This window comes from Coenobita brevimanus, chromosome 104 (assembly GCF_032717465.1).
Source record: "Coenobita brevimanus isolate Jiangsu-jjx chromosome 104, ASM3271746v2, whole genome shotgun sequence".
NCBI classification, from domain to species: domain Eukaryota; kingdom Metazoa; phylum Arthropoda; class Malacostraca; order Decapoda; family Coenobitidae; genus Coenobita; species Coenobita brevimanus.
The window spans coordinates 22,654,501-22,726,589 of NC_137057.1; positions in this window are offsets into that span (position 1 = coordinate 22,654,501).

Below are 72,089 nucleotides of genomic sequence, written 5' to 3' on the forward strand. Positions count from 1 at the left end.
ATTTTCTCCCCTGATGTTTGCATTCTCTCATTCATTTTTTTTTTTTTTTTTAGATTTGCTCTTCTTCCTTCCATTCTCGTTCTTACTTCTTTTTTCTCTCGTCATTCTTTCTTCTTCATAAGGTATAGACTGTTTCCTTTTTCTTTCCAACTTCGCTGTCTGGCTTTCTTTATTAAATCCCACTTGTTATTTATGCCTGTGCCCATTTGATTAAGTTTCATTTAGTTTTCGGTTGACATTACTTTCTTTCCTTAATTCTCTCGTTTGCGACTCATTTCCTGTGTTATCTCCTCGCCTTCATCTTCTCGGACTGGGTATCGGATACAGACACAAATCTGTTATCCATTTTATTCATTACTTGCTCTTTTATTTATTTATTTCCAATCTTCTCTCGTCCATTCAATACACCGATTCATATTTCCATTTCCACCTTTTTTTTTTAATGCTTTTCACCAGTCTCAGCTTTTCTCTCACCATTCTCCTCTCTCTCTCTCTCTCTCTCTCTCTCTCTCTCTCTCTCTCCCTCTCTCTCAAATATTACTTGCACTACTGCCAATTATTCTTCCTGTTTTCCTCTGTAATATAATTTCATTATCTGTCTGTCTGTCTCTCTCTCTGTCTCTGTCTGTCTCTCTATCTCTGTCTGTCTGTCTCTCTGTCTCTGTCTGTCTGTCTGTCTCTCTCTCTCTCTCTCTCTCTCTCTCTCTCAAATATTACTTGCAATACTGCCAATTATTCTTCCTGTTTTCCTCTGTAATATAATTTCATTTACCTGAGTTTTTAGTTTATCTGTCATCTTGGTCGATTTCTAAAACATCTATAACACTATCTTATACTCTGCATTCTTCTAGTCATTCTTATTGGCTATCATGTCCAGCACGGAACTGAAAGAACTCAAGTGGGATTCTCGTGTTAGTTAGACTAGTGGACTCTGTAACAACGACTCTTGCTGGTCGTGTTCTAGAGACTGAGACTTTGCAAAAATGCGATAAAATGCTTTAGTAACTCTTCTGCATTCGGCAGGTATTACTCAACAACATCCCATACCACTCAGTGCTTATCGTTTCTGTCTCTCCGCTGACACCTCCTCACTCCTCTGGCATCCCTTCTACCTCGCCCTCCCCAGCTTTCCCTCCATCTCTGCTACCCATTCTCTAGTACCCCCTCCACCCCTCCGTCCTCCAGCACCCCTCCACCTCCACCTCCTCCAGCCTCCCCTCCTCTCCCTACTCCAGCTCCTCCACACAAAATTATCTCCCAGCCAGTTGTCGCCTGCCCCAACCCTGGTTTCCTTTCCACCTTATCTCGGTCAGAATTTACATACGATTTGCATACATATTGCATTGTGTGTGTGGGGGGGGGATTGGGGGGATTCTGGAGGGATTGGAGTAACACGGTTTCTTTAAGCTTGTTTAAGAATCAGGTGCTTAATCATACTTGTACATTAAAGTGTTTATAAATGTGGAGGTCATGACAGCCCATCAGAACTTGGCTTTACGTGTCTCGCCAATTTTCTTCAAAGACACAATACCGTGGATTGAATAAGTTCTTCTGCACGCGTGTGTTTGCATGTATGTGTGCTAAACCCCTTCATTCCCATAAGCATATATTTATTTTATCCTTGCTATGGTGCCTAGAGCCATAGAGCTGGTGGAGAGCGATGCCTTTGCGCGGTGGCATTGACGTACCTGGTTGGCTCTGATGCCTGGTTGTACAAACGCCTCTGAACCCCCTATTCTCTGAAAGGGGGATTGTGAACGCATGGAGGGGAGGGGAGGCAGTTTCAGCCAGCAGTCTACTGGGTTAACATTCAAGTAAGCCTGTGGTAAGAACAACAACAACAACAACTACTATTACTACTACTACTGCTACTACTACATCTTTGCTATCTTGAGACAATTAAATTCTGTTCAGAAATATGTATATATACGGCAGAGGTATCTGGTGTTGCCAGGGCCAAAAAAGCGAACACTCTAATCCTATTTGTTCTCGTTCAGTCTTTCTTTCTACCCCAGAGAGACCATGTACCTTTTATGTTTTTGAAGAGGGATTACAAGAGGTCCAAGAACTTTCTATTTCAACTTTCGCAGACTAACGCACAGTATTTGTGCCCACTTGTTTATTATTACTGGTGACCTCAAATGACCTCGGAGGTAAACCTCACATACCCTATGTCCGTTCTGGAGGTCACATGAGTCTCCATGCCAAAAATTGAGCTGCAAGGGTACCCGGCGTTGCCCTGGTCACAAAGCCGAACACTCTACTGGTGACATCAAATGACCCAGATCTGCATTTCGACCCCCCTAAAACCAGCTTTGAGTCATCTTGATTCAGAATATATATGGGTCTGGGGGTCTCTAGCCCTTGGTTGGGGCGTGACTGAAGGACAAACAAACAAACAAACATACAAACAACGTAGCTCATATATATATATATATATATATATATATATATATATATATATATATATATATATATATATATATATAATAGGGTGCAGAAAAGGGTATATCCCAACGATTTTGAAGGAGGGAGTAGGCGAGGTAGGCCAAGAAGTTGGAGGGATATGGTGGATGAGTGTGTGAGGAAGAGAGGTTTGGAAGTCGGTGAGGCTAGGGAACTGACAAGGGATCGAGCTGGCTGGATAAATGTTGTGAGAAGAGGTGCAAGATCAGGGATTTGGCACCCCTTTCTAACGTGACAGCTTCCGGATTGACTTAATCTAATACGTTTATGTGAAACTACAGAACGTTGTTTAAGTTTTTGGCGTATCCGATACAGCCAGGAATCCGGGGGCTTGAATGATGATTAAATGGAAGCGTGGCCAATCGCAGAGGGCAAATTTGGGCTGTCTGGACATAGGTACTCCTCACCCTGCTCTAAGGTGGGAAACGCGGTCCGGATGATGATGATATATATATATAGATTATATATATATATATATATATATATATATATATATATATATATATATAATTTCCTGTGGCACCCTCGGGGATGCATAGGGCCTCGATGAACTCACACCACCACATCCTATCTTGTGCTAACTCCTCAAGATCTCCCCAACACTCATCTCCAGCTTCCCGTCTCATTGTCCTCACCCACGTCTCTTTTGGCCTTCCTCTACCTCTCCTACCAAGTGCCACCCACCCTGGTGTACCTCGTACTATTCCCTGTCTCCTATACACATGTCCTAGCCACTTCCATTGTGAGAACCTAACATATTCATCGACCGGCTGCACTCCCGTTATTTCTCTAATTCTACTATTTGGTATCCTTTCCCACCACTTAACTCCTAATATTCTTCTAAGTGCTTTATTTTCAAACACCAAGGATTTATTTTCCATAGTCACTGTGCTGTACCAAGACTCGTGTCCATAAATTAAGATACTCTTAACCATTACCTTATAAAGTTTGATTTTTGTATGCACAGAAAAATTTTTATTATTCCAAATATTTTTAAGCATTCCCATTGCCTGATTAGCCTTCTTTAACCTTTCCTCGAATTCAAAGTTCAAAGAACCATCCTTGGCTAAATAAGTACCTAAATATTTAAACCTATCAACTTGCTTTACAACCATACCTCCAATTACACATTCCTGTGCATTTTCCATATTCATATTAATTATTTCAGTTTTTCCACAATTAATAACCAAACCCACCTTGCGACCTTCACTCACCAAACAGTCCAACACTCTCTGCATCTCTTCTGGCCCATCACAAATCAAAACTATATCATCTGCATAATCTAAATCCAAAAGTTTCCTGTTCTCTCCCCAAAGTATACCTGCACCGGTTTCTGTTCCAACGCGTTTCATAATGTAATCAATGACCAATATATATAGTAAGGCGATAGAACACCACCTTGAATTACTCCGGACTTGACTTCAAACGAATCACTCAGACAACCATCAACCATCACTTTACAAAATGTGTCCTCATGCATGTTCATAATGACCCTCACAAACTCCTCTGGTATTCCATAATGTCTCATGATCTTCCCCATAGTCTCTCTCGAAACACTATCAAAAGCCTTTTCAAAATCAACAAGACAAAGACTTAACGGTACTCTCATTTCATTAACTTGCTGCATCAAATGCTTAACTATAAAGATCTGATCATTGCAACCACGTCCCTTTCTAAAACCAGCCTGTTCATCCCTCAGAATACCCTCAACCACCGGCTCCAACCTATTTAACAACACTCTACTGAAAACTTTCAAAGCTATCGGTGACAAAGAAATTCTCCTCCAATTACCACATTCACTCAGGTCTCCCTTCTTCGGAACTTTAACAATTACACCATTCTTCCAAACTGATGGTAGTAACCCCGTCACCCATATCTTATTGAATAGCTTGGTCAAGATCATTATTAATCTATCCCCCTCCACTTTAAACATTTCCGGAAATAAACCATCCTTCCCTGGTGCCTTATTATTCTTTAACTGTTTTACTGCTTTCTTCACTTCTGCAACCCTCAACTCTCCTGTTTCTTTATTTAAATCTTCCTGAGCAGACGGTATATCCTCTTCTGGTGGTATTGGTCTATTAAGAACTGTCTCAAAATGCTCTTTCCATCTATTTTTAATATCTCCATCTTTGGTCAATAAATTTCCTTCCCTGTCTCTAACTGGTATTTCCTTGCGTTTACCTGCATTACCACTCAGTTCTCTAATCGATTCATATGCTATTCTTTGACTCTGCCCATCATTTTTGTTTATTAAGATTTCACTCTCTGCAACCTTTTCATCCACACATCTTCTTTTATCTCTCCTAGCTAACCTTCTTACTTCTGAATTCAAACTCCAGTACGCAGCTCTTGCTAATTCAATCTCTCGTTCATCAAAGCATTGGATCTCACTCCTCAATTTAGCCTCAGCTCTCTTTTTTATCATATCCCACGTTTCCTCTGATATCCATTTCTTTCTCCTGAATCTATGTCTCCTTCCAATCGTACATTCAGCAGTCTCATGCAAAACTTTGTTCACATCCTCCCACATCTCATCTACACTTCTCTCCCCCTCTTCCAACGTATCCAACACCAAAAACCTATTTCTGCATTCTAATCTGAATTCCTCCTTTTCTTCTCCTTCCCTTCTAAGCTTAACAATATCGTATCTACCAACACCAGATTTTTCCTTCTTCTGATTTTTAAGTTTAAACCTTATTTTTGCAATGCTGAGTTGATGGTCACTACCAATATCCGCTCCCCGTTTAACATGAACATCTAGCAGAGAACTTCTATGCCTCCTACTGATAGCGATGTGATCAATCTGATTTTTATATTTTCCACACGGCGACACCCAAGTTGTCTTGTGTATATTGCAATGCTGAAAGAGTGTGCCCCCGATGACTAAGTCATTTGCTAGACAGAAGCTTCCAAACCTCACTCCGTTTTCACTCATCCTACTACCAACTCCCATCTTACCCATACATGCCTCAAATCCCTCATTTGAACAGCCCATTACTGCATTAAAGTCTCCAACGCAGATCAAAACATCATGTCTAGGTACCCTTCCTACTCCTTCTTGCAACTTTTCATAAAATGTGTCTTTCCTTTCATCGAGTGCATCATTAGTAGGTGCATAACACACAAACAGACTGATGTTGCCATGATTTGATTTAAACCGTGCGTATAACAATCGCTCATCTATAGGCTCCCACTCACATAAAGCCTTATTTGCCTTACAACCCAGCAACAATCCTACTCCCTGATAATGCATTCCGTCCTGTCGGCCAGATATCAATAAACGTATACCATCCTCCAAATCCAACTTATCGACTCCAGTTAATCTAGTTTCTGTCAGAGCACAAATATCAAGTCCGTAATTTTGAAAAACCTTCACTAACTCATCGATTTTACCGTCATGATTTAGCGTTCTCACATTCCAGTTACCAATTTTAATTGTATTTTTTGCATTAACAAAGGAATTAGATTGTAATTGAGGCAACCGTGAGATTCTTAGCACCCCCTGCCCATTTAAGGGCTGCACGGGACTGGGGGCCATTGTTGTTCTTTCAGAGTCCATCAAGGTTTCTTTGGCTAACTTCCTGAACACCTCGCCATTGTGTTGCAGTCGCAGTAGGCAGCTAACTTGCCTGACTGCCCACACCCGAAAGACCCAGCTTGCTGTAGCCAGTCACGTGCCGGCATGCTTCCCAGCCATTTCACTCTCAAGACGTTCCTCTGCCTGAGAAAGCAACCACCCCCCTGCTCCCGAGGGCTTTTGATCTGTGCAGGTAGAGGGCGATCACTCCCTCACTGGCCATATACAGTGTATACCCAGTGTATAGGCTATATATACAGTGTATATATATATATATATATATATATATATATATATATATATATATATATATATATATATATATATATATATATATATATATATATATATATATATATATATATATATATATATATATATATATATATATATATATATATATATATATATATATATATATATATATATATATATATTCACTTCTATGGTGAAGATAAAGTAAGGAGATAAGACCAATGGCAGAGAACATCATTTATTTATTTTTTCTTAGTGTCTCTGTTTACCACTGTATGCTTTCTTATCTGCTGAATTGGAGAAATTAGAGGTTTCACTATTTTTCTGTTATTTTATGCAGCTGTCAGAGAGGCTTAAAGATCAATAAATAATTTTTGTGTATTTTCTATTTCTGGGCAAAATAACACTTTGTAATTTCCATATACTACGCAGGAGAAACCTTGTCCTTGACCACATGTGTGTGGCATGACTGTAGGAGGAGCTACTGAGAGTGTTTTTCCAATGACTGATCAGCTACGCTTTCTTATAAACTCCTAATTGGCTAAGAGTAGGATGTGTTCCATTGTCACTGGTGGCTGAAGCCTCCTTTGTGTGTAATAGGCTCTAGATTATACTTAGGACAGAACATTGGATTATTAAATCTAAGTAGGCGGAGTAAAGCTGTTATTTAAGCTGAGGAGCTAGCGTGTTTGACGCAGTTTAACACGGTCTTTCACTAGACACATTCAGGACGCATTTCCCAATAGACACAGTGTACAGTATCACTAGACACATTTGTGTAGACTCACTTGTTCACTTTGATTAAAAAACACACAGACTGAGCACCATACCTCTTTTCGGTTCACCTCTCCGTATAATACTGGTGTGCATTATAATATGACCAACGAGTTCTCTTAAAACTTCAAGCTTTGGGTAAGTTAGGTTTCACCTATTGTAATTTGGTTAGGTAAGAGAAACAACTTATTCTATATCTGAACTGTAGGTCTATGGATCCACTGTTATAAAAGAATTCTGGTTAGTTTTGTGTATGTTACAGTGTAAAGTAAGTTTTCTTGTGAACTTTACCTTACCCCTTGTAGTGATTGATTAAAGGTTAAAAATGCACCGTAACATATACTCATATATATATATATATATATATATATATATATATATATATATATATATATATATATATATATATATATATATCGTGGTTTGTTAAGTAATATTATCACGTAGGGTGACACGGGAGGTAGCTGGTAATCTAAATGTTACAGGACAGTGGCTGAATAACTCGTTCCCGATAATGGTTTTCCATTGTGGGGGTTTATTCCACGAAGAAAGAATGAGTAGTAAGGATGCAGTTCCAGCGTCACTTGGACTGGAAGTTACGCTGGCCACGCTGAGGCAGTATTCCCAGTGGTTCCTCCAAAGGCGTGCAAGAATTTCTCTTTACCTCTTCGGGTGGCCATCTTGTTTCTTTCTATCGCCGAATCAGGACATCCAGCCGGCTCCGTGAGGTCCAGCATAGAAGACATTGTACGTGATACGGTAACAGGGAGCACTACAGACCTTCATACGCCATCACTTGGGTACAGATACTGGACCTTCTGTGCTGAGATGTTTTTGGGGTGTCTCTGGTGTAATGGAGTTAGATAAGGTTTGTCAGATTAGTCTGTTGAGGTTGTGACAGAGGAATAGGCCAGTTTTAACGACATAGCCTACATTTTACCAAACTCCTACCTTCCGTTGGAACGGAATCTGGGTCCATGTCAGCAGCAGCCCATTTGTGTATAGTGTGTGTGTGTGTGTGTGTGTGTGTGTGTGTGTGTGTGTGTGTGTGTGTGTGTGTGTGTGTGTGTGCAATCAAAAATATACCTATGATCATTTTTAGTTTTTGATAGTGACAGATAGACGGCGTCTTTATTATATATTCACTACTATGCACCTGTACAGTGCGGAACTGAACTTTATTATTTTCCCGTGGCTTTGTCCGCGCAGTTAGTAAATGTCAAAGGAAAGAGAGAAGGTGGAAAAAAAGCCCAGTCTTCGTAAACTGCCGCCTTTTAAGCACTGATTTTGCCACCTTCATACAAGGAAAATTATATCTTAGTATGATGTATTTCTCTTCTCAGTAATTCAGGTCGCCTCTCTCTCTCTCTCTCTCTCTCTCTCTCTCTCTTTTGGATTCTAATTGGCTTTATTGTTTATATCGTGACTCATGCCTCATTGTTATCGCCCGTCATTAGCGAGGCGATGTGATATAGTTTGTGTGTGTGTGTGTGTGTGTGTGTGTGTGTGTGTGTGTGTGTGTGTTTGTGTGTGTGTGTGCTGTCAATATATCTCGAAAAGCTGTGGATGAATTTTCATCAAACCTCCAGGAAATAGCAACTATGTGGATGGGCAGAAGTCTATTACTTTTGGTGAGGATTTTATCGGAGACAATCGAATGCCAGGACCCTTATATTTTTTATTACAGAGTGACATCTATGAAAAACGGATACTGAATTCCGTAGATTTATGGGAATTTTTTTCCACCTTCTAAGTTGTACATCTAACCCTATCAACTCATACGCTGATGACTTTAACCTTCACCTTTCCATTCAGTTCCCGCAACGTCCATCTTAGCATTTACTTCAACAAACAAGGGATGAGGCTATGGCACACCTAATGTCTGACTTGGCTCGTATCTCTGACTGGTGTAAAAATAATCTGGTTATTTTTAATGCATCAAAGAGTTTTTACACCTATCAACCCAACAAAATCTTCCACAGGTATACCCACTAATGTTTAATAATATTCAGCTTAATCCTGCATCATCTCTGAACATGCTTGGAGTTTCATTTACTCGGGACATATCTTGGAAAGATCATATTACATCTCTTGTAAAATCTGCTTCCAAGAGATTAGGTGTGCTAAGCCGACTCCGTTCCTTCTTTACCCCTGCACAATTGTTGACTCTATACAGGGATTTTATCCGCTCCTGTGTGGCGTACAACTCTCATGTGTGGGGAGGCTCCCCACATACAGCTCTTCTCAATAGGATGGAGTCAAAGGCTTTTCGTCTTATTAACTCTCCTCCTCTTACTGACTCCCTTTAACATCTGTCTCTTCGCCGCACTGTTGCATCTTTATCTCTTTTCTATCGCTACTTCAATGGTCACTGCTCCTCTGAACTGTCTGAATACATTCCTCCACCTCTACGACGGGGCGTAGCACCCGTCTAGCAGCAAACTCTCATCCCTTTTCTGTCCAACTGTCTAATGCAAGAGTTAACCGTTACTCCCAGTCCTTCATTCATGCAACAGGTCAACTCTGGAACTGTCTCCCTCTGCCTTTATTTCCTGCTTCCTTTGATCTCCAGTCTTTCAAACGCAGTGTGTCCAGGTATCTCGAAATGAATGGATCTTGAATATGGCTCTCTCTTGTATTTTGTTTTTCTCTTGGAAGGAACACTAATAGTGGGCCCACGGCCTTTGGTTCCTTCTTCCTTGCAAAAAAAAAAAAAAAGGGTAATTTTTGCCTTAGCCAGCAACATATTTTGGTGGTCGATTAGCGTTCGGTCCTCGAATGCTTCTGTTTCATTTATTATGTACCAGTTTTTCTCTACGACTTTGCAGTATGATCTTCACTTAAAGGTATCTCTATTTTCGTACGTTTTCTCTTGCCATTTTTATTCTAAATTATTGTACTTTGTTTCTTTACTCTGGTCTTATAATTTCGTGCTCATTATTTCTCATCTTTTCATCCTTTGCATCTATTACACTGGCCTATGTTTCAAAACTTCTTTTTTCAAAGGTTAGAGGTTTGCAACTGATTGAGAATCAGTTTCACACGCCGAATTCAGAAATGCAACCCATTCTCTTCAATCAGGTTAGGTTTTTTAGATATGCTAGATTTGAAAGAACAGCATGTATGGCTCAAATAGTGTTACTGAACCGGTGTTCATGAATTATATTTTTGTCCTAAATTGTCACGGGTGCTTTTGAAAGACCTTTTCTTCATTTCATATCTGGATTGTCACTTCAATGAATCGAAAGTGCAAGAACCACCCTAACAGATTCTGCCATATCTGTGGAAAGATGACCCCTCCAGACCTTCTGGTAAGAATTACAGATTTTGTCAAGAAATTGTATCACGCTTACTTCAGAGTAAAACTAGGCGACCAAGGTAAGCTGTTCACCCCTCATATCTGTTGCAAAACATGCGTTCAAAACCTACGGGACTGGAGGAACAAAACAAAGAAGAGTATGCCGTTTGGTGTTCCAGTGGTGTGGAGGGAAGGTAAAGATCACATCATAGACTTATTTTTGTATGACGAATCTACAAGGCATCACTAGCAAGAACAAACATTATGTTCAGTATACCGACATTCCATCAGCCATCAAGCCAGTTCCACGTGGGCCAGGTGTTCCTGTTCCTGAACCTGACATCAACATGGGATCGCCGTCCGGCTCCAAGTCTGGAGATGCGACCGATGCAGACGAGTCTGGTATATGCGAGCCAACAGAGGGAGACCGACCGGTGCCACTGAGCTAAGTTGAGCTAAACAATCTGACCCGGAACTTAAACCTGTCCAAGGAGTCTGGTTAGCTGCGGGGTTCTCGCCTTCGTGAGAAACGTCTGCTGGCACCGGTGACAACATTTTTATGGTATCGAAAGCAAGATAAAAAGTTCCAAAAATACTTCTCGTCTGATGAGGCATCTTCTCTCGTCTACTGCAGCATCGCCGACCTGATTGAAGCGATGGGTTTGAAGTATGACGCTACAGAATGGAGGCTTTACATCGACTCGTTGAGTAGGAGTCTCGAGGTGGTACTTCTACCTCGAGAGTAGGAGTCTTAAGGCGGTTCATCTACCTAGGCCATTCATACCTGATTAGCCTAGTATATCGTGCTGTACCCTTCTTGCGATCTGTAACAACAGCCTGTCAAGCCTGTAAGTATATAGCAGTTGAGTAATGCTACTAGAAGAATCACTCATTTACCAATATAACGGGAAATGATCATTTCTAGAAAGTGTTTTACTTCCAAAATTTGACCTGATTTAGAAAAAATAATGTTATTTTCGGAATCAGCGTGAGAAACTGACCTAATAACAGCAAACACATCCTTGACCTTTATAATCACGCAGACCAGTGTAATTATTGCATATTTCCCTCATTTTCTCTGTCATTTTATTTTCTTTATTTCCAAATCTTTTAGGTCCACATCTTTCTTCCCTTTTCATCATCCTTCTGTTCTATATCAGCTTTTCCCGTAAAGAATATTTCTTTGTTTAAATATACGTCCACGTACCTGGCAATGTCTACTATTTAATACTGAGGCTCAATTTATTTTTTCCTTCTCTGCCTGACTAGTTATTACTCTGTTTTTTCTATCTATACTTATCGTCTGACAATATTCTTGCTCATTTATCCGAGAGAGAAAAAAAAGGCCTTCTCCGGCGAATGGGTTGAATAAATCTCCAATATTTTGTTGTTGTTCAGGAAAAGCAATACCAGTGTTGCAACGAACAGCATATTTATTATGTCCAGACGTTTCGACATATTCATCTATGTCATCTTCAGTGGATCTAAAAAAAGATAAAAAAAAGACCTGTAAGGTATGTAAAATCCTAAAAGAACTATTTGAGCATGAACTCATCGACTTAAATAAAAGACAAAACTTAGTGTTAAATTAAAGGGGGACTTAACTGCACAAGATATTCAGAGGGATTAAGTGATGGTTCTCAAGGCATGATCACCTAATTAAACTTCTGTTGATGTGCATGGTGCGATGAGGAGACAGTGGTGTGGCGAGAGTAGTGGTGAGGCAGTGAGTGAAGTAATGAGTGTGGTGAAGCTGTATGTGATGTGATGAGGAGAGAATGGTGTAGTGTGGTAAGGTTGATACTGAGTGGTGAGATGAGGGCTGCTGTGGTGAAGCAGTACGTGTGGTGTGCTGAGCTAAGAAGGGTGAGCTGTGGTGAGAGTTGTGGTAAAACAGGAGGGGGAGGGGGGCTGAGGTGAGAATGTGGTGAAACAGAATGTGTGATGTGCTGACGAAAGAATGGTAAGATGAATTTAAACAGTGGAGTAGCAAGGTGAGAGGAGTGGTGAATCTGTAAGTTGTGGGGTGAGAAGTGTGATGAGGTAGTGACCGGTTGGGTGAGAAGTAATTTTTTTGAGGAAGCAGTGAGTAGTGTAATGACGGCTGTGGTGAAACAGTAACTGGTGAGATGAGGGAAGTGGAAAGAGAGTAAGTGATGCAATGAAGCTGTAAGGACTGTGGCAACGGCTGTGGTGAAACTGTAAGTGGTTTAAAAAAATATATGTGACTGCGACAATGGATGGCGACTTGCGGTGGTTTGCTATGTATTTACCAGGCATAGAAATATATAAAATTGTAGTGCATAACTCGCCATCGATCACCCGGTATTGCTTAGCTAGTATTCAGTATTATGATTATACACTGTTTCCATTAGTCACGATTTAGAACAAACGGATAATAATCTCACAGAGGAAGGCATTGTAGGAAGATAAAAAGAGAGGAGGAGGAGACAAGATTCATGGGTTACAGAGAGAAAAGAATTCTGAAAGAGAAGGGCGGTGTGGGTATTGTGAAAGAATAGGCAACAGTGGTAGAAGGGGAGGCCGTAACGGTGAAGGAACGTGGCAGCTGGATGCAAGGTGAGATGCAGAAGTGAACCCTGCTGACCACTGCAAGGTTACTTACATGCATAACACTAGCTAGTTCTGACACTTTCTATATTACCTTGTGTTTTCCTTCGGATTGAATGCGAACTAAATCCATGCTTTGTATAAGGAAAATTTGTCAGTAAGCATTCGCTGTTGTTTTGTTACTAATAGTATTGTATCTATCTATAGCCAGACGGAACAATCCCTCAAGGGGCAGCCGTTTGTCTTTAATTGTTTTACAAGGAGAGGCACTAACCCTCCTCCAACCCACTTGTTGACAAGTAGGAAACATATATTGGGTTGCTTATATGGTTACCACCCAGCGTTGTAAATGGTTTCCCGGCTTACAGGTAACCATTATGCTTGCCACTCAATGAATAGCCACCTGAATAGGATAGAAGAGTAGTGCTTTGTTTAAAAATTAGCTTTTCATAATCTTTTGATGTGTTATCGACTTTAACATTGACTATGTTTCTTCTGTTCGTTCTCTATGTAATTATAGTTTGACTGCAAGTAATATTATTGCCTGGTACAAGCTATGCAATAACACAGATGTGAAGTTTATTACAGCATCAGGATGTTGGAACCACCCTAAGGCATGGGCACCTCTTGCCCCCTGGTAGTGCTTTTTAAGTTATTTTGGGGTAAAGGAAATGAGAGAGAGAGAGAGAGAGAGAGAGACAGACAGACAGACAGACAGACAGACAGACAGATTTGTGTCAGAAGGAGGGGAAAAAGACATGAATGTAAAATGAGGGTTCATTTCATCAGTGTCTTACTTTTCTCAATAGATTATACGCAAGACTTTCTACAATACCGTAAGTTACTGGCTATTAGTGGTAGTGGAGGATGGGGGTAGGCTGGAAGGAGGTATGGGTACACTGACAGACACTTTTTCATTTCCTTTATTATGCTTTTCACTCATACTGATTTTATGATGATGATGATGATGATGATGATGATGATGATGATATTATTATTATTATTATTATTATTAAAGAAATAGGTTTACTGGAATCTACGTACTGGGAAGCAGACGTTGTCATTGTGTGTGTGTGTGTGTGTGTGTGTGTGTGTGTGTGTGTCTAGTTTCTTGATGGTTGAACCTCCCCTGCTATGATAATATTTTTTATTGCGAGATATGCTTTTCCGTCATGGTAACTGCCGAAGCCCTGCCGGGGATACGAAAAACTCTTCTGGATTCTGATAACAGACAACAGATCAGAATATTTACAGCAGTGTTCGCCCATGTTACGTACATGTTCACGAAGCACATCCTCTTTGAGTTATGAGCCGCTTCTCGTTTCCTTTCTGAGGTCAAAACCTGTACCGGAATATTGTCTAGTTAGTTAGTCATGAGCCTACTTTTAGCGAAGCAGCTCCAAACTGAAGATTTTTTCTTTCATATTACGAGGGTCAATTGCTAACTGATTGGACTGCGCAGTTGATCCTCGTGCGGTGTGGTGCGGTGAGGATCTGTCCCTTCTCCCCTTTGGGGCTATGATGCGAATGAATGTGTTTGAGTGGATGAGTAAATTGGGATATATATAGATACTGTAGATAGGTAGACGTTGCGAAGTTACACATTCCTTGACTTAATGGTAGCCAAATCTAACCAACAGTATATAGGCTAACATAACCTAAGCCAACCAGATGAGAATACTACATCTGCTACTTAGGCGAAAACTTAAAGTAGACGCAGATACATTCATGTAGGGTTGAACTGTACTCCCAGATAATGACGGAAGTAAAATGGATCGTAGTTTTGAAATATGTCACTCCGTGGTGTACTGTATGCCCCGCACCCAACCAATATTCCCAATGACAACACCCAGCAAACATAAACCGATTGATGCATTTAGTTCCCTCACTTGTTGTTGCTGAATTTAGTTGTTTTTAGTGATGCACGAACGAGTTTGGGCGGTGTGTGTGTGTTTTATGGATGTTTGTGTTTGGAGTGAATTGCTATAGTGCCTTGTTGACTTTCGCTTATTAGTGTGATGGGCCCGTATGTCATATATATATATATATAATATATATATATATATATATATATATATATATATATATATATATATATATATATATATATATATATATATATATATATATATATATATATATATATATTCTGAGTGTGATTTTTATTTTTTTATTTTTTTTTTTGGTGGCCTCAGTGATTTTCCGTAACATAGATGAAATGCATTTTTTAATGTAAAATGTATGAAGTGAAGGCAAGTACTTGCAACATTTGTCCATTCCACAGAAATCTTAACACACAGGAATGAGAATTATGATCCATTCATTTCCAGATAGATAGACACACTGTTAAAAAGGCTCTAGGCCACAGTTAATGGGAAAAACGTAATGGGCAAAACAGTTCCTGGCTTAAATAGCTGCATATATGAAGGATTAAGAGTGCCGGCTGACTCTTGCTTTTTGGAGCTGGACAGAAAAGAGTGAGACTGTTTTGCCAGACGGGCGTTACCTGCCCTACACTGTGAGGGAAAAATGCAAAGTATTCATTCCTGTGTTTCTCGGACTCCGACATCTTCAGCTTTCACACAGTTGTTTGAACATAATATTGCACACTGTCATTAGTCTCCAACTTTTATATTTTTCTGCTCACCTTTCCACCACACACACCCTTATCCTTCCCACCACACACCCTTATCCTTCCCACCACACACACCCTTATCCTTCCCACCACACACACCTTTATCCTTCCCACCTCACACACCCTTATCCTTCCCACCACACACACCTTTATCCTTCCCACCACACACACCCTTATCCTTCCCACCACACACACACCCTTATCCTTCCCACCACACACACCTTTATCCTTCCCACCACACACACCTTTATCCTTCCCACCACACACACCTTTATCCTTCCCACCACACACACCTTTATCCTTCCCACCACACACACCCTTATCCTTCCCACTACACACCCTTATCTTTCCCACCACACACACCCTTATCTTTCCCACCACACACACACTTATCCTTCCCACCACACTCATCCTTATCCCTTCCACCGCACACACCTTGATCCTTTTCACCACAAGCATCCTTATCCTTTACATTATATTAAAGGCAATCTTATGCTTCCCACCACACGCCTCTACCATTCGTATCTCTTCCCCACCACACACACACACACACACACACACACACACACACACACACACACACACACACACACACACACACACACACACACACACACACACACACACACACACACACACACATTCTTACACGTTCCATCCACTTCTTACCACACACCTTCACGCTTCTCGCCATCACACGCACACTTAATGTTCCCTCGGCCTCCCTCATCAGGTATCTCCTGCACCCTCTCCGTCATCATATTTCACCATCATCCTTCCTTTCCACTCCTTCCCGTACACCAAGACTTTTAGAGACTGATAACACCCTTACCTCTGACTGCATAGTTTTCCTTCTCAATATTTACTTACTGTCCTCTTCTCGTCTCTTCCATTTCCTTTCCTTTCCATCTCTTCTTCTCATCCCCTTTGCTTTCGTTATACATTGCTCCCTTCATTGCTTTCTATTGTACATGCTTTGTGATAAGCCTAGCCCATATTTTCTCCTTGCTATCGTCTTCTAGTAAAACCTTCAGCCCGAGGATGTACTGTACTTTTTATTTCAGTCGAACTACAGTGCCTCAAACAGTTTCGTTTTGTATATACTGACCTTTAACTCCGAAGACTTTTTTTTTTTTTTAGCCTAGTAAATTCATCCCCCCTGCCATTTCACTGCCCTCCTAGAAGAGTCTTGTTAGAATTATAGGGACCGAAAATATATGCGTCCCATGACTAAAACATCGCGTACAGTGAAATAATATATAAGCAACTGAAATTTACAGTAACCATTAGCACAGTTCAGCCTGCCTTATGGATTGTACGAAAAAGTCATAATGTCCTTTTTTTTAAAAGACATTAAGCGTCTTTTTTATTGTTATTCTACTGCGTCCAGTAAGAAAGGGCAGTGAACATATAAGCAGAAAATCAGTTCAAGGTGAATCCTATGAAATATATCACATACTTACACTGAAAAAATAAAATTTAGCAGAGTGACCCTTCCATGAACAGGATAACATTGATCTCGAACACTTGATGAAACAGTACTGGCCAACAAACAGGCTTGTAGGACACCAGTCACCACCGAAGTAATTGCATATTTATTCTTGAAAGTGTCAGTTGTACTGTAATAGTATGCGGGATTCATAAAATAAATTTTATGAATTATGCTATCCAACGTACTGCACCAGTAATACAGGTTTATACTCTTTAAGTGATCTTTTAGTTTTGACAAAATTCTCTCCCCCTCTTCCTCTCTCTCTCTCTCTCTCTCTCTCTCTCTATCTATATATATATATATATATATATATATATATATATATATATATATATATATATATACACACACACACACACACACACACACAATAGTAGGTCATTCGGCTCTCCCTTTCCTTAGCATTATGGCGGCTGCCCCTTCTGCCAGCCGTCAGGTGCGGTAACCCAGTCGCCATCTCCGTGAATTACTATAAGATAACAACAAACAAACACTGGAACGAACGAACAAACAAACATTGACTTCTAAATTCTATGGTGTCAGTTATTTAAGTTGTAAAGTTGGGTACAATAGTAACAAAACATAAAGGAAAACAAACGTTGTGGCAGTCATAGGGGTATTTGTCTTATTTGTGTAACAGGGAAGATATATGACAGGCAATATATTGACAAATATAGGGAGAAACTAGATGATTTGCGTGAAGTGGAAAAAGGAGATTTTAGGAAGAGGGTGGGATGTGTAGGGTAGGTATATATTTCAGGACGTTTAATGGAACAGTATTTGTATACGTGACAGAACTTTGTCTTCAGCATCTGAGTAGCAGACACAAGAGCGCGGACATGAAAATGAACCCAGAATTTTGTCAATACATCTTTGATCCTGTATTACTCGCAGTAGGAAGTCCTCCCGTAGTATAAGGACTAATTCAATCTTCATTCACTCTCACTCACTCGCGGTAGACGCCGCAGTTACACCCAGGTATTTGTAACTCGACCTACGAGGGAGCCTTTCCGCTCAAGCGTCAGTCAGCCTCTCTTCGCCTGTCAAGTAAGTTGCGGCATAAACAAGTAGGTAATACTGTTACCGGGTCTCATTTTGCACTCTCCCTGTATTCTGATTACCCGTCCCCGCTCCTGGGTATTGTTTCACTCGGTTTGTCTGTCTGCTTGTTTGTCTGTCTACTTGCTTGTCTGTCTGCCTGTCTGTCAACAACTTTACACGAAAACTGCTGGTGCGATTTTGACTAAAATTACAGGGATGATCAGCTATAACCTTCTGATCTCATTAAACTTTAGGCTAAACTGGGCCAAGGCCCAGGTTGTAGGCCCCCTCCCCAAACAAAAAAACGGGTACGGGTACAAATGTTTATTTTTTCCGCCATAACTCCTTTCAAAATCGCCATATCAACATGAAACCAAAACCTAAAGCTGCAACTTTCAAATCTGCATCGTATAACATGCCTCATTCCATCAGGGGGGTCACCCCATAGTTAGCGGTAGGGGGGGGGTCAATGTCAGGTGGGTCGGGCCTAAAATTTCAAATGGGCATAAGATCGTCAATAATATTTTCACCCGAATTACTCCAAATTTGATATGTGACATCTTTGACTAGATTTCTTGTGTTTATACGTCAGCACTAAAATGACTGCCGGGGACGGGTTTGCTATGCCATGGCACCGCTTCTTGTTTTCCCTTCATTCAAACTGAATTGGACTATGCATTTGATTAGAACTGCTCTGCTTCTTCATTACCACATGCATAAATGCGTTTAGAGATGCGTTTCCATCGATTCCTTCCAACCCACCTTTGTTCTGCCTGCCACCAAACAATTTCCTCATCCACTGACATCAATTAATCCACTGAAGTTTAGTCTTCGTTTGCAATAAATGATAAAGAGCATCGTATATAAGTTAGATACTAGCAAGTATTTTTATCCTACAAGTACTTAAAATACATCATTGTTGCTGTATTAGCTGGCGGAGTTGCCAGATGATACAAACGTAATTTAGCTGCTCCCAGGTCTGTCCTAAAGAAAGTTGATGCATCTCAGACTAAAGGCAGCTTTAAACTGCACTCCTCCCGTTTCAGACAAAGGAGTACCAGGGTTGACAAAGTACAGGAGGTTTTAATTTTGTACCGCACCTTAATGTCCTCAGTGGAATTGTGCCCTCTTGCATCTGTGACTTGTATTCTCACTGTCTCCTCCGTCAGTCCTTTAACAGACTCCCTCTTTTATCTTGTGTTTACTACATTCACGTTCCCTTCTTCATTATTTCATGGTGTCCTTTTCAAAAAGATGAGGAAAGAAGAAAGATGTGCAGAATAGAGGTTTACTTTACGCCCACCAAATGTCACTTCCACAGTAATCGCGAAGTTTCATCTCCTGGAGGCAAATGACACTAATTAATAGCTATCTTGCGGAAAGAGTTACACATTTTTAGTAATTTTTAGAATAAAGCAAAGAAGTAGTGAGTGCCGGAAAGTAATACCAAGTTCGATTTTCTGATCGTAGTATTCAGAGCTGAAGTTAAATCACAGTGGTGCTGCATTCACTAAAATCTTTAACATACATCAGGACTGTGGTCTGTGGTGACTTTTCGCTTAGAAGGACAAGAGTAAATGCACTTTCACTCTACTCGAACGTTGCTCGTGTACATTCTCCACGCGTTCCGCCGTGACTGAAATTTGCAATATCGGGTTGTGGTGAAGTGGTTAAATAGAATTCCTGTGTTAGAAAGGAAGTGTTTCTTACTGTGAACCGTTCTACCTTTTTCATGGTCTACTAAAAAATGTGTTTGAACTTCATTCCTCTGGATCAGTGAGAGTCATCTTTGGTATACGTTTAGTTACTCGTAGGCTTAGCTCCAGTGTTGTTTTAATTATCTGTCTAACACATTTCTTTCCTCCCATTTTCTTCTTCTTCCATCTTTTATTTTCGTCTCTTTTTTTATGACCTCCTTCAGCTTAATTTCAGCCTCTAATTTTATGTACCTTTATGTATCCATACACTACTTGTCTTTGTTCTGTTCTTTCCCCTTTGTATCCGTTTCATAAAACCTTCTCGTTTCTCCCGATCTAAAACATTTTTTATTTATGACCCCCTTTCCTATTCTGTCTCCATCCGGCAAGTCTGGCGCCATTCTTTTAACCCTTCCATTACCATTGTTTCGCGTTGTCAGAATCTTCTAAACTTCCTTTCTGCCGCTCCTTTATTCCACACGGCAGTCTTTATGAATGTAGCTTCCCTTCAGTGGGACTGGGTCGGTGTATGGTGAATAATACGGGAGAGCTGGTGGCAGGCCAGACATTGTTTGGTAAATTTTATGTTGCCACATCTTCATCACTACCACATGTTGTAAATTTCATTACTCCCGCTATAAAACCACACCGTACCAAACCTCACAGTTGTAGTTTAACTCCTCCACACCTAAAACTGTCATCCCATCACATATCACATATTCTCCCCACCATACATTAATACCATCCCTCAGATCCCACTGAACTTCTACTACAATTCACGAACTCATCACCAGCACTGAATACATCCCCCCTACTATGTCTTACATTCAGACACCTACCACACCTCACTGCCTCACCTCGACCTTCAGATCCTGCACAAATTTACCTCATTAATCCTTGTTATTATACACAACTTAGTCTGTCATAATTGACAACCATATGTAACTATGTACAACCATTCTGCCGCGCCTGTGAACTAAAGGCAAAGTGTTGCGAAGGCTACTGCCGCTAAATCACTTCCTTGCTGTCGCCATGAGACCCACTGCATAGCCACGGCAGCGACACTGTTAGTAACAACACGAATGAATCCAGGATATGGGGTGATGCACAGGGCACGAACGCTTCAGTAGATCTCAAGGCACACTGATGTACATGAGCAGCGCAAAGGCATTAAAACTCTCTGATGTCCTCTTCAACTGGGCGTCTGAGGATGTTTTGGTGGACATTATTTTGTTAGCCCAGTGGGGGCTGCGCATGCATTACTTCGATGAATGAGAAAGTGAGGAGTTAGGCATGAGATGGTCTTGCGAGGGTATAAGTATGAGGATGCGAGCTGAGATCGCCCAGTAAGGTAGAGAGTGTGGGATGGCTCGTAGAGGATGTGGGTGAGATGACCCGGTGAAAAGGGCATAAGGCCATTAGATGGCTCAGTGAGGATGTGGGCAAACCATGGTCTGCAGATCTGGATATGCACTGGTCAAGTATCGGCATACGTTAATGTCCCTGCACTGGGGGCTCGGAATCTATCTATCTATCTATCTATCTATCTATCTATCTATCTATCTATATATATATATATATATATATATATATATATATATATATATATATATATATATATATATATCCACTGTTGATATATTCAGTCTCATTACTCATACAGTAAATAAGTCAGCTAACCAATATGGATAAACCCATGCAGTAGTACTTTACAGATCTAAAGCTTTTAACAGAGTGTGGCACCGTTCCCTTTTATTCAAACTCCCTTGCTACGACCTCTCATATTTTGTCCAACTGATCTCATATCTCAGCAAAAGAGAGATAAAGGTAAGGGGAGATGATGTATATTGCAATTTCCACTTAATTAATGCCTCGAAGTCTCCATGGGGTGGGACCGTATATTCCCCCACCATCATTCACTCAGGACTTATCTTGGAATAATCATATTGCATCTCTTGTAAAATCTGTTTCCAAGAGATTAGGTGTGCTAAGCCGACTCCGTACCTTCTTTACCCCTGCACAGTTGTTGGCTTTATACACGAGTATTATTCGCCCCTGTTTAGAGTACAACTCTCATGTGTCGGGAGGCTCCCCACATACAGCTCTTCTTAATAGAATGGAGTCAAAGGCATTTCGTCTCATCAACTCTCCCACTCTCACTGGCTCCCTTCAGCCTCTGTCTCTTCACTGCACTGTTGCATCTTTATTTCTTTTCTATCACTGCTTCAATGGACATTGCCCCTCTGAACTGTCTGCTTGCATCCCTCCACCTCTACGACGGGTGCGAAGCACCCGTCTAGCAACAAAGTCTTATCCCTTTTCTGTCCAACTCTCTAATGCAAGACTTAACCGTTACTCCCAGTCCTTCATTTATGCAACAGGTCAACTCTGGAACTGTCTCCCTCTATCTGTCTTTCCTACATCCTATGATCTCCAATCGTTCAAACGAAGTGTGTCCAGGCATCTCGAAATGAACGTATCTTGAATCTGGTTCTCTTTTCTATTGTTTTTATTTTTTGAAGGGACGGTTTCCGGGCTCCTGGCCTTTGGTTCCTTCTTTCTTGCATAAAAAAAAAGGGTTGCCACAAGCATCAGTCCTGGCTCCAACCCAGTTCTTCATTCATAACACTGATATTTTGTCTATCACCCACTATCCCATTCGCTAACGTCCAGATGACAACACATCACAGTTCATATACACTTAACCACTCAGTCACCAAGTTTGGTAACTCTAACTCTCAATTCAGCACAGCAGTCTCTATAAATTAAGACTTATCTAAGATCGCCAAATGGGGACAAAATAACACTCTCATTTAATACTATGAAAACCAAATACACCCCATTTTGTACTAAATAAATATTACATGATTTCAATATTTCGTTCAATGCAACGAATATTTCTGTCCCTAAAGGTACTGAAATTCTTGGTATTTCGTTCAACAGTACCCTCAGTGTGACCTCTCTCGCTAAATCACTTGATAAAACCACCTCAAAGAAACTTGGATTCTTGTCCATAATCAGTAACTTCTTCACTGACGAGTAGGTAGCTATAAATTACAAGTCAAATTTGCTCTCAGCTTGAGTATTGTTAACCCTTATGGAGTTTATGTGGAGAGGTTGCAGTAAAACAACTGGACAACATTCAGAACAAAACTGTTATAGTAATTAACTCAGCAATTACAAATGATCTACTTCCCCTACGTAACTGACGGAATGTTACCCCTCTTCCATTAGCTTGCAGATACATTTATGGCAAATGCTCAGACGAAGTTGCATCCATTGTGCCACCTCTCCACGTCTTCCCCCGTGCTACACTGGCATCTGGTAGCGCTCATGACTGGACTGTCACACTGCCATACTGATGAACTTCTGCCTATCAGAAATCCTTTATTCCCCAAATTGCTTCTCTTTGGAACTCACTTCCCCAGATTATTTTGCCCCCACACCTGAACCTACAACAGTTCTAATCCAACTGTTACAGATTTTTTAAGAGTGGAGAACACCTGTAATCTGATCTACAGAATATTTTTTTATTTCAATTCTCTCTCTCTCTCTCTCTCTCTCTCTCTCTCTCTCTCTCTCTCTCTCTCTCTCTCTATATATATATATATATATATATATATATATATATATGTATATATATCGTTTTTTGCTGTGTGGCGTGAATTAGTTGTGGCTGTACCCCGAGTCGGTATGGCCAGATGAGGTGTCTGAGGTGTCATCTAGTTGTGTGCTAATGTTGGATCATGAAAACCGTTTTTTGTGAGGCAGTGACATATCACAGTGTCTGCTCTCAGCATTTTTTTTTTTCTTGGAGCCGACGATGTTGAATGTTTCTCCTGGGGATAGCTCTGCTGAGGGTATGAAATCTTTAATGGATATTTATTTTTTTTCATGTCTGTGTAGAGTAACCTGAGAGGAGTGGGAGGAATAGACTATGACAGATGTGGCTACTGGGGAATATTGAGGAAAACACACCTTGTGAAAAAGGGCTAAGATGGTGGATGAATATAATAGAGGGAGGGTTATATTTTTTTCTTTTTAAACCCTAAGTACCAACCAACGGAGGTGCAAAGAATGAACTAATATGGGTGTACTGGAGCAAGGAAAATGGCCAGGACAGATGGGGTTCGTGGTGGACGATGGGACAGGGAAGAACGAACATAATCACTCTTTGAAAACAAGCATTACATGAAAGGCTGTGTTCATGGCACAGAATAAGTGCATTTTAAACATTTTATTTCGCGTTAAGATAATCACAGTTACTGCTAATATTGAAGAGAGAGAGAGAGAGAGAGAGAGAGAGAGAGAGAGAGAGAGAGAGAGAGAGAGAGAGAGAGAGAGAGAGAGAGGTAGGACACCTTTGGTTTAGGTTGATCAGTTTGAATACATTTTTTGCTTAGTGTATTATTGTGTGTGTTTCGTAACTGGCTATGTTTATGCCTGTATTCATTTCCTGTGGATGATGGATATACAGTAAAGTATTTGTGTCTTGTTCCATCAGTTACAGCGATCATGTAAGGAAGCAGGCGTATCTGAACAATATTGGAAATGGATAGATCGTGTGTGACGCTGTCTTAAACAATCAGTAAGACAGTGCTTATTTTTTTTCAGTAGAAGACAGCTTGTACTAATACGTAATTACTTTTATCATCACCTTTCATAAGTACTTTAGTAAATCTGTACATGGAAAGGTTACTCCAACCGTACTGGTATGTAAAATATAATTCAATAAATGCATAAGCAACTCGTAAGAGAGAGTAACTGCACTTTTAATCCATGAAGATAACTCGGATTTCGTTTACTAAATATTATGATATGGCGTTAACCAGATTTATTTTGTCACTGAAGATGTTAAAAGGTTAATTTTATAATTATGTAACCTAATGTTACTTTCATCTCACTAATGATTCATCTTACCTACAAAATCAGATAGATAGACAGATAGATATGTATATATATTGCAACGGTACATGACTTCAAACGAAACTTTAATCAACACTGTAAAAAGGCAGAGAGATTATTTTACTGTACAAGTCCGTTTTTATCAAGAGCTGTTAAATGATGATAGCTAGCTTACAGTAAAAAAAAAAAAATGTTATTCATTTCCTGCTATTCTCTTTACACCTTTTTAAAATATGTTCTGCAACGTTGGGAAAAGTTAATATCGGACATCATAGGAACCAACATTTATGGCACATGTGCAGCCGTCTCCGTCTCCCTCCACAGTCACCAGCGCGCCTGTGCCTTCCGCTGGCTTGACACTCGCATGTTGTAGTGTTTCCTTTTATTAGCCCTGTTGGTCGTTGTAGTGTTATTGTTGTTCTTGTTATTGTGGTTCTTGGAGCCAAATAAGCCTTGCCCTGTGTTATGGTACAACTGCTCCATGTTAAACTCGCCTGGAACGTCTGGCCGAGTTTAATCAAGCTGTCTCGGGGCTGGAAAAAGACGAAGATTAAGGGGCGAGGCCGGCGGTTATTGTGCTATTGCAGTGAGTACACCTGGGCTGGTGCCTGTCATGGATTAAGGCGAGGGAATCTAATTATAATTAAGTCATTTTTAAAGTCGACGCTCTGCATAAAAGGAACAGGGCAACGTGTATGAAAGTTGAGGGTACCAAGATGGGTAGGCATTACGATGATTATTCTCTCTCTCTCTCTCTCTCTCTCTCTCTCTCTCTCGTGTGTGTGTGTGTGAGTGTGTGTGTAGGTCGGGGGTCTCTACAGGAAATAACTATAATCCCATGTGAAGCGAATTCATGCGCATATTTGTTAATTCACTTGGATAAACATGAGTTGACCTGGGACACATTTTAAAATTTAAAGGCAGAGGTCGGGATTAGTAGGAGGCTAAAAGGAAAATGCAGTTGAGGGAAGGAAGGGATGGAATATTACCCAGAAAGAAGCGAACATTTCCATTTAGTTTAGACACAAAGCGAAATGCAGAAAGACAGCCAGGAGCGTTGTTGGAACGAACATTGGGTAATATTTCGCGTGTTACTCTCTTGTGTAAATAGTTTGCGCACTGCTTTTCTGCAACAACTTTTCCGCTGACAGAAGGATCCAAAGACGTGTGTCTAGAAACTGGAGCTTTTACATGACACGAAAATCTGAGTTATTTTTCGTTGATTATGCAGTGCAGGGACACGTGACACTATGGGCCGCGCTATCAAAACTGAACGCCAGTATTGACGAACGTGACGGTCTAACGTTCCAGTTTTTCTTGCCAAAAATTAATTTGCCGTTCACGCCAGGCGTTCGTCACCTACAGTAGTTATGGCGTAAAATAGTATTGGAATGTAACAGGAGGATGAACACCACCAGAGACCGCCCTCCGTGTAACAAACCTAATCTTATATTCGATAGCCGATTTTTGCATTAATAAGCAATGAATTATTAGGGAATAAAACTTTACTCGGATGGCTAAAATATATGAGAGATACAGGGCTGTTCAGAAAATTTTACGAGACTCAACGTTAAATTGTGCTCCCAATTTAATTTCAGACTACCTGTGTGATTTCTCCAGAGATTTTTGAAACAGCAACAATATTAAAGTTTGTGTGTCAGCTAACTCAGTGCTGTAGTTATCGCATTTGAGGGGAAGACTATAAGCTTCTGCCTCTCGTCGAACAATAACCTTGCGTGACAATCGTGGTATTGGAAAATCATGAAATGAATGACATTTTTCTTTCAATGCAGTGATCCTTGAAGTATATCACATGCAGTTCAAGAGTGTAGATGATTCGTTTACCCGCTGCAGTGGTTGCTAACATAATGAAAGTCACAGTACTTTATGACTTTACAGTATTACTTTTTCCTTCAATTTGAGTATAAGTATATAACAGAAGAGTGAATACGGTATTATTGTAGTTTCGCACAGTCACATCTTCACTTAGGCTAGTTAGGTTAAGTTAGGCTGTTTGTTAGGGTAGGTAAGTTTGATCAATTAGTTAACTTTAAATAGGTTAAATTAGCTGGATAAGGTCAGATTGGGTTTGAAAAATATGTAATAACCTTGACTGTCCCAAAATGCAAGTTTGCCAAATTTACAATATTGTAACACATGGCATAAATTGCATTTATCAGAGTTAGGTCAGTGTTGGTAAATGGTTAGGTTTGTAATTTTCACCAGCTTTAGTGTTCCCTTATATTGTGAAGTAATGGGTAAAAAAAACATTAGTACAGAAATCAGTACCAACAAATAAACGCAATCACTTAAGTTAATTACTGAAATATGTAGTTCGTTTTTGCACAAAAATAATAAACTGATTTGGGTAAGACAAAGTTACCAGATAATATGAGTGAATTGGTTGGTTACGATGCCGGCTAAACAAGTTACCTATTAGTCACTCACTCAGTTTTGAATGTTTCGTGGGTGAGACCAACATCAAGCATATGAACAGTTTAAGAGAAAGCTAGGAAAATTGAACAGTAAGCTGATTGAAAATATATATAACGGAACTAAATGAAAGTACTATAGAGGTGGAATGATATCCGAGAAAAGAGGTAAGATTTATCAAGCAGACTGGGACTCATGAAATACTGTACCATATAGCTCAAGAAGACATTGCATACTGCTTTAAAGGAAAGGTAATAATTAAGAATGTGAATACCAGAGAAGTATAATTACTGAGCTAAACTGGAAATTTGCTAGTAATAGCCGAGACAGGGAAGGTGACAATAGCATAGGGGAAAAAACTATAGCCAGATGTATAGAGACTGAATGAACAACTGTGACAGTACTGTAAACACATCTGATAACCTACGGTATATATTCCAACATCATGGTCTGCTGGTCATGGCTGGATCATAGATGTGGAAGGAAAATGCCAAAACATAAATGGGGGAGTAACTCCATCCCTTATGTGTTGGTGCTGCAATGAATGTCGGCCTTCAACCAGCTTTGTGAAGAAGCATTGAAGAAGCAAAGTAGTCCCCATGTTAAGAATAATTCTATAATGACTTTGTATTTACATCTTGCTATGTAAATTTAGGAACACTGGATGTACTGCTGCAGGAGTAGAGGTGCACATAATCTGGATATCCTGCTGTGTAGTTCCTCACTGGTGGGCTGGCATGAAATATACCGTGGAAGTCTATGAAGTATGCAATAATGCATTACTTTTGCTTGTGTAAATTCAGATTTGCCTTCAACAATTACTTCACGCAAATAATGACATAAGGAGGCTAAATAATTATTCATGCTTAGCCTATACAGTATAACAGATCTTGCTCGTAAATGCATCCTCTTTATGAGTTCTACCATCATGTTTTACCAGTGTTAACACATGTATACATATTTCCTACAAAGAAACAATAGCATAGAATGGGTTAGCGATGTGTCTGGTTCCAGAAGAAATATCCAAAATTTGCGCGCTGTTAGCGCTCATGCAGAGCATTCGCGCCCAGTATAGCGACAGTCGCTGGATTCACGCCCGTATTATTCTACTTTTCCTTCCCTTTTAGATGCATGGGAGGGTCATCCTTTGCTGAATTGGTATTAAAAAAAAAAAAAAATCTCTTTCTGAGATGCTCGAAGTCTTCCGAGCTGCCGAAATTATTGGAACTTGACGGGAATCATTTGATCCGTCTCTTCAAAAATCCCTTCGCAGTTTTTGTGCGTTCTTTTGTAGTTTATTGTCTTAGATATATTTAAAATATCGATGAAAGGTTCTGTACAATTTTATTAATACGGTTTACAAAGCTACACTGATTTTTAAAGTGTTATTTGTATCTCTTTAAAAGTGTTATCCATGTCGGCTGAGATGTTTAGCCAGACAAACAGAGCAAACGACGTACACTACCTTCGATATTCATCCAGTCTTATATGATCTGAAACTGACAAATCATATATTATAGCCAGGGTCACACGAGAATTTTTTTTTTTTCCAAGAAATATTTTGCTTGTTAATTTGTCCGGAAAAGAAAAATCTGCCTTCAAGGTCACACGGGAATACGGCTATCAAACTCCAGGGTTTCGCCAAGGTTGACAGTCCAGATTATTTATAGCAAGGATGATTGAGGCACAGGAACGTCTGACTACTGAACGTCGGCGTTGGACCGCCTGAACTTTTGTTTTTTTATAGTATGGCCATAAGAAGGAAGAAGTTAGCCAAATATATACAGTACATGAAGGACTGAGAACACCGATTAGCTCTTGCATTAGACTAATGATCAGAGAAATGGAAGAGCAATGGGATGTGAGAGCGTGGGATGACTGGTCCTGCATGATCTCAGTGGCAGAAAGGGTATGCTGGTGAGGACATTTTAAGGATTAGTTTTTGGTGTTGCATGGAAAGTAAACAGATCATGTTACAATTTGCAGCAAAGATGGAAGAAACTTTGTGAGAAGAGCGGAGTTAATGAGACAAAAAGCTACTGATGACACATGTTTAGATGTGCCATCCAGTATTATGCTTTTAATATTCATTATTATGTATACTGAAACGAAATGGGAACGACAGGGATGACCAGTGTAATGTAATGAAGATTGAAGGTTGCCTAAATGAAATGAAGAATACTGAAAATGTAAGGAAATAGTTTAAATAGATTAAAAACAAAAAATAAATATTTTTTAGAATGCTTGAATCTGGAGGAAAGAAACTAAGGCCATTAAAAACTTTAGGTGAAAGTTTAGCAGAAGATATACTGCTGAACAGAAACCCAAAACTTGAAGTAATAATGCTGGCATGAAAATGGAAGAGGAGAGACAAGCGTATGAAATATCTCTCTGAAAGATAGTTGGTGGGCTAAAGTATAAAGGAAGACGATGGCAATGTGCCTGAAAAGAACTGGCAAAGGTCAATAAGTAAAAGCTGTTATGAAGACTGGCTGAGTCATAGCACAATATGAAAGCACGAGAAAATTATTAGGAAGCAAGGGGATTTGGCGATTTAAATATCATGAAACACCGAAAGCGTGTGAAAGAAAAAAAAAATTAGAGTGAGAGCTGACTGATTGCAAAGCAGAATGGTAGGAATTGTAAGGAGGAATGTTTTGAGGCAGGGAACAGAGGGAAGGCGTAAGGAGTGACGGTGATGCCTAATAATGATCGGCAGCAATGGCACTACCAGAGTGAAGAAGGAGCGGAAGGCAGTGATGGACGGAGGAAGCAAGACAAAAAAAAAAATGATGTAGAGAAAAGTTGAGGAGTGGAAGAAAAGTATGGAAAGGAAGGAACGGCTGCAAGCTAAGACGTGATGACGTAACTGGAGAAGAAAAAGGCTGAAATTGAGGAAAAATGGGAAAGAAGAGAAGCAGGAAGTTGGAAGTGAAGGAAGAAGAAAAATTATCAGAGAAGATGAAACTTGAAGAATAGGAAGAGGAGGAAGAAGAGGAAATAGCGGAAGGAGTGGCGAAAAACACTGGTAACAGAAAATGTTTAATGGGGGAAGAAACGGTTGCAGATGTTGATTTAATTTCTTCTCGCTGTCGCCTTTTCTCATAATGTCTGTGCTGCCTACATGTCATTGTGTTAAATTTAGGAAGGGCTCATGATGCTAAAGTGTTGAATTAAAATGTATAAAGGAGAAGAAGGGAAAAGTTTACAAGCAATTAGCGAGAGGAGTCGCGGAAAGAAGAAAGTAAAGGGAAGGAGGGAACAATCTAAAGGAACAAGATGCATGTTTCAAGGAAGAGGAAAACAGTGAACTAATCAGTATAGCGGATGGACAAGAATAAAGTGAAAGAGGAGGAGGAAAACTGAGAAAGACAACAGAATGAGGCGGAACAGAGGAAATAGAAATTAAGAAGAGGAAGATAGGACGAGGTAGAAAAAAAGAGTAAGAAAAATGAAAGGACAAGGAACTACAAATAAAAGCCTAAGTTAACGGGGAAAGAGTAGAGGACATCGGTGGACGAATGGAATAAAAAGGATGAAGAGGAAATGGAAGGAGGGAAGAACAGTACTGCAGGAGGGAGGGGAAGGGAATATTTTCTCTTTAACCCAGGTGACGTGTATTACTTCTTTATTCTTCCATATTCAATGTCATTTTTTTGTTTTTATATTAAAGAATACTTTTTGTGAGGAGACAGTCATTGGAAGTTGCACCTCGCTCTCCAAATAAAAACCGTTTTGCATTATTGAATCAAATCGTCTGGATTTGCTTCAGTTAAAAAATATCATTGGACTGAGAAATTAACTTAATGTTGCCAAGAGTTCGATATTGTTGCATGGGTGCTTATGGTACTGCCCTTCGTCTTCTGCCACATATTTGCAAAGTTCATAAGTTCAAATTTAGGGGTTCCTGTAATTAGTATCTTTTGATAATGTCAAGCCCAGTTCAATACTTCTTTTTTTTTCCGACATCAGGGCATATCGGGTTGAGGATGAATACACGCGAGAGAAAACTGAGGGATAATTAGAAAGGAAGGAGGGTGATGGAGAAAATAAATGACAGGAGGGAGGTGTGAACAATATGAAATAAAAATAACAAGAAGTACTCGTAGCATTCAAACAGTGCACCAACAGGCAAACGGGCCAAATATTTAACTTTCCCCTGGAACCTCGACTTACTTAATCTTTGCCTTACCCTTAACCCTTCCACCATCTTTTATTCAGACTAAATCAAACTGTTCCAGTTGATTTCCCCAGTGACCTTATAATTTGACATTTCCCTGTGACCTTCACCATTGACTGTGGTTTAAGTATCGAATACTTTTATCTTTCTTATAACCTGAACTCTTTCACACATTAAGTGTTCACCAGCCTAAAGCTGTCGAAATCTACCTGGCCATGTAACCACTTCCTTTGGCCGGTTGTCCTAAAAAAAAACAGTAGACCAGACTATTTACCAAGAGGATCCGAACGTAAAATCTTAGTTCTGTTGTGCACACAGACACGTGGGTTAAAATTAGACATTTCCCTGTGACCTTGACCTTTAATTCTTTCCCCTTCGTTCTTACTTTCCCTTAACACTTCCCCATGTTTGGGTCACGAAAACTGACTTGGCCTTGTCCTGTAACCTTGACATTTGATCTTTCCCTATGACCGTGATATATGATTGATTGTTCCAAAAAATCGCATGCCTGTAGGGTATAGATCTCTTGTCCTCAACACGTCCACAAAGTTTGATCTAAATCGGATCGAAACTGTTTAGGTTGACCATGCCGTGTGGACTTGTCCCTCTAAACAACATTAGGTTTACCTTTTGCTGACTTTCAACCCTTCCATCGGCTTGTTAAACTCGAATCAAAACTGTCTGGGTTATTGTATTACCAAATACACATGTGGGTTAAAACTGACCATGCTTTGTAACCTTAAGCTTTAACTGAGTGTTCTCAAAACTTAATCAATCCATTCTTGCATTACCCTTAACACATCCACAAAGTATGGTATACATCGAATAAAATCTGTTTAAATTTCCTTTGCTGTGTGACCTTGATTTTTGAAGTAGTTTGAAAAAAAAAAAAAAAAAAAAAAAAAAAAAAAAAGGTGTACTCCGCGGCACATCCATAACCCCTAAACCCAGATAAAAACTGTTGGAAAACTTTTTTTAAGAAGTGTCAAAATTCGTCCTTGCCCTGTGACCTTGACCTTTGAATGAATGTTCTCAAAATTGAATAGCCTAATTTCATTCTTGTCTTACCCCAGTGGTACTTCAAAGTTTGGTCTCTACTGACTGAAAAGTGTTTAAATTGGTTTTGCTTTGTGGTCTTGACCTTTGACCTGTTGCTGCTGTTTACCCACTGGTTATCCTTCTGCCCTTCCATCAACTTTCACTAAAATCATATAAAATCTGTTTATTTTATTCACAACACACACACACACACACACACACACACACACACACACACACACATTGATCAGAGCATGATAATAGCTCTTGCTTCACTAGCGCGGGTGTAATAAAAAGCAAAGGTGAAGAAGGCTTTAAAGAGTGAAATAAAACTGTGCAAGGACGTAGACGAAGTTGAAGAAGTGTTAAAAGGTATTGAAGATCGCGGATGAGAGAATTCAAGATGGCAGAGAAGACTGCAAAATGTGTGAAAAGAAGGAAAAAAAAAAAAAAAAAAAAAAGTGGCGTCGAACGCTTAGAGGAAAATAAAAAGAAAACAGATGGATAACCATATAAATCTGACAAGGAAAATGCAGTAAAGATTTGGACACTGTTGTTGTTGTTGTCTTCTTAGTATAATAGGAAAAGTGTAAGGTAGGATACTTATAGACAGAGTTAGAGAAAGAACAGAGAAATTAGTTGGAGAAGAACAGGGAGGCTTTAGGAAGGGAAGAGGTTGTGTAGATCAGATATTCATTCTTAGATCTTTAGTGGAAAAGTTTCTAGAGAAGGGAAAGAAGTTGTATGCGGCTTTCATGGATTTGGAGAAAGCATATGACAGGGTGGATAGACAAGGATTGTGGAAAGTGTTAAGAATATATGGAGTAGATGGGAAGTTGTTGAATGCTGTGAAGAGTATGTACGATGGTGCGAAGGCTGCAGTGCGTGTGGATGGTGAACTAAGTGAATTTTTCTCTTTGAAAGTTGGTTTGAAACAGGGATGTGTCATGTCTCCATGGTTGTTCAATCTGTACATGGATGGGGTAATAAAAGAGGGACAAGGTAGGGTAGTGGATGTTGGAGTGGCCCTGGTGAGAGAGGATAGTGTTTGGAAACTCCCTGTACTGTTGTTTGCAGATGATACTGTGTCGTTGAATGAAGACGAAGGGGAGCTGCAAGGCTTGGTGGATGAGTTGGAGAGAGTGTGTAAGAAACGGAACCTAAAGGTGAATGTAGGGAAGAGTAAAGTGATGGTCTTTGAGAGAGGTGAAGTTAGTGAATGTACAGCGAGGTTGGATGGTGAGGAATTGGAAAATGTGAGTACGTTTAAGTATTTGGGTAGTGTGATGAGTAAGGATGGAGGTTTGGAGGGTGAAGTGCTTGAAAGGGTACAGCAGGGAAGAAAGGTTGCTGGTTCCTTGAAAGCAGTGATAAGAAACAGGGAAGTGAGCATGGAAGTGAAAAAGTTACTACATGAGAATATTGTGATACCAACTCTAACGTACGGAAGTGAAGCTTGGACATTGTTGGAAGAACACAAGTCAAGAGTGAGAGCAGTGGAAATGAGTTATTTAAGAGGAGCCTGTGGAGTCACGTGGAGAGACAGGCTGACGAATGAGGATATAAAGGAGCGTTGTGGTGTGGATGTGGATGTGATAGGAAGCGTTATGAGGAACACACTGAGGTGGTTTGGCCATGTGGAGAGGATGGAGGGTGAAAGACTGACGAAGAGAGTGTATGTGAGTGAGGTGGAGGGGGGAAGAGGGAGGGGGAGGCCGAGGATGAGATGGAGGGATGGGGTGGAGAGGTATATGAGAGAGGGGGGTGTGAGTTGGGAGCAGGGCAGTGAAATGGCGGGGGACAGGGCGACTTGGAGGCGATTTGTTTGTGGCCACCCCAAACGGGATTGAGGCGTCTGGCAATAGATAGATAGATAGATGAAGAGATGAGAAGTGAAGGAGCGGCTGGTTAGATACATGGAGCAGATGGAAGTGGTGGAAGGTTTGTGTTGTCAGAGAAGGAATCTGTGCAACATGTGAGGTAGTGTGTGGAGTAAAGATATGTAAAGAGGTGAAAAGAAATGTGTAATGGAATGAGATGGAACGTGCTGTGGAGAAGAGAGCATGTACTGCCTAGATGAGCAGTAGAGTAATAAAGAATATGGAGAGACGAAAAAGAGAGTTGTATGTTGGGGAGAGGGAGAGAGAGAGAGAGAGAGAGAGAGAGAGAGAGAGAGAGAGAGTAGCAGGGTGAAATTTAGTCCGGAGGCGTCGATGATGCTTTGTCTGAGGTTATAAGGTTCTTGGATGTCCTTTAACGAAATTAATGGTCCACATAGCCACAGTAGATTGAAGGACGGCTCTTAGTCAATATAGTGGCCTCGATTGTACCCATAAGAAAGTTTGCTAAGAGGACTCCAAGAGGGCTGCCCATGGCAACACCATCTATCTGGCGGTAAATCTTTCCACGGGGGCAGATGAAGGTGGCCTTTTTAGTACAAAGTTCTAACAGGGTGTGGAGGCAGGTCTCTGGCATACCGAGGGGCGTAGTTTCCTCACGCCTATTTTATATACTAGGTCGAGGATGAATTGTATCGTCTTGTCCACGGGTACATTGGTAAAAAGACTTTCGACGTCCAAAGATGCAATGATGTGGTCTACTGCAGAAACATTAGATACATTGCAAGAAATGCGAAATAACCTAAACAGTCTCAAAGTAGGGCTGAAGATGAAGCAGAGTAAAATAGAAGTAATGTTTAATCTAAATACACCAAAGACCGTCGTCAAAATAAATGAAGAAATTCTTGAAGAAGTTGAGGAGTACAGGTACTTCTGGAAACAAACATAGATACATGATGAAAAGTAGCTTGACAGTCTCTGTGAAACGAAACGTATATGACGAATGTATAATCCCAGCTATGACGTACAGTTGTGACAGAAACTGACAAAATCAATGGAAAACAAACTAATCTGTTCTCAAAGATCAAGGGGAAGATCAGCGTCAGCAATATCTTTGAGAAACAAGAAGATATCAACATGGGTTTGAAAGCACTCTAAAGTCAAAAACATTATAGAAGTTATAAAATTTACAAAAATTGAGGTGGGCAGATTCTATAGCAAGAATAAGGGATAATCGATGGAGCAAGAGGCTGACTGAACTCCAAGAGATTGCAAGCATTGATGAAAAAGGCCAGGCATGAGATGCAAAGTTATGATTGAAAAGTTTGCAGGCAAAACTTGGCAGAAGTTGGCTCTTTCAAGATATTCGTGGAGAGGGAGGCCATTCTTCAGCAGTAGATTTGCAATGGTGTAATATCTATCTCTCTATCTATCTATATATACACACACACACACACACACACACACACACACACACACACACACACATATATATATATATATATATATATATATATATATATATATATATATATATATATATTAATCTATAACTATGTGTGTGTGTGTGTGTGTGTGTGTGTGTGTGTGTGTGTGTGTGTGTGTTCTTCACCCTTGTTTGTTACTCTGCGTTGCTCATCCATTTTCCAAATTTCTTTTTTTAATACTTATTCTCAGGCGGAACTCCTCTCTCTCTCTCTCTCTCTCTCTCTCTCTCTCTCTCTCTCTCTCTCTCTCTCTCTCTCATCATCATCTCGTTTCCATATCAGTTCCATCTGCTTTACCTTCCTCTCCATCCTCCTCTTCCCACCTCCCCCTCTTTCCCTCTCTCTCAGCCTAGCTTCCTTCTGCTCACATCCCTTCCATTAACTAAAAATGAAAAATGAGGAGGAAGGCTTAGGTGTGTGTGTGTGTGTGTGTGTGTGTGTGTGTTGTTATATCCGTGTTCTTTAAAGGTATGCATCTGCTTGCTGTTTTGTTCAAGTGCATGTTCTTTACTGGATTATGGTTGTCTGTGTGCACTGCATTTATATACCAGTTTTTTACATTTATATTTTTCTCGTGTGTTTATATTGGTTGTCTAGTTATCTGTGCTATCTGACTCTACATCACATAAAGGAGAGGCCTCAAGAAGATGACGTCCAGACATTACTGTTTGTAGTAAATGTAAAAGTGGAGGTATACGTCATGTAGCGCTTAGTCACAGTGCTCATTACCCCAACTTAGACCTTTCAGCTTGTGACGTGTTATTCATACACTGTCGTGGGATACAAGGCCACTGCTTCATGCAGGTTGCTACAGTTACCTGCCATATGTGTTATCGTAGGTACTCACCTCACCTACCAACCCACAAATGGTGGACGGACACAGGAGACGTGTGAGGGCAGTTGCCCGCACCAAGATTCGAACCTGGCGCTAAAACAGATCGCCACATTCATAGTAATGTATGCTAACCACTCAGTCAACAATTGACCACCACGAGGCTTCCCTCCCTCGTATATTCCCGTACTATACCTCTTCATATTATTATTTTCCAACCTCCCATTCCAACAATCCGGAGTTATTACCGTGCACTCGTCAAATAAGTTATACTACTGAGAATGTTGTAGTGGATTAAATCTATTTATTTTATTTTTCTGTAGTACCGATATTTTTCTGTCAACATCTGTACTGGAAAGTTCGCGTGAAAATTAGAATTAAAAAAAAAAAAAGATAAACCAACGACTGACACCCTATAAGTGTGGTCCATACCAGAAGAAGTTGACACAAATACAAAATGTCTGGATATACTGCGTTCAAAAGACGGAAACCAATAGTCTTATAAAAGGACTTACTGGGAATACAGATATAATATGGTCAAGTTCACAAAATGTGCACGTGTAGGACTGATAATAGTCTGATTATTAATAAAGGTGATATGAGAAAGCTCAAGATCGTGTAATGGATGTAATAATTGCTGTATCCGCACCGTCAACGTGGATGTGGTTGCCAGGCTTCATAATATCACTAACCAGCACACACTCCTTGCGACCATATATCACAGCACTCCAACATGCCGTAGCAGTCAGTACAGAACAGCACAGGATCACACATCACATCCCACCATGTCACAACACTTCTCCACACTATGGTGCTCCACCCCACCACACCAGAGAAACCAGTGTCACACCAAATCACAACATTCCACACCACAACGTTCCAGCACACCACGTCAAACTACTTTATACCACACCACACAAAATAACGACACCACCATACTACACCACACGGCATCACAAAACTCCAGCACGCCACAATGCTTCACCATAACACACTGCACTACAGCACTTCGTCACACCATTGAATCACATCACATCACATCACATCACAGCAGTCCGTCGCGCCCTATAGGCCATGAGCCAGCATAGAGGGGTATCTTGTACCCCTCCCAGGATCCTCCGTGGGTGGCCTCATTTTGTTCAGGAGACACTTCTGGTCACAAAAACAAGATGGTAACAGAAATCCATAGAGATCGAAAAAAGTTATGGTCAGTTTTCCAAGACTGCCGCCATGAATTCAGGCATAATCACTAATTCACTCAGTTATCTTACAGACGACATATATTTACTATTTTATTGGTCAAAATCACGTTTTTAGTGACCAGAGTGTTCAATAATTATGTAAACCGTGAAACAGTCCAGGTTTTGCTATACAGCAATATATCTAATCAGAATATTGCACAGAAAATGACTCTTTCTGGGATAATTAAATGTATGGTTTATATTTTCTTTTGAAAGTAAGAATACACATATTAACAACGGTTTCTATGAACACTAGATGTTATGCATGAATTGATCATTGTTATTATATGCATGATATTCACTTCAGCAACCATTTTGAGAGGTCATACCAACACCATGTTCAAACAGTGAATTTTCTCATTATATTTTCATGCAGTTGGAGTGCAGCATCACTGATTATCTCTGTACTACTCAGTTCATATAGCTTTTGAGCAAGAGTATCCAGTCCAGTTGAGGATGCATCACATATAATTTCTTTATACATCACTTCACCACACGCAACATAACCACACATCACTCTACCACACATCACTTCAGCACATACCACTCCACCACACACCACTCCGCCACACATTCCATCATACACCATTTCTTCATACATCACTTCACCACACGCCACATAACCTCACATCACACTACCACACATCACTTCAGCACACACCACTCCACCAAACACCTCTCCATCTCACATCTCTCCACCACACACCATTCCACCACAAATCACTTCACCACACACCACACTACCACACATCACTTCAACACACAGCACTCCACCACACATCACCTCACTACACATCACGTCACCACACTCCACTCCAATACGCCTCGTTTCACTTCAACACTAAATCATTCTCTACATCACTTCACCACACACCACTCCATTACACTCCACTACAACACACTCCATTTGACCTAAGCACATTCCATAAGACCACCTCACGCAACTCCTTCACAGCACTTTGCCTCTTGCCATCATTCCACCTTACATGACATCATCACACACCACTCTACCACAGAACACTCCACCACACATATTTTCACCATACCGTTCCACCACCCATCACACCACCACCCATCACTCCAAGACATACTACTCCATCACATACCATTTCACTTCAACCACAAACCACTTCACATCACCCCACACCACTCCGGTTCACCATACGCCATTCTCACAACACAGCAATGCGCCACACACCTCTCCCCAACCACACACCAAGTCCATCACTGCATTATACCACACCACGCCAAGGAACACTGCATTTCAACGCACACTACCTTGTTTCTAACTTTACTACACCATGAACCTTTCAAAAAGGGAATCGTATAAGATGTACCGCATCACTCATCCACACTTTGCACCACACCACACTTAACGCCACACTTTCACCACATCATGCTTAAACCACGTCACACTTAAATAACACCACGTTTTACCACACCACACTTCATATCACAACACACTTTTACCACACAACACATCATACCACAACACACTTTTGCCATACTACACTCCATACCACACCACACTTCACAGTACAAAACACTTTTCCACAACGTAATTCATATAATATTACCTGGCCAAAAAAAAATTCATATTCTTCACGAAAACGTACTCATCTCTCTCTCTCTCTCTCTCTCTCTCTCTCTCTCTCTGTAGCCTATATATATATATATATATATATATATATATATATATATATATATATATATATATATATATATATATATATATATACGGTGTTACCAAATTACCACAACCTAACTACTGTATTCATAGAATTCATTATTCGTCTTATTGGCAAAGGAGAAAACAGATGGCAGTTAGGGTCACTCACCATGATCTCACTTGATGTACTGTACGCTATTTCAGATACGCTGAGTGACAAGTTAAATGGTTACTTGAGGTCCAGGAATGCATTTACTGCGATAGGTGGTACCTATATAACCAAATGGGCCGCTGGTTTAAGGAACTTAGGTACGGCAAGTTTTGACGGGTGGTTTGGGATTATACTATTCGAGAATATATATCGGTCACTTCTGAAATGCCTTGACTTTAGCCTAGCCCCGGGCCCTTACGCTGCTATAAGGAAATGGGGAAATGAATGACGGAACAGACTACAGTAGAATAAAACAATGTGCCAAAGTCTGAGGGACTGTAATAATTATCCCTTCTGAAGCTAACTGAACAAACACTGACAAAATCATATATCCTTTTCATATCAAAATGTCTGGGCGTATCATACTCAAGAAACTGGGTGACAGGGTGCTACTATACATGAGTGCTGGTGTGTAACATAATAAAGCATGTATGCACGCTATGGGTTCAGTGAAACAGATGTAACTGAGAGAGAGAGAGAGAGAGAGAGAGAGAGAGAGAGAGAGAGAGAGAGAGTCTTTAGGGCTTAATGAAAGAGAAGAGTTTAACTGAGAACATGAAAGGGCACTCAGGGAGTGGAACATCCACGCCCTACAGTCTAAAAACTAAACATTTGGCCCCGCATTGTGACCTTAGCCTTTGAACGATTGTTTTCAAAATTAAATTACTGTGTAATTCTCGCTTGGTTTTAAGCCATTCAACTAGATTTGGTCCAAATCGGATAAAACTGATGAGTTGACCTTGGCCTGTGACACTGACCTTTGACCTATTGTTCTCAAACCTATAAGTCAATCCAGTTATTGACCCCATCCCATCCACGAAGTTTGGTCCAAATCAGATCAAAGCTTTCCTAGTTATTCTGTTCACACAGACACACACAGGTCGAGCACTGACCTTGTCCCTTGCCGGTCTGTACTTAATATTGAACCCTTTCCTTCTTGGCTTACCCTAACTCCTATTACCAAGTTTTGTATAATTCGAAAGAAAATGGTTTAAATCGACCCACCATGTCCCCTTGCTTTTTGACCTCGTTTGTGACCTTGTCCTTCGACTGGTTGTTCTTAAAATCATATTTAAATTTTCTTTAAGTCGACCTGTATGTGTCCTTTCAGTAGTATCACACTTGTCTTTTAATCTTGGCATTTGCCTGTTTCTTCTGAAAATCTTGTCCCTTCGTTGTTGCCTAATCGTCAACCCATTCTGCAAGTCTGACTTAAATCAGACCAAAACTGATTAAGTTGATAGTCTCATGTGACCTTGAGCATTGTCCTATTACTCTTAAAACACAACAGGTTAGTTCCCATTAAAACCTTCAAAACTTCCAATAAAATTTGTCCAAATCGAATAAAAGCTTGTTATTTTCTGCGCGCCCGTACAAACACACACACACACACACACACACACACACACACACACACACACAGTGGCTCGTCAGTTCTGAATGGATACCTACATAAAACTGAATTAAGCCGCATTCAGGGCTCGCTTTCAATTGGATGCTAAAAAAAAACAGGACAGGACGCGAGGTAATTGATAGCTTATTTCTAAAAATAAATAATCTCTTCATGCATGAAATGGAAATGTGTAGACTGAATTTTACATTTATATGTGCGAACAGACCAAGGTGCGAGGACTGAGGTTTTGGTATGACTGTGGTTGTGGTGGTTGTGGTGGTGTAATGTGGCGGAGGATGCATCACTGTGGTACCAGAATGAATGCGTTCAATTGGTTGTAACAGCGTCGTGATCTGATGCTGAAGTAGTGATTTGGTGGTGTGGCAGAGGATCCAACTGACCAGGACGTGGTGATGGGATGGCTGTGTGGTGTTGGGATGGTGGTGTGATATTGGGATGGCTGTGTGGTGTTGGGATGGCTGTGTGGTGTTGGGATGGCTGTGTGGTGTTGGGATGGCTGTGTGGTGTTGGGATGGCTGTGTGGTGTTGGGATGGTGGTGTGATGTTGGGATGGCTGTGTGGTGTTGGGATGGCTGTGTGGTGTTGGGATGGCTGTGTGGTGTTGGGATGGTGGTGTGGTGTTGGGATGGTGGTGTGATGTTGGGATGGCTGTGTGGTGTTGGGATGGCGGTGTGGTGTTGGGATGGTGGTGTGGTGTTGGGATGGCGATGTGGTGTTGGGATGGTGGTGTGGTGTTGGGATGGCGGTGTGGTGTTGGGATGGCGGTGTGGTGTTGGGATGGCTGTGTGGTGTTGGGGTGGCGGTGTGGTGTTGGGATGGCGGTGTGGTGTTGGGATGACGGTGTGGTGTTGGGATGGCGGTGTGGTGTTGGGATGGCTGTGTGGTGTTGGGATGGCGGTGTGGTGTTGGGACGGTGGTGTGATGTTGGGATGGCTGTGTGGTGTTGGGATGGTGGTGTGATGTTGGGATGGCTGTGTGGTGTTGGGATGGTGGTGTGATGTTGGGATGGCTGTGTGGTGTTGGGACGGTGGTGTGATGTTGGGATGGCTGTGTGGTGTTGGGATGGTGGTGTGATGTTGGGATGGCCGTGTGGTGTTGGGATGGTGGTGTGATGTTGGGATGGCTGTGTGGTGTTGGGATGGTGGTGTGATGTTGGGATGGCTGTGTGGTGTTGGGATGGTGGTGTGATGTTGGGATGGCTGTGTGGTGTTGGGATGGTGGTGTGATGTTGGGATGGTGGTGTGATGTTGGGATGGCTGTGTGGTGTTGGGATGGTGGTGTGATGTTGGGATGGCTGTGTGGTGTTGCGATGGGTATGTGGTGTTGGATTACGGTGTGGTGTTGGAGTGGCGATGTGGTTGTGGTACTGAGGAAGGGTTCTGGTGAAGGTTGATACGATATGGTGTGATGCAAATTACATGATGGCGATGCTGTGATGGAGGGAAATGTACTATGTTTCAGAGAAAGTGATAGGAGTTTTACATATATTGAGCGTATTCTCCGATCCAAATTTCGTATGAAGGATTTTCATATGAATCTAAGCATCACAGCTTCCCATTTTATATGATTAACAGTTGTGGATGGGGGCGTCTGCTATCCACTCAGTCGAGGTAGGGCAACCTTAGGTGACACTACACTGAACGATACGCCAAGTGATTTCCTGTAAATTTGGAAAACATTTACTGCTCTGGATGGTAACCACATAAACAAAACCACGAGCTCCCTGCGTGTCAGGAAGTGGGTTTGTGGAGGCCTAGTGTCCCTCCTTGTATATTTAACAACCTATAAAACAAGTCTTATACCCGAGTGGACCAAAAGTTGATGATCAAGAGCCACACAAGGGGCGTTCTGAGGAGTTACATGTAAAAGGTGCAAGTGATAAGGTGAAAGAAATGGAGTTTGTCCAGATGTTTGAGGATAAAGTGGATATATGCATGTTATCTGGGGCCAAATTGAGGGCTGATGATTTCAAACAAGGGGAGTGTGGATTGGGTATAAGTGCTGGGATGGATGAGAATGAGAGCAAAGGAAGGTGTATGCACTGTTGTATGCATGAGACGAAATGAGAGCATAAAGCAAAATGGATCAGTTGGATCAAGGACAGTTTAATTAAGAAAGTAGAAAAATACAAGCGTGAGTATATATATATATATATATATATATATATATATATATATATATATATATATATATATATATATATATATATATATATATATATATATATTAAAAAGAAAAAGTGGGGGGGGCGAGCAGCTGGATTGAAAGAAATGGTTTAACCAAATGTGAAAGTGTGCTTGAAAAAGTTTGATAGAAGTAAGGGGGTCGTTGTGATCGATGAGATGAATGGAAAAGTGAGTAGTGGTGGAATACATGAGGCGGTTTGTCTGTGGGGTGTAACCATTGAAGTGGATAGGATTGGTGGTGCCCTGGTGAACATTTGTGTTGGGAGGACTTGGGTAAATCCAATACCTTTTACAGCAACACAAGATCCACACGTATACATGGCAAATGATAAGAAGGGTGGACAGTGAGTTGGATAAACGGAAGGAAATTAGTACCTGTTTGTGTGTGGATGATCTAATGAGAAGATCTATGCTTTATATAAGAGTTTATACAGGCTGGGGAAGCGAATTACGTGACAACAGTACTACATACAGAGTGATTCAAAAGAATCGTTACCTACCATAGAATGGTCTTGAGTTAATGGAAAATAGGCTGTAATTCTGTTTTCTTCCAACAAATGGCTCCTCTGGTACGTGTTGATGAAACACCAGCAACACTTAGCGAGTAACATGTCCTGTGCAATGTGAAGGAGTACATTGTGTTTAGCCGAAGCAAGATGATGTTTTCCCAAGAGCAACGTGTGTTTGTTCTTTAACAATATTTTTCTACGCTGTCCTTCCCACAGGTGATAAGATCGATTCAAGGACGATATCCATATGGCCTCAGTCCCAGTAAGATGACAGTTTCAAGACTGGTTGTCCATTTTCGTGAAACTGGAGATGTGCATGGCAGGGAACGAAATGAACGACCATCTGTGCTGACTGATGATAAGGTTAGGGATGTGTGGCAGCGGTTACCAACATCACCGAGGAAAAGTCTCAGGAGACTTACATCACAAACCCAAATGTCTTACTCTAATGCACAAAGAGCAGCAAAGAAATTGCACCTAAGACCGTATTGTACTCGTGTTGTTCAGAAACTGCAACAGCCAGACTCGGTAAAGCGTTTACATTATTGCAGATGGTTTTGTAACTTTGTTGAGGAACGTGGAGTTGGCGTTCTTGACAAGGTTTCCTTTAGTGATGAAGCATGATTCCACCTTAGTGGGTATGTTAACAGTCAGAACAGTCGGGTGTGGTGTAGTGAAACACGCATGTGTTCCATGAAATACCCTTGCATCCTCAAAAACTTGAAGTATGGTGTGCTGTCAGTCTCCAGCAAATGGTGGGTCCATTATTGTTTGAGACGACTGTGACTGGTGATGTATACCGTACACCAATCATACAGTTTATCACACTTCTTGAAGAGGATGAACGTCACTGTTGGTTTCAGCAAGACGGTGCCACATGTCACACGGTAAACGAAACTGCTCTCTTGCGAGAGTTTTTCGCTGACCGACTCATTTCCAGTAACTTGTGGCCTCCAAGATCGCTGCATCTAACATCTCCCGATTCCTTTCTAAGGGGAAAGGAGTAATCTATCAAACAAATTGACCCACATTAGAAGAACTGAAGGCCAGGACTGATAATTCAATTGCAAAGGCCATTGTAGCAACCCTGCACAGTGTCTGCTAGCATGGTAAAAAGGGTGCGAGCTTGCATTCATGAAAAAGATCGCACGTTGAGCATTTGCTGTGATTATGAGCTGCTATTACTCTGGAAACTCTGTAAACAGGTTCTGACTCTCATGCCATGAATGCATAATTGTACAGTCTATAATTGCCTGTCTATCTATTGCCAGAAGCCTCAATCTCGTTTGAGGTGGCCACAAACAAATCGCCTCCAAGTCGCCCTGTCCCCCTCCATTTCACTGCCCTGCTCCCAACTCACACACCCCTTTCTCTTATACCTCTCCACCCCATCCCTCCATCTCATCCTCGGCCTCCCTCTCCCTCTTCCCCCCTCCACCTCACTCAAATACACTCTCTTCGTCAGTCTTTCACCCTCCATCCTCTCCACATGGCCAAACCACCTCAGTGTGTTTCTCATAACGCTGCCTATCACCTCCACATCCACACCACAACGCTCCTTTATATCCTCATTCGTCAGCCTGTCTCTCCATGTGACTCCACAGGCTCCTCTTAAATAACTCATTTCCACTGCTCTCACTCTTGACTTATGTCCTTCCAACAACGTCCAAGCTTCACTTCCATACGTTAGAGTTGGTATCACAATACTGTCATGTTGTAACTTTTTCACTTCCATGCTCATTTCCCTGTTTCTTATCACTGCTTTCAAAGAACCAGCAACCTTCCTTCCCTGCTGTACCCTTTCAAGCACTTCACCCTCCAAACCTCCATCCTTACTCATCACACTACCCAAGTACTTATACGTACTCACATTTTCCAATTCCTCACCATCCAACTTCGCTGTACATTCATTGACTTCACGTCTCTCAAAGACCATCACTTTACTCTTCCCTACATTCACCTTTAGATTCCGTTTCTTACACACTCTTCCAAACTCATCCACCAAGCCTTGCAGCTCCCCTTCGTCTTCACTCAACAACACAGTATCATCTGCAAACAACAGTACAGGGAGTTTCCAAACACTATCCTCTCTCACCAGGGCCACTCCAACATCCACTACCCTACCTTATACCTCTTTTATTACCCTTTCCATGTAAAGATTGAACAACCATGGAGACATGACACATCCCTGTTTCAACCCAACTTTCAAAGAGAAAAATTCACTTAGTTCACCATCCACACGCACTGCAGCCTTCGCACCATCGTACATACTCTTCACAGCATTCAACAACTTCCCATCTACTCCATATATTCTTAACACTTTCCACAATCCTTGTCTATCCACCCTGTCATATGCTTTCTCCAAATCCATGAAAGCCCCATACAACTTCTTTCCCTTCTCTAGAAACTTTTCCACTAAAGATCTAAGAATAAATATCTGATTTACACAACCTCTTCCCTTCCTAAAGCCTCCCTGTTCTTCTCCAACTAATTTCTCTGTTCTTTCTCTAACTCTGTCAATAAGTATCCTACCATACACTTTTCCTATTAAACTAAGAAGACAAATGCCCCTATGATTACCACACACTTCTTTTTCCCCCTTTTACTTTGTACAAGGGAATAATTATACCTGACTTCCAATCCTCTGGGACTCTACCTTCCTTCCAGGCCAATCTGCACATCTTCCACATCCATTCTACTACTATCTCTCCCCCATGCTTCAGCATTTCACCACACACTCCATCAATTCCTGGGGCTTTCTCCGATTTAACTTTCCTCATTGCTTCCACAACTTCTATCCTACTAATTTCTTCCTGTCTTCTCACCTCCCGCCTTCTCCCAGCCATTCCCCAGCCACTTATGCTCGCATTACTTCCATCCTCTACATTCAACAATTCCTTAAAGTTTTCTCTCCATCTGCTCACTTTTTCTCCCGTCTCCACTAGTAATCTACCATTTTTATCTTTCACTCCCCTGCTAACTTCACTTCCACCCCGTGTTACTCTTTTCACCTCTTTCCAGAACATTTTCTTACAGTCCCTCCACTTTACACTCAAATTCCTTCCAAATTCCTCATCCACTCTCTTCTTACTCTCTCTTACTAATTTTTTCACCTCTCTCTTTCTTTCTACATAACACTCTCTCTTCCGCCTCTCAACTTCTTCCACGCCCCTATTTCTCATCCATTCATTGTATGCTTTCTTCTTTTGTGCCACAGCCTGTTTCACCTCTTCAGTCCACCACGCTGTTCCTTGCACCCCCTCCGTCTTCTCTTCCTTCCACACACCACATCACATGCTGCACATATTTCTTCTGTAAATATCCTACACACACCTTCCACGTCTCCCATCTGCTCCAATTCATATTTGCCCAATCGTTCCTCCATTTCTCTCTTATACTCTGCCTTTTTCTCATCCTCTTGTAACCTTTCCACTCTCCTTGCAACTACTCCTTCCTCTCGTCTTTCCCTTCTTCTATTCCTCCATCTTACTTGAATTCTAATTCTGGCCACCACCAAGTAGTGGTCAGAAAGTCCACATGCAGTTAATATGTTTTCTGGGTAACTTTTCCTTTGAATCGCCCTAAACTAGTGACAAAGTCTAAGGTACAAAAAAAAAAAAAAAAAAAAAAAAAATCAGTGGGTGAGGATAGGCACTGGAAGAAAAGAGGAAGCAATTGCTATGATGAGGGTAAAGAGACAGCGAGAGGAAGGAAAAAAGGAGGAATTTAAGAGAGAAATAAATGAACGACTTGGAGATATCATATGGGTCAGAGAGAAGTGGTGGAAAGTATACGTAATCAAAGAAGAAATGTCCATCATGTGTTGCAGTGTGTGGGGTGAAGCAAAGATGTTCAAGGGTGAGAGGAACAGCGTGGTGGAATGAAGACGTGAAAAAGTTGTGGAGGAGAAGCAAACAGCACATAGTGACTAGATGTGAAGTAGAGGAATGGATTGGGAAAGACAAAAATGAAATTTGCATGTTGAAAAGAGAAGGGAGAGAGAGAGAGAGAGAGAGAGAGAGAGAGAGAGAGAGAGAGAGAGAGAGAGAGAGAGAGAGAGAGAGAGAGAGAGAGAGAGAGAGAGAGGTGAAGTAGTAAAGGGGTGCAAGATACCAATGGTAAGATGTTTGTGAAGTAGAGAACACAGTGACCAGATGGATGAAACATTTAATGGAACTGTTTATTACTGATGGCGAATGTAGTGCAAGTGGAGGCTTTCATGGAGGTCAAAAATGAAATGCATCATTTTCTTCATAAAAATACACAACAGTGTCGTCCGCTAGTGATACACATCTCCATGCTACAAAGGTTGGTGTTAAGAGTACTGTGGTATCGTAGTTGGATGTCAGTCACCCCCTGTTACTCCCCAAACTTCAACTTGTTCCTTCCTTTCCTTCAAATACATGATGCTGGAGAACCGTAGGAGTGGGACAGGTTATCGAGATAATTCTACAGCTGTGTACAGTATACAAAATACTCATCAATCACTTTCGCTTCTTATGCTTTATGTGTTGACTCTCTTGCTACACTAAGCAAAGATAATTACTCCTTCACATGTATTTCAGTTATGAATCAAGGATCCCCGTGTATGTACAGGTTTATCCCTTGACTAGGCTCGCTCACTCGAGCGAGCTTGGTGCAATCACGGTGTGGATAGCAAGATACAGAAACAAGGCTCCTTGACGTTAGCATAGCAAAAATGCAGCTTATTTCTGCTGATTGGGCTACATATTTAAGCTCTCATTTTGTGCAGCAGGTTTCGACTCACTTCCATTTATTTAATGAACGAAGAAAGGACAATGAAACTTCATGTCAGGTGTTGAACATTTGTAATACATTTCAATGCGGTTCTTATATAAAAGGAAAAACATTATCTGCAATGACTGGAGGGTAATGTCCTGAATATTTAGTAAAAACTACTTCCTGAATTGGGGAAACTGAAACTTAATTTATTATATTGCTTGAACAGGAATGAAAGATGGATTAGGAGAATCTATGGATATGAAGTGGTTAAAGGGAAAAGAAGAGGGAGACGAGAACGATTTGGAGAGATCAAGTTTGGTGTGTCGTGCGAAGAGAGGTCGTTGTTCAATATGTACCGAAGCGCCTAGATACATTTTTATCGATGCCATCCCTCACACGATACGGCATCAGGCAAATACGTTCATAAGAAATGGTTTTTATACTGGAATTAGTGAAACACTGCGGAGCAATGTGTTCTCCTTTTCATAGCCGTCCTACTTGACAGTGATGTATATCTGTTGTGCTTAATTTCCCATCTAGTCAGTGCGAAACACACAAGTCGCATGGAATGGTGTGTGTGTGTGTGTGTGTGTGTGTGTGTGTGTCCCGGCACAACGAGTTACCATCATAAGTTACGGTATCGTTAAAAATTAAGACTCAATATTCCTTCCTATAATACCTTCATCTATCAAGCGGGACTCCTTCACATTTTTCCGGTCAGGGGTGTCTTTTTGTTTCGTTCAAGTACTGGCGGGGTCTCTCGCGGTAGGGTGAACGATGTGAAGGGGAAGTTGAGTGCAATAACAAAGGAGAGCTTATGGTGTATGAATATGAATGGGAAGAAGATATGGATGGAGAGGGAGCGTATGTAATGGAGTTAGCCTCGGAGGTGAGAAACGGGAGGATGAGAGGCAGGGTAAGAGAGGAAAAGGACGAGGGACAGGTTATGGTAAAAAGAAAGATAAACCAAGTTGGAATATATACTGGGGAAAGAGCACCGGTCCGAGTTTTTATAATCTCTTCTGGCGACCACCAAAGAGTTCCCTCAGCAAGGAGGACACCAGAAACGAAAACTTTGAGGATAGAGCAAGATAGAGAAAAACGTGATGTGCAGGGTAAGAAGATAGGCTGTAAGTACAGTATAAGGATGGCACAAGGAAACTAAAGAGGAAACAAAGGAGTGAAGAAAGATGAACAGTCACAGCAGAATTGATCAAAACACAGAAAGCAAACGCAACCAAAAACTGTGGAAAGTAATGAGAAATACTGAGTAGGATTTGAATGAGTATATAAGGTGAAACGGGAAGAACAACATATGGCGGCATCCACAGAAGACTTTAAAAGATATGTGGAGATAGGCCGATACATTGACTGATAGATAGACAGACAGATAGAGGGATAGTTAGACAGACTGATTTATTGATGACTAGACAAAAATACAGCCGACCATATTGACAGATACATTAACGAGAGAGAGAGAGAGAGAGAGAGAGAGAGAGAGAGAGAGAGAATTATAGAAGTAAGGAGAATAAGTAAAAATGAATAAACAGGTAAGTCCTTTGTGTTGAACTTCGTGTACCTCTTCAGTTATTCTGTCTCCCGATCTTATACCTCTCTCTCTCTCTCTCTCTCTCTCTCTCTCTCTCTCTCTCTCTCTCTCTCTCATATTATCCAGGACTCCCTCATATCAGTAACGACATCGATCAGACATTTGTCCCCATTATTTGTAGCTTAATTTCTTTCATAATACTCCTTGTTCTTGGCGTATTTCTTTCCTATAACGTTGTTGAATTTAGAGGTTCTTTGTTCCTTATCGCATGGCATCCTTTATGTTTTGCCGCCTTACTCACCGGCGCTTGACCTTGCCGGGGCGTGGCGGCTAAAACACCTGTACAAAGATCATCAGTATTGATAAAGCTCGAAATGTTCATCTGTTAGAACTCAAGTAAATGCATGTGCAAATTTAATTGAAAACGGTCGCCTCAGTTTATTAAAATAGTTGTGCAATGGAAGGACAAAATCGATGAAATGCATCAAAGATTAGTTAAGCATTGAATTTGATTATATGAACAAAACCTTACGTAGGATTCCACAAAAACAAATAAAAATGTGAATATCAGCTTATAACTAGTCTTCATAGAGGGAAGTGTCACCACCCCAACCTCCTCTGTCATGTTGAAAAGGCGGCTGGTCTGTATATACAATATTTCACTGAAACCAACACTAAAAACGCTTGACAATATGGTAAAACGGACCCAGAATATTTTTGCCCCGGGTCGCCTCTGCCATAAACCAAATGCACAAAAAATCCAGGATCGATCCCCGGAAAAATACGTCATTCAAGGTATGTAGGTCACTCAGATGTCAATGGCGGGATGATTTTAATGAGGTTACCTGCTTAATGACGAGGGAGGAATTTTTGAAGAGGGTCCTGGTTTTAACTTTTCTGTCCGAGGACGTGTTTATGGGCAGTCTTTTTAGGCTAAGATTTTTACGGCTTAACTCGGGAAAGATGTCTTCGCATTTAAGAGGTAAAAAAAAAATATATTAGGTGACTCTATTCCTACCGGCAGTGTTCGTTTGAAAAAAGAATTTCACTTTGACTAGCAAAGGAAAACACACACACACACACACATTCAATCTCTCTCTCTCTCTCTCTCTCTCTCTCTCTCTCTCTTTCCCCCTTTTTGAAGTCAGTGTCAAAAAAAAATTTTGTATTTGCTAGACCCTCCGAAGGCAAGATTAAACTACGTGGAAAATTTTTTATTTTTTACAATTCGTATAATAGAGGGTATTAGAGGAAGGAGAGAGGGAGAGCGAGGAAGGGTGAATGTGCAAGACTACATGGTTTCAGGAGCCACAAGATAATCGTGACGGGCCACGGGCAGTCAGCTACCTGGTCCCACAGGCCTGCAAGCTGAACCATTAGTGGCCCCAGGTAACGGCACTGGTCTGGTTGGCGTACAGCTACAACAGGTGACTAAGAAACAGGTGACTAAGAAGTTTTTTTTTTTTTAAATAACAGAACAGAGGAAGGAAAAAGAAATGAATAAAAAAAAAATCCAAGCACCAGATTACTGGTGTCCTCTGTTCATAGAATATCTGTAACAGTTAGACTTGAGCGGCTGTAGGTTGAAGTTTGGAGGGAAACAACTCTGGGGAAGCGAGTTCCAGAGAGATGCAGTTCGGGGAATGAAAGAATTCTGATAGGCAGAAGTTCTGCAGTATGGCTGAGTGACATTCCAGACATGCGCGCTGCAAGATGCGCGTGTAGCATGATGGAAGGCATGGAGAGGTGGCACCATGGACGCAACTTCGTCTGAGAATTTGCTATAAAAATACCTGTAAAATAAATTACGCAAGGGAGGCAACATTCCTTCTTACTTTAGGGGAGGTAATTTATCTGTAATGGCAGGGTTGTTAATAATTCTAACAGCTTTGTTCTGAATTTTGTCTAGTTGTTTTAATGCAACCTCTCCACATCCATTCCACAAGGGTGACTAAGAAACAGGTGACTAGTAAAACAGGTGACTAAGAAACAGGTGACTAAGAAACAGGTGACTAAGTAACAGGAGACTAAGAAACAGGTGACTATGAAACAGGTGACTATGAAACAGTTAAGAAATAGGTGACTAAGAATTAATTGCGTTCCTAGGCCAGTTCCTGGGATGATCCTGCAAAAACACTCGCGGTCGCGCTCGCGCGTGCGTGAGTGCGTGCTTGCTTGCGTGTGTGTGTGTGTGTGTGTGTGTGTGTGTGTGTGTGTGTGTGTGTGTGTGTGTGTGTGTGTGTGTGTGTGTGTGTGTGTGTGTGTGTGTGTGTGTGAACAAAAATAATAAAGATTTAACCTGATATTAGCCTAGGTCAGTTTGAGGGCTGAGGATCTTCTCAGGAGTTAATCTATTGCTTTAATGAACGATAGCTTCACTAGCGCAAAGGCAGACATAGCGAAGTTAATTTAGGTAGTTCTATCTGATTTAAACTAAAGTTGATGGAATGCATGAGCGTAACACAAAAACGAAAATATTCGATTTTCAGAACAACCAAAGTTCAACTTCACAGAGCAAGATCAATGATGGACATTTGTGTCTGTGTGTCTGAATAAAGTATCTAAAACACTTTTGATCTGTTTTAGATCACACTTGGTGGAAGGACTGAAAACCCGACAAGGGGGTTGACGTATTGCCTTTGAAAATATTTGGCCAATAGTCAAAGTCACATGACAAGGTCTGTATAAAAAGTTTATAACCAATATACCTGATATTGTGGATAAGTTCAGGGTAACGCAAAGAAAAAGATACTTGAATTTAACAGCAATCCGTCAAAGACCAAAGTCACTGCTTAAGGTCAAATGTCAGGGTCACATAGCCTGTTCTATCAAAATCTTTTTTTTTTCTTTTATCCGTCGCAAACTAAACAATATGGAAGAGTTGAGAGCAAGGCAAAAACGAAGATTTTCGATTTTATGAACAGTCAATGTCAGGGTCACAGGACACGGTTAAATTTCGACCCACATGTATCTGAATGTGTACAAAATCAGATTTGGTCTGATATGCATCAGGCTTATTGGAAGGATCTAGAATCAGCCAACAGAAAGTCCTATTTTCACTTTTAAGCAACAAGTCAAAGGTTAAGGTCCCAGTGAAATATCAACTTTAAAAATTTTTACCGATCCAGAACAAACTCTGTGGGAGGCTTCAGAGTAATGCAAGAATGAAGGAACTGCATTCTTGGTGGTGACCAATAACTTTCCAGCCTTTAGTCCAGAACCCCTTATCTCAAGCCCATCTCAGGTCTTTCTTTGGTATGTGTTTCTTCCTTGCTGTGCCCCTTTCATTACTTACCATAACAGTATGTATACATTCAGATACTTACCATAACAGTATGTATATTTTTAGCGGGTCGACATGTTCGTAACAAAAATTATTGGACTTGCACTTGGGTTGCCTGGTACCAATAAGAACAAATCCCATTAGGTTCTGTGCTTTCGTTATCGCACAATAACCATTGTCACGCACCATATTTGGTACCAATTATGCGCGGTAACCAAGGGATTAGTGTGCTAACAACTCGTGTGAGAAGAAATGCTTACCAATGATTTTATGTCCTTTGCCTATAGTAATTCGACCGATCTACTGTGAAGTACTAAGTAAGGCATTTTATCAAGTCCTTTGAAGACTGTGTACTGAATGCTTGCATTCAATCCCCTCGAAGTCTCCACTTACTAAAGGCAAACAGCGTAAACTCTTGTAATCGTTCCTCATACGGTTTATTCTTCAACCTTGATATAATTATTGCCACTTTTTGCTTTACTGTCTCAAGTTTTTCCAGTTTTGGGGGGAGTAATAAGGAGACAAGAACTGGAGGCAATACCCAAAGTGTAGACGTACTAAGGAGTTAGACAGGATGAGGATGATATTTTCTGGTTTATGCTCGAGTGCTCTACCTATGAATCTAATTAACCTCATGTAATTTTTAACAGCCTCTGTCCATTACTGACTTGCTTTCAGGTTACTTATTATAACTCGTAGGTTTTATTCGTGGTCTACACGATCAGGTTGAACATTAATCATGCTAGAACTGGCCCTTACGTTTTGCTGTCAATGCTAATCACCTTACATTTATTAATACTGAAGTCCATTTGCCATGTTTGGGCCTAATACAAAAATATTTCTGAACTGCCTGCATTTGTAATGCTTAGTTACCTATACTAGAATATATATATATATATATATATATATATATATATATATATATATATATATATATATATATATATATATATATATATATATATATATATATATACTGTATATATATTTATATATATATATAGATATATATATATATATATATATATATATATATATATATATATATATATATATATATATATATATATATATATATATATATATATATATATATATATATATATATATATATATATATATATATATATATATATATATATATATATGTACCCTTTGGCACTCTACTTGTAAGGTCTATCTAGTCTGATTCTTTTCCATTCATTACAGCCCTTTGCTTTCATTCGGTAAAACAGTCTTCAATCCATCCTTGCACACTGCCACTGAAACCACGTGCCTTTAGCTTCTGAAGGAGTCTTTTGTGTGAAACTTTATTATTATCAAAAGCCTTTTGAATTTCGAGATAAACATCAATGGATTTAGTCTCTTCGTACATGGTCAATATATATATTGCTGGAAAACTTCAAAAGATTTTTGAGATAATGGCTCTGATTCATTAATCCAATCTTTAATGAGAGAATTTGTTTCTGTTTCACAGACTTGTCCCTGATAATAGTTGGTAGCAGTTTACAGACCATTGGTGTAAAGTGGGCGGTAGTTTTGATTCTGCTTTGTTGCCATTATTGTATATCGGGATTAAGTTTGCATCCACTCGTGACACCTTACTGCTCTTGAATGATAAATTAAAAATTCAGTTAAAGGCTTTGATATCTCATTGTCATTCCTTTAATACGCGTGGAGATATTTTGTCTGGTCCCCGTGTTTTCTTCACCTAAAATTTATGTACTGTAAGTCGTACACATGTTTCATTAACTCTAATATCACTGATTATTATCTTCCTATATAGGAATAGGGGAAACTGCAGCAATTCTTCTTGTGTTTTCTGCTGTGAATACTGACACAGAGAAAGATTTCACTCCATTTTAGTTTCATCATCAGCATACTCTCCATTATTTGTCATTAAACCCTAAGGGAACGGAAGTGTTGTTGTAACCAACTTCCGTGGTGCGGCAAAAATGGGAAAAAATGGTGTTTCCACTACCTGTTTTCACCCACTTATATCAAACCAAACATGTTTAATCTTTAGTCAATTTTTCCCCACCACTCTTCTAAATAAACTGGAAGTCTGTAGGTCGTGCAGGGAAGGAGGGTGAGCGAGTTGTGTAATTTTTTTTTCCCCCTCCGAGAGTGAGTACTCGGACGCGCGAGGCAGTAGGGAAAGAAGTTTTGGAGGTGACTGCTTGATAACGCCAAAAATCAGGTTATTCGCTAATTTTCAGTTATAAAGACAAATTTTATACTGAACCTTTGCTACCGTATGGATGCAACCTACAGGAGCAAAACCACGACCTCAACACTTCGTGGTACACAAGCTACGTGAGTACAATAGTAACTGAAGTGACTATTGTTTTCTTTATAAGTATTGTCTTTCACTGTGATTGCTAATTACTACATGGTCACGTGCAAGCCATGGACGTAACATAATGATACCGAGTTGCCAGGCGAGGGAAGATATGCAGCACTTACTTCTCTGCTAAATTAGTCACTTAATATTTATTTTTCTCCTATTCATTAGCATGTATGCCTTGAGGGTTAATATTCTGTCTCCATCAGTGCTTGTCTTTGCCCTTATAGCTATAGCAGTCCATAATTACATCACAGCGAGCGTGACAATCAATTTTCTGTGGCGCACTGCAGTGTTGCTCACCGCTCTCATTCTCTGTTACTGTACTTTATATTTTCTTACATATTAAACTCTTGTTTTCTGTTTCTTGTCAGTACTAAGCTTTGGTCTTATACCTACTCGCTTAAAGGTCGCCTTCAGCGGCCTCCGCTGGATGTCAAAAGGCCAGAAATGAGTCATATCACGGGAACCGGTGGCCTAATTAAATTGAAAATTGTTTTCTTCTTAGCATTTTAACGGTACTTTGCTCTAACAAAAACTGCCCAACGTTATGCCGTTTTTGCTGTGTTGCTGTAACAAACAAACCAACAACCATACAGAAATCGAATCATTATAATACAGATAATAATTCACAATAACTTCACAGCAAGCGTCACCTTCAGTTTTGTTTGGCGCACTGCAGTGTCACTCATCATTGTCTCCTTATTAATAGTTACACTACTACTACTACTGCTACTGCTCCTACTACCACTACTACTACTACTACTACTACCCTGCCTCTTCTACTACTACTACTGTACCCTCCCTTCCCATGATCTACCCTGCCTCTCCCTACACTGCCTTTTCTCTTCTCGTTGCCATGCCTCTCCCTTCCCGGCCCGTACTTTAACTACACTAAGCAGCTTTTCCCTGTTATGCTTTACCTTTCTGTACCCTTCCCTCACTCTCTCTACTCTACTGCCTCACCTTCTTCCTACCTTGTCTCCCTCTTCCTGTTGTATACATAGTGTCAAAACACCTTTGTTTAGTAGACTCAAAAGCATAAGTTACGGAGATGAGCACCGTCCCCAAGCTCATCAGGGAGTCTGCCTTTATACATTCTCTCTCTCTCTCTCTCTCTCTCTCTCCTAATAGTCATATTACCGGGTAACCTTTGGGCACTTTGAATACCACGATTTTATTACAAAGATTCTTCTTTGAAAAATAAATTATTTTCCTGATAATGTTTTGTGCGTGACATTCAATTCACTCTACAACAGAAAAAAATCTAGGCTGGATCGATTAGCCAACCATTCACTGTGACAAATGTTTTCCTTCAGTCCCTGTGTACAACGCCTGGCAGTAAGAAGCAGGTTAGATGAAAAATAGCAGGGAGGGGAGGTGTGTGACCCAGGCAAATGAGAAGCCATATTTTTCTTTTCTTTCGTAATTTTTATTTATCTCTTTACACTTAATGGACAAACAGAAATGTTAGAAAGATGAGAAAAATGTGAACAAGGGAGTAAGAAAATAAGGAACTCAATGAAAGCAAGGAAATCGGGGGGGGTTGGGTGGAGGCAACAATGAGGTAAAAAAAATTCATATGTGTTAACTGCCAAAGGGAGGTAGGGTAATAAAACAGATGAACTTTGGATTTTGTGGAATGTGCAAGAAATTTTCTGGTCAGTGGGGTTCGGTTGGAAATAACACCGTGTGTAAATAAATGGAAGAAGAAAAGACGAAATATACTATACTCATGGGAGACATCAGTGCAAAAGTTAACACATCGAATAATGGAGAAGCATGTTTGGGAAAATTCGGAGTGGGAGAAAGGAATGACAGAGGTGAAATCGTGATAGCTTTTGCTGAAATGTATACCTTGTAAATAATGAATACATTCTTTGACAAAAGATCAGGGAGCAAATGGACCTGAAGAAGTCCAAATGCAGGAGCAAAGTAAGAAATGGACTTCACTGTAACAGGTAAGAATAACATGATCATAAATGTCAGTTATCAACAAAGTAAATATAGAAAGTGACCATAGAATGGTGGGTTGCATAGCCAGATTCAATTTCAGAAATGAAAGATGATTAAAAATAAAAAGATATGCCAGAAGAAAGTAAGTGATAACAATGCTGCCTTTCAGTCTGAAATAATGATGAGATTTCAGGCTCTAAGTTATCCTGAGAGTGACTGATAAGTCGAATGACAGATTAACAAAAGTGCTAAGAGAATCAGCAGTTTGGAAAGCTGATACAACCAAAGCCACCAGGTATTCAAAAATGACCCTCGGGCTCGTTAAAAGAAGAAAGGAGATGAAAATAAAAACAAAGATGACATAGAAAGAGCGGAACTGAATAAGCATATCAACAAGAGACAGACAGGAGAAGAAAGAAAGGGAAACGTGGATCAAATCAAAGAAACTATCAAAAAAGGATAAAGTCTGAAAGCGGTCCGAAGTAAAATGGCACTACAACAACAGCTAAATTGCCGAAAAGACAAATACGGTGGAGTCATTAAATGCAGAGATATGATGGTGGAGAGAGTCCAAGAATTCATTTTGCTAACTTTTCAGTTGACACAAGTGAAATACCTGAGATAAAACCAAATGAAGTAAACATTTCTCTTAAAAGTATGAAATGAGGAGAGGCCGCAGGAGAAGACGTAATAGTAGTAGATTTACTGTTGGATGCAGTAGAAGTACAAGACAGGCTCGCCTGTTTATTTACTCAGTGTATGAAGAAGAAAATTCCCGAAACGTGGTGTAATGCAATGGTTATTTTGCTTTACAAAAAAAGGCGACTCAAAAGATCTTAGTAACTATCATTTCATTAGCTTATGACAAATTATTTACAAATTCTAAAGTCCTTACGAACAAAATAACATCATATTTAGAAGAAAACCAACCTTGTTAACATGCAGGATTCCGAAGAGGGAATTCGACTACTGATCATTTAATACGCACAATGAATCAGCTAATTGAGAAAACTGCAGAATATAATAAACCACTGCGCTTAGCTTTTGTTGATTACGAAAAGGCTTTCGACTCAGCGGAGCACATAGCAATTATAAATTCATTGCAAGAACAAGGAATAAATGAGAACAATGTAAAACTGCTCGAAAACATACAGAAATAGCGACCTACTATAGTTAAATAACATCGACTCGGAAAAAATTAAGACTGAGAAGGGAGTGCGCCAAGGATATACAATTTCATATATATGTATATATATATATATATATATATATATATATATATATATATATATATATATATATATATATATATATATATATATATATATATATATAAAGAAAACGTGACTTGGAGAACAAAGTAGTAAACTTAGATGGAGAAAACCTAAACCATTTACGATTTCCAGATGACACTGTCCTGATCTCAGGAACAGCAAAGACATTGGAAGAAATGTTAAATGACCTAAATAGAGAATGTCTCAAAACAGTTTTAAATATGAACTGGAGTAAAATTAATGTTTAATCCAAATAAACCAAAGATTGTCATATGAATAAAAGACGTAATTCTTGAAGAAGCTTCGGAGTAAAATTACTTGGGGCAAGTACCAAAACCTTGATAGCGAAATATAAAGATGCAATACCACTGGATGTAAAGCTTCCGGGAAACATAATGACATAATTGTCCCGGGGTTTTTAAAATATCACGGGGTTTTTATAATATCTGCTATGTATTATTTAATTGATAATAATATTCAATAATATTAAGAGCAGGGACAATGATTGTCTTGCTAAATCGAGCAACGATTCTCTAAGAACGAGAATTTATAAACTTTCTCAACAGTACACAGCAGAGACTAATTCCTCACAAATGCTGAATTAGTACTGTTAGCCTCTGGAGAAAGTTCCTTCACCCCTGACAATAAATAACTAATACTAACATCAGGTTCTTGCCGATGCTTAACTCCCAGGTGGCACAACGGATTTTAAGTTAATACAACAAGACTGGTCTAAGTACCAGTTATGAATAGCAAAACGTCTGTGCAAGCTAGGAGCTATGTGGAAAATAAGCTTAATTTGGAGAAATGAAACGAGATTTTACTTTACATTAAGCTCAAGGAAAAGAACTGTTAAATTTATTGATTACAAAAAAATAAATTTAACGTTACACTTCAAAATCAAATAACGAGATCGCACTCACTCACTCACGCAAAAGCTAAATACTTACGTCTAGGAAAAACACCTTAATTAAACTCTTAAGTCTAGGCAAATACAAAAGGAAATACGTCGATGAATGCTGTGTATCACCAAGGGGGTGGGAGTTTGGAGAAACTATACTCAGTGGAGTCTGGGTGCTAGCGACCTCTTCTCTCGCACTTCTGGAGCACAGGACCTCTCTCCGTCACAACAAACACTGGACTGCCTAAGTCGTGGGAACAAGGGGGAGCAGTAGGCCGCATTTATCTAACGGTCAAGTGAGCGAAACGCGCCCAAAACAAATCGCTCGGCGGAAGCACTAATGTCTCACACAGGGACGATCACTTATGACGCTGACAAATTGATTTGAAAGGACTCCCGCCGATGAGCGGTTAACTGAATGATCAACAGTGAGTTTTCCACTAATAGTTCGTGGCTTCTCACAAAAGGGTAATGTCGCGAATTTGATTCGTGACAATAATGAAAAGTAGCTTGCCAATATATATGAAACGAATAGTACGTAACGGATGTATAATTCAATCTCTGACGTATGTCTGTGAGATCTGGATAATGATATAATCGAAGGAAAGTCAACAAATCTGTTCTCAATGAACAAAGGAATGGTCATTGTTGGGAATATCTTTAAGAGGCAGGAAAAATGAACTTGGATGAGAGAACAACCTAAAGTCAAAGACATTATAGAAGTTATAAAAGGACAGAAATGGAGTTGGGCAGGTCATGTAGGAAAAATATGGGATAACCAATGGAGCAAGAGGCTGACTGAATTTACTTTTAAGAGATTGTAAGCGTAGCAGAGAAAGACCAGACAGGAGGTGGAGAGATGAGACAGAGAAGTTTGCAGGCAAAATGAGGCAGAGATTGGCTCCATCAACGAAGTGCAAAAGGTTAGCAGAGGCCTTTGTTCAGCAAGGTCTTGCAGTGGCCGATTAGAGAGAGAGAGAGAGAGAGAGAGAGAGAGAGAGAGAGGATGCAAGTAAAAAAGCAAACCATGAACAGTTAATATAACAGCTGGATGACATTTTGTGTGAAGAGCGAGACAAATATAATTATACAATTATCACGATCACCAAGTTCATTCAGTTTGCTGCAGGAGGAAGGACTCCCATTTTTTCCAGTTTGACCTAATGGCCGCTCCCCAATTTTTTGCATTCACCCCCAAATCTCCCATTTCATTCTCCACTTTGTTCTCCGTCTGTCTCTTGCTTTCATTCTACAGTTTGTTCTCCTTCTGTCTCTTGTTCTTACTTAATCACTGGGTTGCCGGTCAGCTACCTTGATCGTCAATCTCCTCAAATCCTTTAACCGGTATCCTTCGGGTCACAATTTATCGTGTGATAACTGAGGGGTTCTAGCTGCTTTGGGTTAGGATTTGATGCAATGCTACGCTGTAGTTTGAAAAGTGCGTCCGTAAATGTGGTTCTAAGGTGGCCTCGGCATCCCGTTACAGTCAGTTGAGTGCGTATCTGTGTCGGCCCGGGGAGCGTAAGTCAAATGTTTGGCTCTATAGCGCGAAATTAGTCTTGAGTCGTTAAGTTCATTGCCCCCCTACCTGTGGTGCACAGCCTTCTCCCCCACCAAGCCTCCACCTCTCTGCCAAAGCGCCTCCAAAAGGGGCTGAGATACTACCATAGGTCATGAATTGGACATACTAGTCTCTCCTCTGTCACGCAATAATCCGTCATCATCACAGGACGCATAGCACATGGAGAACGTGGCATAACCCTGGTTCCCCTCCTTTCCAACAATGCTTTTCCGCCCTCCCTTCCCTCTTCTCTTACGGTACGTTTCCTGGGCGAAAGTGGTGTTTTTTGTGTGTGCCTTTTACCAGCCGCGATAGCGAAGTTGGTATTGTTTTCAACTTTGTATGTCTTTCCGTCTGTTTGTGTTTCTGTTAGCACGATAACTTCGCAATTCTCAGGGAATCATCACAAACTTATACAGGTGTGTAGTAGGGAAGAAAAATCGATCACGACTTCGAAGTCAGTGAAAGTAGGAGGTCTGTGTGTCTGTTACCACGATATATTTGCAGTTGCTCAATATATCGTCACAAAATTTTGCACGTACATAACAGGGATTGAAATGTTATAAGTTCGAAATTGGTGAAAGTAGGTCAAGCTTTGTGTGTCTGTTACCACAATAACTTCGCAACTGCTCAAGATATCATCACAAAATCTTACAGGCTTGTAGTACGGATAAAAATCTAAGAATTCGAAATTGGTGAAAGTAAGTCAAAGTCAAGGTCATATCCCGAGCCGCGCTAGATACGTATCGGCTCGCGGCTGGTGTGATTCTCCCCTTGGGGAGCCTCTAGTTTTCTTTGTTTTTGCTCCCACAATGTAAATGGTGTACAACAGAGACGTTTGTATATAGTTTACGACAAATACATCATAAAATATTGTGCACATGTGACCAACACTGCGAAGAAAGTGAGCTACAGTGACATGTAATTCACAAAGTGCCTGGGTAGAATAATGTGTGGCACTGCTGTGTAGATATTTACGACAGTAATATAGATATGTTTTACAACAGTGACGTGTATACATTTTATGACATTAACGCGTGTGTATATAGTATGTGCAAATATTTATTTTTAAAGAATAAGCCTTACATCCCAGAAGGTAAATGTCTCCCATACTTATATTTGTACCATACGGTGGGAGAGGCTCACGTCTCCATTTGGATACTATGGTTCCTTTGTTTAGCGGATAAGTTGCCCTTCAGCATCCATACAAGTAAGGCCTATATTCTCACTGTGCCTAGATGGGCAGTTTAACAACAAATACACCTTTCCCAGCCAAGTCATACATGTTCAGCTAACCGTTAGATTTCATAATCACATTCATCCTCCTTCATCTGTCATACCTTTAACACTTTCCCTTCACCTCCTCACCTGTTCTAATCTCCCCTTTTACGGTTCGTTTTATTAAACCTCATTTGCTTACCTTTTTCTCCCACTCCAAGCTAATTCCCCTTTCTATCCTTCTAATCCTCGCTACCCAACTTTTTTTTTCCTTGCTCCCCTCGCCCACGTATTACCCAAAAGCCTGCTTCCCATGTTGTATTTACCGATTTATGAAAGGTTTTCCTTTGTGTTTTTCGTCCTTACACTTTACGAATAACTTCGCGAGTTTTAAAGTTTGCTTATCCCGTACTCATTCATTACATTGCTTACAGGTAATCTCACTGCACTGTGTTTTCTCCCTTGCTCTTCTTTTTTCTCAGCTGCTCCTGATCGTCCCATTCCAGCATCTTTTTTTTTTTTTTTTTATGCAAGGAAGAAGGAACCAAAGGCCACGAGCCTGTAAATTGTTCCCTCCGAGGAAAAAAACAAAAACACACAAAAAAACATAGAGAACCAAATTCAAGATCCGTTCATTTCGAGATGCCTGGACACACTGACTCTGAATGACAGGAAATCATAGGCTGTAAGAAAACGGACAGAGGGAGACAGTTCCAGAGCTGATTAGTTCATACATGAAGGACTGGGAGTAACGGTTAACTCTTGCATTAGAGAGTAGGACAGAAGTGTAACGAGAGTTTGTTGCTAGACGAATGCTGTGCGCCGGAAATGGTGGTGGAGGGATGCAAGCAGACTGTTCAGAGGAGCAGTGACCATTGAAATAGCGATAAAAAGAAATAAAGATGCAACAATGCGCCGAAGAGACAGAGTCTGAAGGGAGCCAGTAACAAGAGGAGAGTTAATGGGAGGAAAACCCTTAGACTCCACCTTGTTGAGAAGAGCTGTATGTGGGAAGCCTTCCCACACATCAGAGTTGTATTCTGCACAGGGGCGAATAAAACCCATATATAAAGTCAACAACCATGCAGAAGTAAAAACGGCACATCCAATCTCTTGGAAACAGATTTTACAAGAGAAATAAAACGTTCTTTCCAAGATAAATCCCGATAGAATGAAACCCAAAGCATGTTTAAAATGATGCAGGATTGAGTTGGATAATGTTACAAATTAGAAGGTACTCCTATGGAAGATTATATTGGGTTGGTAAATATAAGAACTGAGTTTGTGATGCATTAAAAGCATCAAGGTTATTTTTACCCCACACAAAGATATGAGCCAAGTCAGACATTAGGTGTGCCATAGCCTTCCCTCTTGTTTTTTGAAGGAACTACTGGGATGGATGCTGCGGGAAGCGACTGGGAAGGTGAAGGGTGGAGTCATCAGTGCATGAGTGGATAGAGTTAGATGTACACCCTAAAAGGTCATTGATGAATAAATGGAAAAGAGTATGTGATAGGACAGAATCCTGAGGAACACCAGTATTGATGGCTGTAGGAGAAAAACGGTCGTCGTCTACAACAGTAGCTATAGAACGACCAGAAAGGAAGCTAGAGATGAAGGTGCAGGTAGAAGGATAGAAACCGCAAGAGGGCAGTTTCGAAATTAAATATTTATGCCAGACATGATCGAAAGCCTTTGAGATGTTAAGTGCAATGGCAAAGCTTTCGCCAAAGTCCCGAAAGGAGGATGACCAGGAGTCTGAAAGGTAGGTGAGAAGATCTCCAGTGGAACATCCCTGACGGAATCCATACTGACGATCAAAAAAAAAAAAAAAAAAAAAAAATGCTAAGAATAGACTCAAAAAGTTTTGAAACACAGGGTGTTAAAACAACTGGGCGATAGTTAGAGCGTTGGAAATTGTCACCCTTGTTTGGGACAGGCTGAATGAGGCCAAATTTCCAGTAAGAAAGAAAACTGTAAGTTGATAGACAAAAGTGAAAGAGTTTACCTGGGAAAGGCCTAAGCACAATTCTTGAGGACAACAGGAGGGAGCCCATCAGGCCCATATGCCTTATCAGAATTATGACAAGTAAAGGCAGAAAACACATGAACTGAAGAAATTTTAATGTCAGCCATAAAGAAGTCACAGGGGTGAAATGATGGATGAACAGCACCGGAATAGTCTAGGGTAGAACTGGAGGAGAAAGTCTGAGCGAAGAGTTCTGCTTTATCAATAGAAGAAATGACTACAGAGCCATCAGAGTGGAAAAGATGAGGGAGGTTAATGAGGTAAAGTTGTTAGAAAAGTTTTTGGCAAGGTGCCAGAAGGAGAATGAAGAATGGAAGTTGGAGTTTGGAGCATTAAGTACACATGAAATTAATTTTAGCAAAGCTAAGAACTGACTTAGCACAATTCTGGGCAGAAACACAGAAGACATGAGACTGAGAAGTGGTTTGGCTTTGGCTGCGGTACGTCTTGTAGGCCTTTTTGTCGTGGACAGCATTAGAACAAACGTGATTAAACCAAGGTTTTTTGCATTAGTAAAAGGATATGAGAAAGGAATGTATGCTTCCATGCCCGAGAAAATGACCTCTATAATGTGCAAGGCACACTCAGATGGCTGTCAGCCCTGGATGAAAAAATCATTCAATGGAAAATTAAAGAAGTACTGCCTGACTGTCTCTCAGTCAGCAGCTCCAGGGTGCCACAACTAATGCTTTTTGTAAGGGTCCACAGGACTTACTGGAGCGACAGGACAGGTTAAGGCGATAAGGTTGTGATCAGAGGAGCCCAACAGAGAGGAAGGATCAACTGTGTAAGCAGAAGGATTAGTTGTAAGGAAGACGTCATGCATGCTGGAACTCTCTCCAAGGTGGTCAGGGATACGGGTAGGGTGCTCTACTGGCTGCTCTAGGTCACTATGGATAGAAAAGATGTAGGCTTGTTCGCCAGGTGGATCAGTGAAAGAACAGGAGAGCTGAAGATGGTTGTAAATATTGAAATCTCCTAGAACTGAGCTATCAGACAAAGAAGAAATGTATAGGATGTGTTCCATCTTAGAAGTAAGATAGTCGAAGAATTTTTCGTTGTCAGTAGAATTAGGGGATATGTAAACAGCACAGATATACTTAGTTAGAGAATGACAGGAAAGCTGAAGCCAGAGAGTAGAGATTTCAGGAGATTCAAGTTTAGGAACATGAGAGCAAGATATGTCGTTGTGTACATATACACAACAGCCACATTTAGCCTTGACATGAGTACAGAAAAAGTAGGAGGATACACAGAAGAGTTTGCTATCAGTCACCTCAGATAGCTGAATCTCAGTTAGGAAGAGAAAGTGAGGTTTAGCAGAGGATAGGCAGTGCTCAACAGAGAGAAACTTAGAGGAAAGGCCGTGAATGTTGCAGAAACGAAGAAGAAGTGAGTCAGACAGTGGTTCCAGACATCTCACTGGGTCATCGCTGGGAGACGGCGCAGGGTGGAGCTTTGATGGTCCCCCCTCCTTGGGACTCCAAGGATTGGTTTGTTGATGGCTTATTTTTTTTTCTCTCTCTTAAAATTTTGTCCTATAAGTTTTTATCCTTATCTTCTTTCCCACCATCTCCCCCCCCCCAAAAAAAAAAAAATACAGAAGCCCTCATCTGTGTGTGTACCATTTTTGCCCTACAACTTTTTTTTTTCTTTATTTTTTTGTCTTTTTCTGCTGCTCTTAGTGTCCATTATATTGGCAAGCTCATGCTTCTCATGTAGTTAGTTGTGTATTCTTGCTTGGTTTCTTGTTTAATTGTGGCGGGCACTTTTACCCTTCAGAATTAACTGATTCTGACCAAACTTGGACACAATGACCAGCCTATGACCTAGTTGTGTCCGCAGGTTCTGGTTGCTAGGCAACTACTCTTTGCCTAGCAATGGCTGAAAAACCGTTGTTTCGTACTTCTCACGTTTTGAGATGTAGAAACATTATTAAAAGGGGCTGAGAGCTCTGACTTCTCGATCTCCACTGGTTTTTGAGTGGCAACACTGCGAAGATTGGCCTCAGCATCCCTGGCAACCAGAACTGGTTTTCAAAAAGGGCTTGCTAGTTCCCCAGAGGCTCGATGGATTTGAATGAAACTTTGCATGCTTTTAGATTTTGATTAGTGCTACAACTTTCTACTGTACACATAATTATGTGCTACATTGGCCAAGTCTGGGGTCAAAGGTCATCGAATGTGAAAATGGTGGAAAAAGCTAAAATCACGACCATGCTCGCGCGAAATGCTAAGGCTCTGAAGATTATTAATTAAGCCAGGGCCATGATTCTTGCATGGAATGTTGCACTGGATTACCTACGGTACATAAAGAAACGACTTATCGTGTCGAAACTTACTTCCAGTCGCTGGCAGACCACCTAGAAGTTATACCACTGGTGAGCCGTTCTGCGAATTTCAAGTTCCCTAGCACCACAATGGGTGAATGGAATGGAATGAAACTTTGCATGCTTATAGACGTTAATGAGTACTACAAGTGTGTTTCGTACATGCACGACCTATATCCGCCAGGTCAGGAGTCAAAGGTCATCAAACGCAGAAATATAAAAAGCGCTAATATTATGAAATTGCCTGTGTAAACATGGAATATGGATTTAGCAGAGAGGAAAAATTTGAATGTACAGTAATGGAGATGAGGTGTCTGAGGAGTATGTGTGGAGTGACACGTATGGATCGAGTGAGAAATGAAGTGTGAACGAGAACTGGAGTTGTTCAAGAGATGGCTGATCGAGTTGAGCAGAGGGTGTTGCGATGGTTTGGGCATATGGAGAGATTAGATAATGGGGGATTGGTGAAAAAGATAACTAGATCTGATGTGAGAGGTGTAAGGCTGAGAGGGAGACCACGAATAGGATGGATGGACAGTGTGAAGAGAGCGTTGGATGCGAGAGGGATGTCTGTTTGTTAGGACTCCATATTATAAAAATACAACTCATAGATAGATAGATAGATAGACAGAAGCACCAAGCCAGGGGGTGAGATAGGAAGTGTGTCAGCGACAATCGACCAGAGGGAAACGGGCTTGCAACCCTTCAGTGAAGGAATGCTTGACCTGCACCTGAAGCAGTACATACACACAAACATACAATGTTCTAGAAGCTTCAACAACAGTAAAGCCCACGTGACACGACCCCTGCTAAACGAGAACGTAGGAATCAGAGATCAGAAAAGGGCTAGCCATAGAACCGGCAGGTAGTGGAGAGAGCAAATAACAAGAGGGGTCCGATGAGACTTAGTAAATTAAGTCCCTGTGTAATACGTACGCTGTTCAACTTAGACTTTCTTTGAAGATAATAAATCAAGATCAACTCTCTGTATTCATCTTTAACTCCTGCTCTTCGATTAGAACAATAACTTTAATCAAAATTCAAGACTTACATATTACAAGACCAAAGAGTCACATGTTGAGCAAGGAAGAGTAGCTGTACGTGACAGAAATAAATGGAGAAATTTTGTGAAAGAATAAATGATGACGCAGCCCTGAGGGGATATTCTCCCGCACTTGGCCTGATCAGCTAATCAGGTCAGGTGCGGATAAAGGGATGGGTCTATTATGATGTGGCAGGGGTAAACCAGCTCTGCCTTCGGGCCCTGCTGCGGATGTCACTGATTGCCCTGCGCAGTTGACCTTCGTGCGGTGTGGTGAGGTGAGGATCTGTCCCTTCTCCCCTTTTGGGCTAAGATGCAAATGAATGTGTTTGAATGGATGAGTAAATTGGGAGTGTGTCGTCCTGTCTCGGCTACCTCCCTTTCCTTGGGGGAAGCAGCCTACTGTAGGTATATAGATAGATAGATAGATGGTTTGCATAAAATGCTAAGGCTCCGAAGATTATTAACCCGTCAGCTGCGGCTTTCACTTCACAGTGAGGACCTCCCTGTGCGGTATTCTCACCATACCTCAACTCTCTCATAACAGCACGAAAAATATAACAGTGTTCACGTCTTATATCTGAGCATCTCATAATGACATTTGTTTTTGATAAAATTCCATGGTAATGACGAAGTTGTGTTCAGAAATTGGAGAGGTTGGCGACATAAAGCATCTACCATATACTGAGTGTGAGAGAAAATGGAGTGATGGAGCGGAGCCTAAAATAAACTGAATATACCAAAATAAAAAGAACGATAAAAAAAAAAAAAAAACGTAAACCACATTGAGAAATAGATCAATTGATAAAGTATATGGTTGAGGTGACCGTGCATTATAAGAAAATATGTGAATATGGCATGGATAAGAATGATAATTTTATGTTCCAGTCATGTAGACACACAGACATAACTGTAAGTGGATACATTTCATAAGTTAGCTTGTTGGTGACGATAAGCATTTGCCCTGTGCTTTTGTGTGTGTGTGTGTGTGTGTGTGTGTGAGAGAGAGAGAGAGAGAGAGAGAGAGGGGGGTTGTTAGTGTCTGCATGTGCGTAAATGTATGCATGTATGTGTGATTTAGTAAAATATATATATATATATATATATATATATATATATATATATATATATATATATATATACTGTATATATATATATATAATAAATTTGTGTGTGTGTGTGTGTGTGCACCATCTCATACGGGTGGGGTGAGGATTATCTCGTGAGGTCAACTCCCCCGGGATCCACCCCAAGGTGAGGCATGGACAAAGGTTGACAGTTCGTGTGTGTGTGTATGTGTGTGCGTGCGTGCGTGAGTGTGTGTGTGTGTGTGTGTGTGTGTGTGTGTGTGTGTGTGTGTGTGTGTGTGTGTGGTTGAGTATGTATGTATGTGTATGTGTGTGTATCCGTATGTGTGTGTGTGTGTGTGTGTGTGTGTGTGTGTGTGTGTGTGTGTGTGTGTGTGTACCAGTACGTGTGCTTGTTTGTGTGTGAGTGTTTTTGTGTGTGAATGAGAGAGAGAGAGAGAGAGAGAGAGAGAGAGAGACAGACAGACAGACAGACAGACAGAGACAGACAGACAAATAGAGAGAGAGAGAGAGAGAGAGAGAGAGAGAGAGAGAGAGAGAGAGAGACAGACAGACAGACAGACAGACACAGAAACAGAAAGACAGAGAGAGAGAGAGAAAGAGCTGGCTCCCATGGGCCAAACAGGCGACTGCAGTTATATTCTCTTTTGATTTTCTTATATTTAGACAGATGGATAGATAGAGAGTGTGTGTGTGTGTGTGTGTGTGTGTGTGTGTGCGAAGTCAGTTGGGTGAGGATTATCTTCTGGTGAGCTCAACTCCCACCTGGAATCCACTCCAATGTGTCGCATGGACAAAGGTTTTGCAGACGGTGTGTGTGTGTGTGTGTGTGTGTGTTTATTTATGTGTGTGTGTATGTCTGTGTATGTGTCTAATTGTATGTGCTTGGGTGTGTATGTGTCTAAGTGTATGTGCTTGTGTGTGTCAGAGAGAGAGAGAGAGAGAGCTGCCTAGCATGGGCTAAACAGCCTACTTCAGTTATCCTATCTTCTTATGTTCAGACAGATAAATAGATAGTATGTGTGTGTGTGTGTGTGTGTGTGTGTGTGTGTGTGTGTGTGTGTGTGTGTGTGTGTGTGTGTGTGCACGTGCTCACTTGCTCGCGTGTTTGATATATTTATATATCACGATGCATTAGGACTTTTATAGCCATAAGAATAAAATACAATACATAATGTGCATTGGAAAATTATGCCAAATAGAAAGAAAAAGTAGAATAACATTTATATTTCTTCAGAATGAATAACGTAGCTGTGTATTACATTATTGTTGTCATATATCATACATAATGCCATTTACTTTTGATTTGAAAAGAAATGATTGCATACACTATATATATGCAGGCACACACACACACACACACACACACACACACACACACACACACACACACACACACACACACAAACTATCCTTACATCAATATATCAATCTGTTCATCTTTTTTTCTCTCTAAAGTAAACAAACACACGTACACATACATAGATAACTATCTATCTATTTACCTTTCTTTCGATAGCACAAACACACATTCACTCGATCTATCAGTTTGTCTATCCATGAATCTATTTTTCTCTATCTATTCATCTTTGTTTCTAACACACACACAAACACACACACTCACACACCATCTGCCAAACCTTTGTCCATGCCATACCTTGGAGTGGATCCAAGGGGGAGTTGGGCTCACACGAAGAAAATCCTCACCCAACTTGAATGATTTCGATCACACACACACACACACACACACACACACACACACAGAGTGAACAGCCAGTAAACTGTAGAAGCCTAAGCAAGTATAAACTACCGTCGTTTCTAGCCCCCGATAGTTGTGGTGATGATTGTTACGGGCAGATGAGGGGAGGATGGTGGTGGCGGGTCAATGAATGATTTACTCAAGCAGTGCGCTATGTTTATTTTATTTTTCTATCTTCTGACATGCAATTCGTCATCCTTCTCGTAACATCTATAAACATAAGTAGTTGAAGGCCTCTTGCCACGCCTCGGGACAAGGCCTTTGGTCCTTATGCTGTGTGTGGGAGGTGGGTTAGAGGTAGATGTTCTCCAGTGACACCTCAGTACGTCCACCCTCCATCATGACCCACAGGTGACTGACCCAGACGGCCGTGAGAAGGGGTTGACAGGTGTCGCTATGACATACAATATGCCTCACCTTGGGAGGCAGGACGGGACCAGATCTGGGTGTATCGCACACACAGCAAATGTCCAAGAGTGGCCATATATGGGTGTGTAGCCGCTGACGGGTTAAGCCAAGGTCATGATTCTTGGGTGGAATGCTGCAATGGAGTACCTTAATATAAAAATTACTTCTAGTGTCGAAACTCACTTGCGGTCGCTGGCAGCGCCACCTATAATTTGAACCTCTGGTGGGCAATTCTGTGATATTTAAGTCCTCTAGCTCCACAATGGATGGACGGAATCGAGTGAAACTTTGCATGCTTAATGAATACTACCAGTACGCTACGTACATCCATCACCTATATCTGCCACGTTAGGGTTCAGAGGTCATCAAGTACAGAAAATACAAATATCGCTAAAGTTAAGATTAGGATCGTGCGAAATAGTAAGGATTCGAAGGTCATTGACCCAGAGCCATGATTCTTGGGTGAGACTTTGTCCTTCGGTACCACCATACTGAGTGACTTTTCAAACCGAAACTCATTCTCTGTCGCTGGCAAAGCTTGGTCCGCTTGGAACTGGCCATCATCGCCTGTCGTTTTTTTTCTGTTTTCTTGATATTTCATTGTCATTCTATAACCATCATACTTTTGTTGTTTCTTCTGCCTCTTCCTTTTACCAACTCTTCTGTCATCTCTCTTTCCCCTCTACTAGAAAATCGTTATTTTCCTGTATGAAATTTTACTCTTTTTCCCCTATTTCACCTGCACTTTCTCTTCCTTTTCGCAGCCTTTTGTCTTTTCCCCTCATATTCCTCGACAGAAATTTGCCTGTCTCAACGAAATACTGTCTTCATTAATCCCTCTTTCTTCTGGTTC